The sequence below is a fragment of the Sturnira hondurensis genome, unplaced genomic scaffold (genome assembly GCF_014824575.4).
Source record: "Sturnira hondurensis isolate 20B ecotype Veracruz unplaced genomic scaffold, ASM1482457v3 Scaffold0006496, whole genome shotgun sequence".
Classification (NCBI taxonomy): Eukaryota; Metazoa; Chordata; class Mammalia; order Chiroptera; family Phyllostomidae; genus Sturnira; species Sturnira hondurensis.
This window is the reverse complement of record NW_028079127.1, coordinates 23,469,487-23,541,235: the sequence shown is the minus strand read 5'-3', so window position 1 is coordinate 23,541,235 and position 71,749 is coordinate 23,469,487. Positions and strand designations below refer to the sequence as shown.

General features: G+C 45.3%; 1 protein-coding gene across 2 annotated transcripts; it reads left to right on the top strand.

The window, feature by feature from the left end:
• The first annotated feature begins 14,230 nt into the window (after positions 1-14,230).
• STEAP3 (STEAP3 metalloreductase) lies at positions 14,231-68,909 on the top strand. Of its 2 annotated transcripts, none has more exons than XM_037049894.1 (5): positions 14,231-14,284; positions 44,668-45,167; positions 46,695-47,222; positions 52,580-52,744; positions 66,160-68,909. In XM_037049894.1, the coding sequence occupies exons 2-5, from the start codon at positions 44,676-44,678 to the stop codon at positions 66,439-66,441; spliced, it is 1,467 nt and encodes a 488-aa protein (XP_036905789.1). In that variant the 5' UTR covers positions 14,231-14,284; positions 44,668-44,675; the 3' UTR covers positions 66,442-68,909. The 2 variants fall into 2 exon arrangements, with proteins under 2 accessions (XP_036905789.1, XP_036905788.1); XM_037049893.1 differs by lacking the exon at positions 14,231-14,284 and adding an exon at positions 33,503-33,638 and having other exon boundaries at positions 44,667-45,167.
• Positions 68,910-71,749: the final 2,840 nt, after the last annotated feature.

Sequence of the window (71,749 nt, the reverse complement as noted above, 5' to 3'; positions counted from 1 at the left end):
CTCTAAAAACAAATAAATAACATCTTCAAAAAAAGAGAGAGAGAGAGAGAAAACTGAGGGGAAGGATTCAAACCTAGGTCCTTGTAGCTTCAAAAGACTTCTTTCTAAGTGTCAGTCGGTGTGTGACCCAAGGGTTCTACACGTCCTCTCCAAAATGTAACATAGTTCAAAAGGGGGTAGAGCCAGTTTGAAACCCCACAGGTCAATTTCCCTGCACAGCCCTCCCACTCTGTTTCTGTCGCCTGGAAACAGCCCTGCGCCGGCACCTGGGAAGTGGATCAAAACAGAATGAGGATGAGCTGTGTTTTGAAGTCCACTTAGGCATCATAATAAGTCTGTAAGTCTTCTGTGTTGGGAAGCCCTTGCCCAGGCCCAGAGCCTGCACAGTTAATCAGTTCAAAATAACTGCCTGCAGGCCTTTCTGACCTGGGATGAAAAGGCTGCAGAAAGGTCCATTATCCAAGATCAAGTCTTTTTGTTTTTAAAGATTTTACTTCTTTATTTATTTATTTTTAGACAGAGAAGTGGGGAGGGAGAAAAAGAGGGAGAGAGACATCCATGTGTGGTTGCCTCTCGCGCACCCCCTCATGGGGACCTAGTCCTCAACCCAGGCATGTGCCCTGACTGGGAATGTAACCGTTGACCTTTTTGTTCACCAGCCAGGGCCCAAGGTGAAATCTAATGCCTGTGAAATCCAGGAAAGGATGTGAATGTAACACCCTTTGGGCACTTACTGACAGAAGTCTTTTGAAGCTACAAGGACCTAGGTTTGAATCCTTCCCCTCAGTTTTCTCTCTCTCTCTCTCTTTTTTTGAAGATGTTATTTATTTGTTTTTAGAGAGAGAGGAAGAGAGGGAGAAAGAGAGGGAGAGAAACTTCAATGTGCGCTTGCCTCTCATGCTTCCCCTACTGGGGACCTGGTCCTCAGTCCAGGCATATGCCCCAACTGGGAATCCTGCTGGGCGACCCTTTGGTTTGCAAGCCCACACTCAATCCACTGAACCACAAGAGCTGGGGCTTGAGCCTCAGTTTTCTTATCTGTGAAATGGGGATGATGACAGCAGGAGGAATAAGCTAAGTGCTGATGGTGAAATTGGGCCTTGAACCCATGTTAATCCCCCACCTCCCCTCACCTGTACTTCCTTGGCTCCACAATCAATCCCAGCCCATGGATTCCACAAGCTGGAGGGGATGCAAGGAGAGTGCTAGGACCCAGGGTGCACTCTGCCTCTTGGCCCCAGCCTTGGCTGGAGGGCCTGATTTGGGTGACCACAAGGCCCTGTCCTTTCCTCCCTGTCCTTTCCTCCCTGTCCTTTCCTCCCTCTCCCTCAGTTTCCTTATTTGAAAATGTAGGAAAATGTGCCATGAGGATTAAATGACTTAATATCATTCAAATGCTTAGAACAGTGCCTGGTATATAGCAAACCCTCAACAAATGTTAGCTATTATCACACACACTCAGCCTCTTAAAATCTTCCTGGGTCCTCATGGCCAGGACATAAAGCCTCACTTCTCATCCAAAGGCAAACCAGGTTTCTCTTTACTTACCCTCTTCCTGCAACCCCATCAGGATCATTACCCTCCAGGGCCCCTCAAACCATGCACAGGGCAGGGCCCGTTCCCAGCGGCCCTCAAAGCAATTAGTTTCAAACACCTTGAGCTGGCAGCAGCAGAGGTCCAACAAGAAGAGATTCCATGGTCTCTCCTGAGGTAGGGCGTGGCAAGGCCTCCTTACTCCCATACCAGGGTGCCCACAGAGCCACCTGACCACTAGGACAGGGGGGAGAGATAGGAAGGATGGCTGGCATTCATTGCCCACCTGGAGTTCTTTGCCATGGGGTAAGGGGAGGCCAGAGCAGAGCTTGCTCCCTGGGGGCTTCTCAGAGTGTTTGTTTAGGTCAGGACCCAGGATGAGAAAGACTTTTCCAAAGGGGAAGAAAGGGCCTGTCTGGAGGTGTAGTTTCATGGAACTGGCTTTTTCAGTGGTCCGCCTTCCTCTCCCTGAACTCCATTTCTTTTCTGCTCAGATTGGCTGGTTGTCCTTTAATGAACACTTACTAAATACTTGGCACTTTGCTGGTAATTTCTCACTTTCTGACACCCTGCCCCCACTAGGAGGTATATACTGTCTGTCATCTTGCAGCTGAGGAAGCCAAGGTTCAGTGGAAAGATTGCTGGTAATTTCTCACTTCATTTTTACACCCACCTGAGGAGGTATATACTGTCATCTTGCAGCTGAGGAAGCCAAGGTTCAGTGGAGAGACCGCCTTTGAACCCACGACAGAGCATCTCACTGTCCTACAGTTGCCACCAGAGACCAAGCCCTGGCCCAATCCTTCTCCCTGAGGGCCCCTCACTTGGCCGACTACAGTATGTGGCCCTTGGTACATAGAGCAGGTCTTAGGCCATGATCTCCCTTAACTTTTCCTGCAGGGACCTGGCTTCTCAGATGCTGCCAGTGACCAGTAAAAGCCTAAAGATGGCTCTGAGGATGATGGTCCACTTGTGTGCATGTCAGTGGAATCAGGCATCACGGCAGATAGAACCAGACTCTGGAAGACGTACCTGACATTCCACAGACCTGCTTGCTGGCTATAAAAACATCAGGTGGGCAAACCTGTGAGAGACTGGGGACAGCTGGTGATATCTCAAAGAAGTGTTTGGGTCAAAGGTCCCCCTGGTTCACCTGGGCACACACACAGACTGCCCCCGCTCTGTCCTCACAGCAAGCTGGCTCCAGTCGTTGGCACTAACGGGATGTCACTGAAGGTATTGGCCACTACCCACAGGAGCCCTCCACCTAGAGAGTCAGAGGAAGCAAAAAGATACGGGAATCAGGAGGACCTGGGTCAAATCCTTGCTCTGTCACTTCCTCACTGCATGTGCTTTCCTTATCTGAAATGTGGGACTGATACCTGGCGGGATGGGTCCCGGTGGGGCTGAAAGAAGGTCATGTAAGCATGGCACAGTGCTGGCTTCAAGGTGCAACTTTAACAAATGTCTCTTCCCTCCCTCTGTTGGGGAGGGAAAATGATCCTCCACCCTTCAAGGTTCTTCTGGCTGGACTAATATCAAATTAACACAAGATAGATTAGCAGTAGAAAAGCAAATGAAAATTTAATAACATGTATACCTCCTGTATACATGGGAGAGACCCAGGAACACTGAGCAACTCGCTGAAGTGGCTGAAGCTATTGCCTTAAATGGCTCCAGCTAAAGAAAAAAAGATGATATTGGGATGGAGAATCAGCTACGGGAGGTACCAGGAAAAGCATAGTATGCAACGTGAAGGTTGTCCTGCAGATTTAAGTTCAGGCCTTCACTGATATGAGGCAGGCCTGGGACAGTGAGAGAGATACCCTTACAGGTGGATATTTTCCTCACAAATGTAAATGTGTTTTACAGAGGGAAACTTCTTGATTTTCAGAGCTTCTCCCATGTAGCCTGTTTCTTAAAATTAACCAGCCTAACACAATCAATACCCCAAAGAGGCATACTTTGGGGTAGCAAACTCTGCTCCCCTCTACCTCCCCCTGGGAGCCAAGGCCCAGGAAACAAAATTGAGCAAGCTGAAACACATCCCCAGGCCTGGAGGGATGTGCGCTAACCTGTTTTTTTGTACATAGCTTTGAGGCCATGGACCCCAACTGTGCTGGGCCAGGCTGTGACCCTCCTGATCTTGAGCAGCCTCAGATGACTTTCTCCACAGCCCATGTTGTGCAGAGTGAGTGCCAGCCACCCAGCCTGGGGTCCCCACCAAAGGAGCAGCAGCAGCATGTGGAGAGATGGCAGCTGAAGCCCCTGGCGAACAGGGTCCTGCCCTAGGCTGTGGAGAGTCTCCTGACATAAAGGACCCCTGATCAGGTGAGATGGGCACTGATGTGTAGACAGAAAGCTTGGAGGGACACAGTGTAATCACCCCAAGTCATTACTGGCAAAGTTGGGCTGTGGTTCTTGAGTTCAGCAAAGAAAGAATTCAGAGCCAGGATCTCAAATTATAAAAAAAAGTTCACCGAGAAAGTTACAGAGATAGTAGAAGTGAGCCAGCTAGACTGCATAGGCTCAGGAAACAAGTTACAAAAGCAAAAGAAGGGCCCTTGGAGCTTAGGAGACAGAGAAAGGTAAAGGTAATAATGCACCTAGGGGTAAGGGAAAGGTGCTGCTGAACTCATGAGGGGGCTAGCACAGCGAGGTGGGTCCTTCCTTTTCCAGGCATTAGAGACTGGCAGTTTAGGGGAGGTCTTAGGGTCCTAGTGGAAGATCCCAATAGAATATTCATCAGCTTTACACTGCTGTGCCAAAATGAGATTTACCGTATTTTTAGGAGTATATGATGCACCTAGGTTTTAGAGGAAAAAAATGATGAAGCAAAAAATGTGGTAAAATATTTAATAACATAAACAATAGTATTTCACCAGTGTAAATGTAAGCTACATTTACTATCCAGGTAAGCTACATTTGGACTATAAGACACCCCCCCTTTTCCTCCCAAAATTGGGGGGAATGTGTGCCTTATAGTCTGAAAAATATGGTATTCCCCTGAGTTCATCCATCCTTGGGTGTGGTCGGCACCAGTGGTACTAATTGGATTTTTGTTATCTATATCCTGGAGCAGGGTGATTTAAGCTATTTACCCTCTGTTAGGGAATAAGTGTAAACCATTTACTCCAAGTTTCCTTGGTTACAGAGGATAGGATTTTGTGATTCAGTAGATGGCTATAAACTGCTTGGCCATTTACCCATATTTGTTGTGTGTAATGTACACTTTTTTTGTCCAAGTTTTTGAGGGAAAAATAATGATTCATGTTATACATGGGTAGTACTAATTCTGTACCTATATAAGTGTTTTAAATTCTTTTATTTATGCTTATATGCTAAAAGTATAACTCTAGAAAGCAATGATATCCGTATGCAAAATAATACCCTGGAATACAATAACTGGTTTTCTTAAACTTGCAACAAACGCAGTTTCAGCCAGTGGTTTGATGAAATGAAATGAAGAGTGGTGTATTGTTAACCACAGAGCAAAACAGATGAGGCGGACTGTCATCCACTTGGTAAGACAGGTGATGTCAACTTTATTACCACAGGGTGAACAGCACATTTCTCTTTGTACACTTTAGGCAGGAGAAATTATTGGAAAATCCCTTAGAAAATATTGAAATGGTTTGTGTACACTGCAAGCTTTAAGCTAAAAGTTAATAAATATGCTAAAAGGCATGGCAACAGAGCTGCCAAGAGACACTTTGGACCTCCTCCCTCAAAGAGTGCAACAGGAAGAAAAGCGGCTTCAGATTTCCAGATACAAGAAGGCAAAATGAGGGAAACCCCCACAGTGGCTGGAGGTGGAGCAGGAGGTGAAGACCTGGATTCTGGAGCAGCGTCAGACTGGGATCTCTGTTTTGACTGAAGCGAGAGGAGAAGATGGTGAAAGGATTGCATGAGAAAAAAGCATTGATGATCTCTCAGGGGCACCAAAGTGGTGCTTTAAGTTTATGAAGAGAGAAGGTTTGTGTATGAGGACATGAACAAAACTTGCCCCAAAACTTCAGCAGCCTATGAGAACCAAGTTTTGGGATTTCACTCTTACATTATCAATCTTCGAAAGACTCAGTACAATTTTGAGCTGTCTGGAATCACCAACGTGGATGAGGTCTCGCTCACGTTTGATGTGCCATCCAACAGAACTCGGGACATTTAAGGAGCAAAGACCGTAGTTGCTAAAACTAGTGATCATGAGAAAACACATTTCACTGTTGTTCCATGTTGTGCAGATGGGACAAAGCTACCACCTACAATCATCTTTAAAAGTATGTTGCGACGCTTCAAGGCCTGGTAGGTCCATGGTATTCACGGACCTACCAGCAGCCGGAATAATATTCCCGGAGCTGTTGGGATGTCTGGCATGCCTTTACTCATGAGTGGGTGAGCCACCCACACTGCGAGCTGCGTGTCTCCCTGCATGTCACACATTATGGCCCTTGCTCCCCAGCATGGCACCCATCAATGACACCTGTCCCCTTGCATGTCTCTCATCATTGCCCTTAGCAGGGAGTCCCTATCTGTTTAAGTACTAGAGGGGAACAAAGCCAGAAAACTGCAGAACATCATATAATATAACATAATTCTTGTGCATGCGAGCCCACTTCATGTTATGGGAACAGTTTATCAGACCCAGTCTCGAGGCTATGAGAACACTGGTTATCAGGCTTCTCCAGGGCAGTGGGAACATTGCTCCCCTTAGTTACTCAGACACCTGGGTGAGGAAACCAGACTGCCTCCACTTACCACACAAAAAGTGTTTCTAAAAGAAAGAAAAAAAGATTCCAAGTGGTGTTATTGTTCATGTACATGCAAAAGAATGGATGAATGGAGAAGGAATGAAAATTTGTTTTAACAAAGTCTGGACATGAAGGCCTAAAGGATCATTTAAAAAAATAGCTTTGTTTGTTTTGGATCACTTCAAAGCCCATGTTACACAAAGTGCAAAAGCAACCACAGCAGACTTGAAAACCCAACTTGCTGTGATACCTGGTGGGCTAACCGGCCAGCTGCAACCTCTTGATGTGTCAGTAAACAAGCCCTTTAAAGCCCTAATGAAGAAAGAGTGGACATCATGGATGCAGTCAGCTGGTGATGATTTAACACTGACAGGCAGGACCAAGAAAGTACCCATCACCCAGCTCTGTGATTGGATCCTAAGATCGTGGAATAGTGTCAAGAAGGAAGTGGTTGTGAACTAATTTAAAAAATGTGGTATTGGTTCAAGTCTTTTGCCCATTTTTTAATTGTTTTTTTTTTGTCTCCACTCCTAGAGTGGAGTCATGTGAGTTCTTTATATATTTTGGAGATCAAACCTTTGTCTGAGGTATCATTGGCAAATATGTTTTCCCATGCAGTTGGTTCTCTTTTCATTTTAATGCTGTTTTCTTTAGCCATGCAGAAGCTTTTTAATTTGAAGAGGTCCCATTTGTTTATTCTTTCCTTTATGTCTCTTGCTCCAGGGGACATATCAGTGAAGATGTTGCTGCATGGAATGTCTGAGATTTTCCTGTCAATGTTTTCCTCTAGGACTTTTATTGTGTAATGACATATTTAAGTCTTTTATCCACCTTGAATTTATTTTTATGTATGGTGTAAGTTGGCAATTGAGTTTCATTTTTTTGCATGTAGCTGCCCAGATCTCCCAAGACCATTTGTTGAAGAGGCTCCTTTTGCTGCATTTTATGTTTCTTTCCCCTTTGTCAAATATTAATTGACCATATGCACCCCAATGTTCATAGCAGCACAATTTACAATAGCCAAGTGCTGGAAGCAACCTAAGTGCCCATCAGTAAATGAGTGGATCAAAAAACTATGGCACATTTACATAATGGAATACTATGCAGCAGAGAGAAAGAAGGAGCTCCTACCCTTTGAGACAGCATAGATGGAACTGGAGAGCATTATGCTAAGTGAAATAAGCTAGGTGGTGAGGGACAAATACCATATGACCTCACTTTTAACTGGAACATAATCAACAAAATTAAAAAAGCAAACAAAATATAACCAGAGACATTGATATTAAGAATAATCTAACAATACTAGAGGGGAGGGGTGAGGGAACAATGCAGGGAAGGGTTTTCAGTAACGTGTATAAAGGACACACGGACAAAACCAAAGGGGAGGGTGGAAGCAAGGAGGGAGGTGGGTTTGGCTGGGGTGGGAGTGAGTGGTGGGGGGTAAATGCAGATAACTGTAATTGAATAACAATAAAATAATTTTTTTAAATGTGGCATCAACGATGCCATGGATGGAATTGAGGACAGTGACACTTACCAGAATGAGGAAAGTGACTTCAGAAGACACCAATAATGTAGAAATTGAAGAAGATGATACTTCTGATATTGACAGTGACGAGTTCTTGGCCTTCTATGATGCATAAATATCATGAATTTGTTACCGGTACATAAAATTTCTTGTACCTTGTATCTGTTCTTGCATTTTATAATTATTCGTTACATAAAATTTCTTGTACCATAATATGTTCAAAAATAAATGCTAAAATTCCTTTATAATACAAAAAACAAGTGTCTAAATATAAATAAATAAATAATTGGATTAAAAAATTAAAACAGAAGATTTTTTCCTGAAAGTTTGGGCCAAAAATGTGGATGCGCATTATACACAGTAAAATATAGTAACTATCAGCCTCAGTTTTTTCGTTCCACTTGTCCTGGCTTACTAGCCTGTCTCAAAGTGATCCCTAGCAGGTTAGGTTTTCTTTTCTCAGTAACACCTGGTGGAAGTTCAAGGACACATCCTTCCCCCAACCCCTCCAAATTCTTCTCAAACAAAACCTAGCAAAGGATGATCCGTGACGTGGCTCCTGCCATGAAAGGGTGATGACCAATAAGGGAACAAAGAGAATGTGCTGCTGTAGCACACAGATGTTTCCAATTTATCTTACTCAAACAAGTGGCTTTTCCTAAAAGCAACTTACGATAGCTTATAATGAGGGGAGGGGAGTGGGGATGACTGGGGCGGTGGGGAGAGGTGGGAGGGAAAGGCAGACAACTGTACCTGAACAATAAAATTTAAAAAAAAAAGATAGCTTATAATGAAACGCTTTAACAATAAGACTAATAGTAAACCAAATACAAAAAATCATGGACTGAGGGAAAATAAAGTAGGACTTAAATATATTTGATAGGGTTAATAGACTCATGAATATGTGTCTAAATATAATAGCAACCATAGTAAAAGGGGAAATAAGACCAGTTTCTGGAAAGGAGTTAGCATACCAGTCCTATATTTTTTTCTTGAAGCTTTGTATAATAGGCATTGAATATTATGAAGGACTGCCATTTACTCCATATTTATAAAAATCCAGAAGCAGACTAAATCGGGCTATTTGGCTCACAAGGACCTCTGAGAAAGGAAAGGATATATATGATATTAAAGTGCAGCACAGTGAGGATGACTGTGATACAACATAGGCTGTCTGCCTTGGCCTACCTATTCTGGGACTTATACGTTGTGTTGTTTGCACTGTAGACCAGCGTTTCTAAACTTTAATGTGCATGCAGTCTCTGGCAGGTCTTGTTAAAATGTGGTTCTGATTCAGGTCTGGGGTGGGCCTGAGATTCTGAAATTTACAACCTTCCTGGTGGGGGAGGTGGGTGTAAGAGGACTAAATAGTAATGGGGGAAAATACAATAAAGATTAAAATTTAAAAAAATCTGGCTGCTGTAGCTCAGTGGACTGAGCACAGGCTGTGAACCAAAGGGTCCCACTTAGATTACCAGTCAGGGCACATGCCTGGGTTGCCAGCCAGGTTCCCACTTGAGGCTGTGTGAGAGGCAACCACACATTGATGATTCTCTCCCTCTTTCTCCTTCCCTTCCCTTCTCTCTAAAAATAAATAAATAAATAAAATCTTTTAAAAAATTAAAAACAAAAACCCTTCCAGGTTATCATGTGCAGCACATTCAGAGCAAGGGGCAGAGGCCCAGACTCCTCGAGCTGTGTGCCTGCACAATCGCCCCCATCTGAAAGGTAAAGCAATAGTCCCACAGACACACAAGAAGGATGTGCTCCTGGACTCACTGAATGCTCCCTGATGGTGCTGGGCCAGCTTCCTATGTTCCCACTGGGAAAAAAAAAAGGATTCTACAGAAAGTAACCTCACAAGGTTATCTGAAGTTCCTAACTAGGCAGGTCACTGTAGGTAAGTTATGTGCCAGGCATATAATTTCCCTAGTTAAAGGGTATTCTTGCCTTAAGTAAGCCTTGTCCCTTGTTTTGTGCATCCAGGTTAATTCACCTTTGAAATGCTTCTTTTCAGACCCCTCAAGCAAAACCACCCTCGAAAGAGCATATAATCTTGTTAACTATCCTGCACGCCACTCTCCATCTGGCGTTCTTCCTTGTAATCTTCCTATGTCCCCTCCTTAATTCCAAATGGACAAAAGGAGCTACAAACTATCATTCTAGAAGGCACTTTTCTCAGTCTGTTTGGATCTTGCTCCCAGGCACATCCTCTGTTTGGCTCAAGTGAATTTCTATAAAAATTCTCCATAGGTTTGGACATTTGTACTTTGACAGTATCAACTGTGTGCCAGGGAGCAACCTTGAAAAAAAGGTTGCTTCTGCTCACCCCACCCCAGTTCTTTATCCACCCTTCCCTTTTAGCCGCTGCCCTTAGAACCTTCTCCACACTCTGGTACTGGCCACAGCTAAATCTCCAGAGGATACACTGTTTCTCATCCCTCTGAGCTCAGAGAACTCTTCCTCTAAGGAGAGTTCAAGTTTCAGCAGAGGACCAAAAGGAGGGCAGCTTTATACCCATGTAAAGTACCAAGCTCTGGGGTGCAGGGAGATTTGATGTAGGGATGGGTGTATCCCGGTGCCCAATCACAAGATAAGGTGCTATGTGAGAACAGAGTCCGTAAGCTTAAATCCCAGGCCCCAAGCACACTTTTGCCAGCTTGCCTTCCCATTCAGTGCTGCTTCTTCCCAGACCATCCCCATTGTTCTCATTGCCTCAGCGCCCAGAGGTTCTGACATGGCTTAACCCACTGAGTCATCATGGTGGCAGGCATGACCCTTCCATTTGCCCAAATCACCCTGAAGATACCCATCCCATGACTTTGTGGGTGAGGAAAGGGGCAACACACTAAACCTGACAAGTTCAGGGGAGGCCTGCATGGCAGCCTTACAAACTCAGAGACCAAAAGTAACCAGAGAGGATGGTTCCAACGTAAAAATTCCTAACTAAGGGAAAGGGGGTGGAAGGTAAAAGACAGCAAAGAGGGGGGGGGATAAATGGTGATGGAAGGAGACTTGACTTTGGATATGAACACACAATACAATATAATAGAATCGTACCCTTGAAACCTACACAGTTTCATTAACCAGTATCACCCTAATAAAGTCAATAAAAATTTAAAACTAGATAAAAAATTTTAACTGAAAGGAGACCACGGCTGTAGTGACATCCTAGGCCTTGATGTCACTTTATGTCACTTGTAGTTAGAGAGAGCATGCCTATTGTCTTTTCCCATCTAAGACAACACACCTGTATTGATTGATTTTTAGAGAAAGAGGGTGGGGGTGGAAAGTGAGAGACACCGATCTTGTTGTGCCACTTATTGATGCCTTCATTGGTTGATTCTTCTATATGCCCTGACAGGGGATCAAACCCACAGCCTTGGTGTGTAAGGTCTGCGATCTAACCAACTAAGCTATCTGCCCAGGGGTGAGATAACATACCTTTGAGATGTCAGAGCAATCTCCTTTTCCAAACTCCTCAGCACACAACCTCCCACCAAAGCAGGAGACCACAGAACTCCTCATTGTCATCTTGTCCGCTTCATACCACCTCTATGTGCTATAAATGTTGTTAAGTATCCTCTATCCACCAATGTAAGACACAAAGAAGTATGTGTCTGTCTGTTTGACTCTTCGTCCAATCCCAGAGGCTGCCCCCTTTGCTTTCTCCTGCTCCCTTAATCTCCTACCACCCTATTTCAGGTAACCTCTTACATCCCCCCCCTTTGATTCTAGTATGTAAAATAAGCTGCAAAACTGCCTTTCTCCAGAGTGTTTTCTCAGTCCACTGAGATTTTTTTTCTTCCTGGCAATTGTCATCAGTTTGGCTCAAATAAACTCACAAAAATTCACTACAGGTTTGGACGTTTCTTACATCGAGAAATTGTAGCCTCACTCCCCCTCTCGCAGGGGCAAGTAGCTCCCTGTGCTCAAATCTGGAGGAGTCTCACCAAACCTGGGTGAGAGGGGAGGTGAGCACAGGTGAGGGGCCCCTGCCCTGGGGCTGCTGCCCCAGTCGGTCAGGCAGGACCGCGTCTGTGTGACTTGGCTCCCAGCCAACGCTGTCAGAGTACATCAGGGAACACAGCCTCTCCTGACCACCTGGTTTTAAAGTCAATTAGAGTATTTATTTTGTGAAATGGATGTGCTCTGCCCCAGCCTATAAATGTTGCATCAATCTGAGAAGCTGAGAGGGAACAACAGCCGTCCCTTCTCTGACCCAAGCAGGAGATGACTCTAGATTCTCAACCTGAATGCTCCTGTCCTCTTAACCAAAAGATTAGCATTGTCTTCAGGAAAAAGGGAAATCTCAAGAGGCTGACAGCCATAGGCTCTACAAAGAGAATATTCAGCAACTCCAGGTGGAAATATGCATTAGTGGGTGCACTGAGTACCTCCTCAGTACCAGCACCCTGCTTGCTCTGAGGCAGGCAAGGGAGGAGAAAAAAAGTGGGCAGGAGGTGAGAATGGGAGTGCATTAATTCGACAACTATTTACTGAGCACCAGCTAGATGCTAGGCACTGGGAATACAAAAGTGAATGAGGTAGAAAAACACTTCCTGCCCTGGGGAACTCCTATCTCTGTGGGTATTATTACCCACCATGACCTACCTGCCTAGTTAAGAATTTATGATCAGATCACCCTGTGAGGTTACTTTTCTCAGAAAGACCTCTGCCAGTACAGCTCTCAGATCTCTCTCTCTCCAGCTCATGGGGAACCCCACAAAGATGCCTATCAAGTCTATGCTGGATAGATCCAAGGATCCTTCCAAGAATGCTGAAAGATCTTAGCACCTCCATTTCCCAAGTTATTTCCTGTGCCGCCTGTTGTAGTTGCAGGAAGGACACTAAGAGATCCCCAACAGGCTAGAGCAGATATTTGGAGAGCACCTGCACTGTGCAGGGCACCACGCTAGGGGCAACTGACCATCCAAAGGCAGGGACCAGGCAATGGGCACCTGTGTCCCAAGCACTTGGAACATTGTGTGGCATCGCAGGGCTCCCTGAGTATTGAATGAATAGAGGACCCATAACTTACACAGGAGCTCAGAGAGGGTGGTGCTCTGGTTCAAGGTAATTCAAGAGGGTCCCTGAAGAAAACAGGAGAGGTTGAGGGCCACCCAGAACGGAGAGCTGGAAGGGGAGGATATTTTAGACAGGAAGAAACCCATGGCGGTGAGAAAGCACAGGATGCTCATGGGTGGGTCTTGGTGGGGTTAGGGGGTGGCGAAGAGGCCCCTCACAGCAGCATTCCCACCAGCATGTCCCAGTTGTGCATCTTCATTCCCACTGTGCTCTCTGAGGCCCAGTTGTGGGGCCATTCTTGAGGCCCAGCCCACATGCCTCTGGCCTCAGGGTTCAGATAGCCCCTGTTAGGGCTTATCTCTCCAGCACCTGTAGGCTTCCTGGTGTAATCTGAAGCTCTTTAACAGGGGCTGGTGGAATACACCCTCCAGCAATATTCCAGAAAAAGCCCCAAAGTCGGATAACCCTAGTTAGCCCCGCAGAAGAGGAGCAACTTTGGTGCCTGACTTAGCCATCAGAGCCCCCACTTCCTCCCCCATAAAGAGAGAGGAATAACTGTCAGTAGCACCCTGGTGTGAAGTCTTGGGTGAGCCAGGGCTTCAGATGAGGACACAGACCTCTGGGAAGCTACCCAGAAGGTACTCTTCCCCCACTGCTGTGCTGTGACACCATCAGCATGAGGGACAGGAGGGCAGCTAGCCCTGCTGGAGGCCGTCTTTCCCGGGGGCAGAGTGGTGATTTGGGGTCCACGAGGTCTAGACCCAGAGTCTCCAGCAGCTCCTGGAAGCCCAAGGATCTTGAAACCTTAGGACTATTGGGAAGGGTCAAAGGTCAGCCCTAAGGGTGGACGAGGGACAGAGATGGGAGAGGACCACACAGGCCTGAATGCAGCCTTGTTAAAGGGCTTTTGCTGCCTGCTTCCAGCAAAAGAAGGAAGCCAGATCCAATCTGGCATGTCGGCCTCTTACCATCTGTGTCTGCCACTTAAAATGGGTTATGAAATAGACGTGGACTTGCGGTGTCCCTCTGAGTAAGGGAGCGGGTCTCAGAATTTATTCTGGCCTCCACGCCCTTATTGTCCTGGTTAACAGGAATCCTGCGCACTTTAACTCGAGTAGAGTCCGGAGAGGGGATGGGCGCGGATCTAGAAGCTACAGGACTGACTCCGAATATTGGGCTAGGGGCGGTGGGTCTTTGCTTGCCGCCTCCGCCTCCCAAGCTGCAAGGAGATCGCGGACCCTGCAGCTCCCAGACTGCCGGCTGCGGGTAGGTGGTGGAGCCGGATAAGCCGCAGCAGGCGGGCTGACAGCCTGCCACCTCCCCCACAGGGGCGGACCCCCGGGCAGGCGGGCGGGGCGCGGGGGGCGGGGGCGGAGCCTTGGGGCAGGCCGTCTGCCTCCGCGAAACCTTCAGCCTCCAGCGCTTCTCCGCGCGGCGGGACTGAGAGGTGAGTGGTTCCCCATGCCGTGGTGGGGCTGTGGCTGCGCCCTGTTCCGGGACCCCAAACCTGTCACTGCCCCATTGCCCCCCTGCGCTATCGCCTCCGCTTGTGCCACGCGGAGGGCACAAGTCTGCCAGCTACTGTGGCCGCTGGGACCCAGCCACGTGTGCCCCGTGGCAGAGAGTCGGATCCCGGGTCCGTAATCCGAGTGTCCTTCTTGCTTCCTAGACGCCAGCCTCGTGTGCCACCGGGGCGGCCAGGGTCCTGTGGGCCATGCGCTTGGCGCGGAACTAGGGAGAACCGACTTCGGGACCCCTAGATGCAGCCCGGAGCCCCTTACACGCACCCGCGAGGTTAACTGGATGTTGTTCCCGCAGCTTGGCTGGGAGCAGTGGGCTGGGTCTCCTTGGTTGGAAGAAGCTGGACTGAGCAGTGTCGGCCTCTGCCCGAGAAGCTCTTGCCTGGCAAACTTACTTCTCCCGTTCATTTCCCTGAAATTTAGGATAGGGTGCCCGAAGACATATATTTGGAACTTTGGTCACCCTGGGAAAATGAAGGGAAGGGTATGCTAAGCTAATATGGGGTGGGCAAAAGTAGGTTTACAGTCGCAATAAAAATAATACAATAATAAATAATACAAAAATACAAGTTAATACAATAATTGATAAAAATACAAGAATAACTTTTGCCTACTTACAACTGTAAACCTATTTACCCATCCCGGTATGTTGTTCAGGGACTAAGAGGAGGCATCCACTTAGTGGACGCAGAAAATGAAGGCAGATCCTGACAGAGGGCACGGAGAGGCCTCCTAGGTGTCAGAAGTAGGCGCTCCAGAAGTGGAGGTTCTCAGAATACCCGCAGGGAAGTATTTCTGTCCATCAGTGCAGTGATGATGTAATAAGAGCAGACATTTATTATGCATTTATCTGTGCCAGGCAGCTTGCTTTTGCACACGGTATTCCAGTTAATCCTCAGGACAGGAAGGCACCATTATCAACCAGTTAAAGATAGGGAAACAGCTTCAGAGAGCATTGGCATTTTGTGAAGGTACACAGATAGCAAGATGTAGAAGAGGATTTGTATACTGCCTGATTTGGGAGCCCAGAGGAGCCTACCACTGGAAAGGAGGCCTGTTCTCAGGATTGTGGCAGGCCAAGAATGGAAGTGCTGGAGGCCAGATTATTCACAAGGCCAAAGGTCTCACTTGGGTGCCCCTTCAGTCACCTTCATGGTTTGTTAGAACTACAGATGCCTAGGTCCCACCCTCAGCTGACGGAATCCGAGTCTGTAGTGTGAAACCCCAGCCCACACCCAGCCAAGAACACCTAGGCGGCTGGGACCTGTTTTATTCCTCCCTATCCCAGTGGCCTACAGAGGGGCCAGCATGGAGCAGGTGCTTAATCGGTATCTGATAGATGAGTAGATTTACTGGGGAGGGGGCATCATCACTGGGGTAGAGAAGGTTTCCTGAAGGAGGCCTTGAATGGACAAGTGGCCTCAGCCAGGCAATGTGGGAGGAAGCCCTGGAATTGGCATGGGTGACACTCCTCAGAGCCATCAGGGAGGTAGGGGGTTGGACAGGCTGCCCAAGCCTGCTGAGCTCTCAAGGACCTGGCCTGGTCATACTGGGACCACATGTCCAGCCTGGAAGTGCCAAACAGGTGACTTCCTCTCCTGTTCACATTTCCTTTCCAGTGTCCCATTGCTCTCCCCTCCTTGAATTTATCAGAGTGTTGAGCAGGGCTTCAGGTAGTTTAAAAGTGAAAGTGAATGACCAAAGTCCAAAGCTGCGCAACTCAGTGGTAGAAGCAGCTGAACTGATTATAGGGAAGGGTGCCTGGCTTTGGAATCAGGTGGACCCAAATCTAAATGCTTACAGCTCTTTGTCATGTGATGATCTTGGCAAAATCCTCAGCTCTCTGACCTTGTTTCTTCATCTGTAAAATCTTGCTAAGGGCTTTGCACCTGATATTCCTATAAATGGGGGACAATAATGCCTACCTGGGTGATTAATTATGTGAAGGGCAGTGCTTTTAGGAGTGCAATAAATATCAGGTTCCTTCCCCTTCCCCTGGGGTTTGAGTGTTAATCGGCTACGGACCTTCCAGGCTCATTGCTCTCCTAGTCGAACCCCTCGATTCATTGGAGAAGGTAACTTGGGCCCAGAGAGTGGCCTCAGGCCCAGCCTCAGGACTCCCTGCTGAGTGTCCTGGCCTATGTCTCCCACACTGGGAGAGGTCTGTGCCTCCTGCTTCATAAAGCCTCAGAAGGCAGGGGTGATGTTCAGGTAGGCTGGGGTAGGGGGAAGCAGGCTGTTCAGTGATACCCAGGCTCTCTGGACTCCACCTGAGGCTGGAATCACCTTTCCCGCCCTCCCCACCAAGCATAGTGGCCAGGTTTTCTTGGGCTGGGCAGTTAGTTGAAACTGTGGTAAGTTAAGCACTCCGTGAAATTGCTTTCTAGCATTTGGACCAGGAATGGACCTCTGAATTTAAAACAAAGAAACTTGCCAATTTAAGGCAGCTTTTATTTTATTTTTTATTTTTTTAAATATATTTTATTGATTATACCATTACAATTGTTCTATTCCCCCCCTTCATTCCCCTCCACCCGCACCCTCCCTCCCCCACCATTCCCCCCCCCTTAGTTTATAACCACGTGTCTCAAGTTCTTTGGATTCTATATTTCCCCCACTATTCTCACCCTCCCCACTACCTATTTTCTACCTACCATCTATGCTATTTTCTGTGCCTTCTCCCCCCTTCTCCCCCTCCCACTCCCCTGTTTCTAACCCTCCATGTGTTCTTCATTTCTATGGTTCCACTCCTGATCTAGCTGTCCTCTTGGTTTGCTTTTGTTTTAGGTGTGGTTGTTAATAACTGTGTGTTTGCTGTCCTTTCACTGTTCATATTTTTCATCTTCTTTTTCTTATATAAGTCCCTTTAGCATTTCATATAATAAGGGCTTGGTGATGATGAACTCCTTGAACTTGACCTTATCTGAGAAGCACTTTATCTGTCCTTCCATTCTAAATGAAAGTTTTGCTGGATAAAGCAATCTTGGCTGTAGGTCTTTGGATTTCATGACTTGGAATACTTCTTTCCAGCCCCTTCTTGCCTGTAAGGTCTCTTTTGAGAAATCCGCTGACAGTCTGATGGGTACTCCTTTGTAGGTGACTGTCCCCTTATCCCTTGCTGCTTCTAGGATTCTCTCCTTCATTTTGGTCTTGGCTAATGTAATTATGATGTGCCTTGGTGTGTTCCTTCTTGGGTCCAACTTCTTTGGCACTCTCTGAGCTTCCTGGATTTCCTGGAAGTCTATTTCCTTTGCCAGACTGGGGAAGTTCTCCTTTATTATTTGTTCAAATACGTTTTCCACTCGTGGCTGTTTCTTTCCCCCTTCTGGTACCCCTATAATTCGGATGTTGGAACGTTTAAAGATGTCCTGGAGGTTCCTAAGCCTCTCCTCATTTTTTTGAATTCTCATTTCTTCATTCCTTTCTGGTGGGATGTTTTGTTCTTCCTTCTGGTCCATTCCATTGATTTGAGTCCCAGTTTCCTTTCCATCACTATTGGTTTCCTGTGCATCTCCCTTCATTTCAATTAGTTTAGCCTTCATATGTTCCTCTAATTTGTGACTTTGTTCCTCTAATTTGTGACTATAATCTACCAGTTCTGTGAGCATCCTGATAAATAGTGTCCTGAATTGTGCTTCTGAGAGGCTGGCAATTTCTCGGTCGCTTAGAGTTATTGGCTCTGGGACTTTGAGTTCTTCTTGTGCCATCTTTCGGGTTGTTCGTGCCTGTTCCATAGCAGGATCAGAGCCCTAAAGTGTTCACTAGAGCAGGGCAACTAAGTCGCTGGGTTGTGACGTTGTATGTGGGGGCGGGGTCAAAGAGGGACAATGGCTCTCACTGGTATTGCAGGGCAACTAAGTCGCTGGGTTGTGACGTTGTATGTGGGGGCGGGGTCAAAGAGGGACAATGGCTCTCACTGGTATTGCAGGGCAACTAAGTCGCTGGGTTGTGACGCTGTATGTGGGGGCGGGGTCAAAGAGGGACTATGGCGTCCTGTCCGCCGCCTGCCGCCACGGCCCTCACCGGTGCCGCAGTTGCTGCCGTCACCGGGCCCAGGCGTTTCGTCCCACTGCACGCGAGTGTGCCACCACCGTCAGCCCTCGCCCCCTGGGGCCTGCGTGGTCTGTCTCACTGTGCGCGAATATGCGCCCGCGGTCTGCCCCGCACCCCAACTGGTTCCCGTCTGCCTGCGCACCTGGGTCGGGGGCCCTGTCCTGCCCGACCCTGTTCGCTGCTGGCTCCGCCCCTCTTACCGTCCCAGTTGAACGGTTAGATGTAGTCGGACTTCCGTATAATTCAATTTTCTGTCCTTTGGTTGTGTCTTTGTTTCTCCAAATCTTTGTTGTATTCAAACTTGGTTGTGGGAGAAGGCACAGTGTTTCCACCTATGCCTCCATCTTGGCGGAAGTCCCCCAATTTAAGGCAGCTTTTAAAACCTAAGGCCAAGCTGCCTCTTTTCCTCCCTCCTGAGGGGTGGAGGGGTGAGTACCTCTTTTTCTCACTTGCCCTATTCTCGCCAACCCCGTCCTATTTCAGGAAACTGTGGAGAGTACAGAACTTGAAGGAGGGTGAGGATGAGCCTCTGTAAATTGTTTTCAGAGGTTTCGCTATAGAAGTTACACTTCCTCCTACAACCAGGCCCACCTACCTACCTACCTGTTTGACCTGACTTCCTACCAATCTCAGGCCTCTCTGCATGTCACCCTTTCGCATCCTCAGTGTGCCTTGGGCATCACTTCCATCACTCCGGAAGTGATTATCATCATCATTGCTGGACACTCAGCTTCCCACGCGCCAGGCCCGGTGCTAAGCAAGTTATACAAGTGAGCACATTTGAACTTTCTGACTCTTAAGATGTAGATAATGTTCTCTTAACCATTTAACTTTTTTGAGAACATGTGAGGCTCCAATCCATTCTTTCAACCCCAAACTGTGGCTTCTAAGTTCTAACTATATATGCTTGTCCAAATTCTGCCTCATTTATTCATTCAACAAACATTAACTGAGCACCAGTTTGGTGACAGGCACTCAAGACCTGGCTGAGTCTCATTTCTGGCTGGATGAGTGTTGGTTTTTATTTATAACCCTGTACAAAAGTCACACCTTCCACTTATTTCTGAATGCAAGCGAGGGAACCAGGCATCAGTGAGCTCCTTCAGCTGATGGGAGCCACTGTTTAAAACCAGAGACAGCTCCCTGCTGAGCTGGAGGGATGGACCACTGTACTTGCCGTCAGGGCTTGATTGGTAACTGCTAATTTATGCGAGACCATGAACTCCTGAATTGTCACTTCAACCAGGGATACATGTCCCTCCTCCTCAGGTATGGAACACTGTCCCTGGGGACTTACCTGAAGCTCAACTCTTCCCAGTCTGTCCTCATAAATCACATTGTCACCTGGCAGAACATGCAACAGGTGAGCACTAATTGTTCTTCAATCTCGCAGTAACTTATTCTTATCTCCCTCTTCCACTTCCTGAGAGCCAGATGGGATCTAAACAAACAGCACATTGTTAAGCTTTCTGGAGCTATTAGCTAAGGAGATTAAACTGTAAAAAAAAATAACCCCAAGATTATAAAATCAGTCATGGGTAAATGTGATGTCAGGACTGGCAAAGGGGCTTTCCATGGTGGGGTGGGTGGGCTCAGTTTAGTGTAGGCAGCAGGTTTCCCAAAGCCAGTGTGCTGGCATCTGTGATGGAATGACCCTACCTGTTACTATAGTGTCCAACATTTATGGTGCAGCCATCACCAGAGTGGGCCTTTTGAGGTCCAAGGGGCCTGTGCTGAGGCTTTCTGGGTGACCACCAGACTTGCATACGGCTTAGTAGTAGTGCATTGGACACAGTGGGGTAGGGGTGCGGGGGTCAGTCAGCACTTGCAGCAAATTCACCACAACCTGGGTGTGGGGCTGAGCGGTGCAGGAGGTGAGACCATGCTCTTTGTGACTGGTTCATGGAGCTGGCCCCAGGCTGGCCAAGGGTATGGTGGCAGCCAGAACTAGAAGAGAAGGAAATAGGAGAGTGCTGGGCATGGGCAGTGGAGGATTATGATGGGCATCAGTGTACTTCCATTGGGAAAGACCCACCCTCTGGCCTTCCTGGATTGGAGGGCCGGAGGTTGTAGATGTGACAATGCTCTGATCTGGTGAGCTCTGGCAAGGCAGCGTTTTGTCCTCCCATAGCCTTTCTACAACTCTTCTTGAACATTCTGATTTGGCATGGCTGTTTGTGGTGAGGGGAAGCACTTTCTGGATTGAGGGGAGCTCGGGGCACAACTAAAGGCTCAGAGAGAACCCCAGGATACAAGGAAACACAGCCCAGCAACTCCAGGAAATGTGGGGGTGCTCTTGGAAGTCTTGTTCCCTCACGTCTCGAAGGTTTGCTCTCAGAAGGAAGTATGCTTTCCTGACAGGGCAGTTTCTCCAAGGGGATCAGACCACCCAGAAGCTTTAGCAGGAACAGAAAGTGATCCAGTGTTCACTGCCTGAGCCCGTTGGCCCAACAGGCATCTACCAGCCTCCCAATGAGCAGAGCATACCCTGCCAGACTGTGTAAATACATGGGAGGGTGGGGCACACAGGTCTAACTGGGAGTCTGTATGACAATACAAAAGGTGACCTGGGAGCAAAGAAGAGCCTAGTCTCAGAGCAGAGCACAGGAAATGTGTAAACAAGAGCAGGTGTGTATTTGAGGGCTTTCAAGTTCAGTATTTTGCTTACTCATCACAACAAAGAAGGAAATTAACCTGCCCAAAGTCACAGGGCTGGTACATGGCAGAACCTGAATTCATACCCAGGTCTTTCTAACTAGACCCACCAATGAATACAGCTGCTTCTCTGAATTCAGAGCAGGGAGAGCTGGTTGTGGGGCTGTGGGGGCTGGGAAGTGCCCAAGTGCCCAAGGATACTGAGTCTGGCTCTTCGGGAAGGGGCATTTGGATGGCCAAGAGGATGTCAAGACTTCAAGACTTGATACAAATAGATATATCAAACCAGAACTGCTCTCTCACATACACCCTGCAATTGGTCATCAGTTACCACGCCCCAGCCAATCGTGTCTCCAAGAGGCGGAGTGCAGGGTGAGGTGGCAGCCACCCTGTTGTCCAAGCCCCTGGGAGGTCCCTCGCCTTCTGAGGGTCAGCTGGAGTCCCGCCTCCAAAACAGGAGGCAGGTTGCCCAGAGGTTGGAGGGAGACCCAGGCAAGAAAGGTGGCCCAGATCACAGTGGAGCTGTCAAGTACTAGCGCTTCAGACCCTTTTGTCGGCCAGATGTTGTGCCAGCTTGTTGTTGGTCAATCTTGTTAGAACACTGACCCCAGATGGGCATGTGCAGTCGCCTCCCAACAGCCCCAGCAGCCCCCTGGCCTGCTCACTCTACCGTGTTATCTTGGGGTCCCAAGGGCCAGAGCTGCACGGCCTCAATTTCGATGTGGCTATTTTGGGACTGCCAGCAAAGAGCACAATGTAATGAAGTTCTTGCCAAAATAAAACAGGAAATATTATCATCTAAACATTAAGTCAGGAGCCTTTTCAAAGTAAACGGTTCAAGGATTTATCACATACAGTGCCTCAAGTTAGTTAGAGCCACAGTGTTGTGGGGTCTGATGTTTTAAAGAAAAAAAATGTTCGTGTTTATGATGCATTTCTGTGGAAGGCAGGCCCACTGGGAATTGTAAATTTTATTTATGGGTAACCATTTCTCAGGTGGTTTATCACAGAACTGCTGCTATAAGTAATCGAACCAGATTTTTCTGGAATGATTAGAAAATCTAGATCTTTGTAAAAAGCCCTATAAATTATTCATTCACCTTTTTGAGAAGCATTGTGATAATAAACTTCTCTTTTTCATCAGACCAATTTGCACACATGTGCATTGTGTGTGGATCGACTTGTGTCTGTGTGTACCCCAGCTTTTCGTATTCTCTTTTATAGAAACTTCTCAGTCTTCCCTTTAAAAATATAATGATTTTTCTTTACGATGTCTAAATAACAATTCCAGGCAGAGATACAAGAAATATAACAGTAAATGTGAAAGTCCATCAGAAAGGGAACATTCCCACAGAGAAAATAGAAATGTACCAATTAAGATGTGTGTGGCTATTTTGCAACATCATGGATGGAACTGGNTCGTATTCTCTTTTATAGAAACTTCTCAGTCTTCCCTTTAAAAATATAATGATTTTTCTTTACGATGTCTAAATAACAATTCCAGGCAGAGATACAAGAAATATAACAGTAAATGTGAAAGTCCATCAGAAAGGGAACATTCCCACAGAGAAAATAGAAATGTACCAATTAAGATGTGTGTGGCTATAACCCAGCTTTTAAGCCTGATTTGAAAGTGGCGTCCTTAATTCTCTCTCCCCTCAGGTCAGCTGGGCAGACAGGGGTTGGGGGGAGACCTCAGAGGGAGCCTCCTTCTGGCCTCCTGAACCCCCTCAGCCTAAGAGGCGGGGAGGGCTTGGGGTTCATTCTGCATGGTTTGGAATCTAGGCTAGCGGGTGGCCCTGGATTTGCAGAAACAGTCTGAGAGTGAGAAGCTAGACAGTATGGATTCGGGCAACACAGCAAGGTGAGGGATAGCGAGAGGAAGGTAGCAGACCACCCTAGAGCCCCATGTGGACCAGGTGACCAGCTATTTCTTTTCTTTAGTCGGTATTTTTTTTTAATTTTTTTAATTTTTATTTATTTATCTTTAGAGGGGAAGAGAAGGAGAGAAATATCAATGTATGATTGCCTCTCATGAGTCCCCTCTTGGGAACTGGCCTGCAACCCAGGCATGTGCCCTGACTGGGAATTGAACCATGATCATGTGGTTCTCAGGCCCTCGCTCAATCCACTGAGCTACACCAGCCCGGACTAGTCAATATTTTTTTAAATTGTATTTTTCATTACCATTTAACTCCCTTATACCCCTGTACCCCTCCCCCCGCCTCCCCTGCAATCACCACACTGTTGTTCATGTTCATGAGTCCTTTTTCCTTTTTCCTCAGCCCTTTACATCCCAACTGCTACCCCCAAGAGCTATCAGCCTGCTCTCTCTCTATGCGTCTCTCTCATGTTGGGGGAATGCAGACTGGTGCAGCCACTGTGGAAAGCCGTATGGAGATACCTCAAATAATTAAAAATGGAACTTGCCTTATGACCCAGTGATTCCACTTCTGGGAATTTATCTGAAGAAACCCAAAACACTAATTGAAAAGAACATAAGCACCCCTATGTCCATTGCAGTGTTTACAGTCACCAACATCTGGAAGCAGTCCAAGTGTCCATCAGTAGATGAGTGGGTAAAACAACTATGATACATATACAGAATAGCAACATGGAAGGACCTGGAGAACATCACGTTAAGTGAAATAAGCCAGTCAGAGAAAAACAAATACCATATGTTTTCACTCACATGTGGGAATCTAATGAACAAACTGAACCGACCGGCTATTTCTCATGCACGTGGCAATGAGCTGCCCACCTTCAGCACCCTGGAGGCAGCTTGAATGCAGGGACTGGATGGGACCTTAGAGAAGTCCTAACTGGGCCTTAGTTCTCTCATCTGCGCAATAGAAGTAAGGATAGTTTTCTACGCATTAAACCCTGAGTGTAAGTCCACAGTCAGGATTTCTCCACTGTGAGCCTGTCCTCCCCTCACGGTGGCTCCTCCTCATGCGACTCCTGGTTGCTGCAGAAGCGCCTCATGCCAGACACTTGCTGGGTGCTGGGGTGTGGCTGGCTGCTGCCTCTTTCTTTGTAGCGGAAGGTGGACCTTCATAGCCCCCAGGGAAGCCCGAAGTTTCTACAGGGAAGAAAGAACAAGGGATTTCCCTGAAAGTGGCTTCTCTTTGGGTAGCAAATGGTCCACTTTTTACTTAGATTGCTTATTTCAGATCCATAAAATGGGAAAGATTTTACAGAAGCTATTAGTCATTTTACCTGACTAGGAATTGTGAATTTTGTATCAAAATATAATTTTATTTTATTTTTGTTGTATATATATAGCAATATATATATATATATATATTCTTTGGCTTCTCCATTTTCTTTTCTTTTTTTTAAGATTTTATTTATTTATCTTTAGAGGGGAAGGGAAGGAGAGAAATATCAATGTATGGTTACCTCTCGTGAGTCCCCTGGCCTGCAACCCAGGCATGTGCCCTGACTGGGAATTGAACCGTGATCGTGTGGTTCGCAGGCCTGTGCTCAATCCACTGAGCTACACCAGCCAGGGCTATTTTAGTTTAGTTTTTAAAAAGATTTTGTTTATTTATTTTAGATGCAGGGGAGGGATGTTTCTTCCCTCTTTTTAAGGAAGGAGAAAAACATCAATGTGTGGTTGCCTTTCTCACACCCCCTACTGGGAACCTGGCCTGGCCCACAACCCAGGCGTGGGCACTGACTAGGAATAGAACAGGTGACCCTTTCGTTCAGAGGTCAGCAGTCAATCCACTGAGCCATGCCAGCCAAGGCAAAAGGTATTACTTTTAATATTAACATTAGCATATGGGAAGGAGCGATGGGGATTATGGGGGCAGGGACCCCACCACCATCCACCCCTTGGACCTCTTAAGGGAGAGGGGCTCCAGGGAGAGGGAATTCAATCCTGCCTCAAAGAGGAGATAGTGGCCTTTCTGATGGACCTTGAATTTCATTAGTTGGAGGGAAGGGACTTTGCAGACAAAAATATTAAGTCTATGACTTCAGCAGCAAAAAGTGTGAGGTTCGGGTGTGCTGGCCATCAACAAACCTGTAGACTTGGCAGGACCCAGATAGGAAAGGCCAAGAAGGCTGTCAGCTGGGCCTCACCTGCCCCTGGATAACCTGCCTGATGGAGACTGGGCAGAGTCCTCTGAATGACTGCTACCCCCGTCTCAGAAACCCACTGGCCCAGGAGCCATTGACCTAGCATCCCTGAAGCCTCCTTCCATGGGAACCCATGTACCAAGCTGCTCCTGATATACCCCAGATGTTGAGTTTGATTTTCTACTCTGGCCAGAGCTGCATGAGTCATTTGTGTTTTTCTGTTTATTTGCATTGCTTAAACACATCTGTGCATTATTAGCCCTCTGTGTTATTAAGTTTACCAAAAAGGGAAATGTCTGGCCAGGTCTGATAATATTGCCAGGCTGCTGTAAAGATTAGAAACTTGTGGTGTTTAATCTCCACTGGGTACAGGAGAGCCCAAGCTAAGTTTGAGGGAGAAAGGGCAGGACTCATAGCACACTCTGCCCTCAGGCACGGAGTTGAACTCATTCAAGCCACAAACATTAATTGAACACCACTTGGTGCCAGGCCCAGGTTAGTTGAGAGAGACACGGAAATGAGTAACACGTAGCCCCTAGTTTGGTTGGGTGACAGATAAGTGAACCAGGGTGTGCAGTCAGTAGTAACGTGTTGAGAGTGCACACTGAGCCCCGGGGTTCAAGGGCCCAGGGGGGAGCCAGGAAGTGCTCCCTCAGGGGCTGCCTAGATCAGCCTTTTAAGCTCCTGGGGACTCTTAACAAAAGTTGGAGTTCTGGCCCATGACAAAACTGGTCACAATTGGGAAAGAGTTGTATGACTCTCACCACGCAGTAGTTAGAGTGGAGGGTGACTTCCAGTGACCCTAGGAACCACTGAAGGTCAGGGGAGGACCCTCCTTGCACCCTCAGAGGCTTCCTGGAAAAGGTGGTCCATCAGCTGGGCAAAGCAGGGGAAGCATGCATCCCCAAGCCCAGGAATCAGATCGCAGGAGGCAGCTGAGCTTCTTGGCAGAAGCCCCTGGAGCTGGCCCTGTGTCTTGGCTGCCTCTTCCCCTTTCCCTGTACTCACACCTCCCCCTGCCCAGGAGCAGGGCTTCTATCCCTGATCCTGCAAACCTACATTATGGCAAGTTGGGGTGGGGGGGGTGGCAGCCACAGCCCATAAAACCTATCTGGTCCCAGGGTTTACAGTTGCAAGTGTCCCTGGAAAGCAAGAAGCCACCCAACCCCAGACACTGAGGCTGCAGATTCAGCTGCTGCCTCCTGATAGCCTCTAGCCTTGCTGGATTAACCAGTACAGAAAGATCAGGCCACCCACTACATGCCAGCTCCCTGACCTCACTGGGAAGAGGTCAGCCACTCCTCCCTGGCTTCCACAGTTCTGGGCATTGCCATCAGTCAGGCACTTCAGTCCTTGCTGCTGTGTGTCCAAGGCATTTCCCCTAAGAGCCTGAAGAGGACAGACTGTCTTCTGGCCACCTCTGTAGCCCTAGTGCCTTCCTCCATGCTGGGTATACAGTAGTTATACATGGAATAACAAACGAGGATGTTCAGGGTCAACCTCTCTTCAGGACCAACTATTGCTTAAAACTGCAGAGGCAGTTCACACCTCCAGAGAGTACTAGTCACGTGAGTTACAATGTAAATGGCACCTGCTGGGGTTGTGCAGCATGGGGACCATGGGCATAAGCATCCTCCCGCTTTGAGCTGCTGACCTTAGTCCTGACCCTGGGCCTTTCCCCTGCCCCTTCCCAACCAACACTGACCACCATCCTGCCTATTGCAGGCAGTGGGCACTAATGACCTGTTCTACTGAGCAATTCTTCCAGGCCTAGCTGTCAAACCGTAGTAGCGAAAGAGCCCTGGATGGAGAGTCAAGCCATCTGAATTCTTGGTCATCCAGGAAACTTGATCTTCTACAAAGATCTCCCTAGTTGCGGTGTTGGGGTCTCCTGGGTTCCCAGGATCTATGGCCTCCCTGTAATACTCCTCTGTTCTCCATCAGTCCATAATGGGCTTGACGGTCCATGCACAGGAGAGGAGGGGGCTATGGGAGCATCCCTGTGGTGTTTGCCTAATTGGTTCAGCAAAGAAAGCCACTATGGACTCGACTGCTCTCTCCTCACTGAGAAAACCCAGCTCTGATCCTCAAGACCCAGAGAGCACTGATGCCAGGGGTCCTGGGGTCAGGGAGGTCTTTAGCAGAGGTGGGCTGGGAAAGGCCTGAGTGTAAGGACCCAGGAAAAAAGTTGAATATGGAGTGGTTCCTGCAAGTAATTTGTTAATTCATTCACTCTCTACACAGACCTTTACTGAGTATCTACTTCAAAGTATGGTCCTGGGACCAGCAGCATCAGAGATTCTGGGGATGGAGCCCAGCAACACATTTTAACAGGCCCTCCTGATGACTCCACTGCAGCCCAAGTTTGACACAATGTGTGCCAGACACTGGGCTATGGGCTGGTGTTGCAAAGCTGAGTTTGACTCCATTCCTTCCTGGTGGGGCTTGGAGTCCAGCGGGGAGGCAGACAGGAAAGAGAGAAATCCTGTCCGTGGGAAAGGGGCTGTTCTCAAAGGGTGTGGAGGCAGAGAGGCAGCTGGCATAGGTTTCATCCAGGAGCTGGGGGTGCTGGCGAGGAAGGTTGGCCTGGAGACTCCAATGATGTGAGGATGGTTTTTGGCAAGCAGCCTAATGGTGGGACTACCACCCCCTAGAGGACTCACAGAGCCCAATACCTGACCCCAAACCAACCCTGACCACTCGCCTCTCCGTACTATAAGCCCCTACCTGTTCCACCGACCCCATCTTCCCAGGGCCTGAGTCCCAAACAGCAGCAAGTCATTTCCTCCATTGTTTTGGTGGGAAATGTATGCAGACCTCCAGGTTATTATCTCAGAAATTTTTAGAAAATTTTAGAGTAAGTTTTTCCGTTCAGTAGAGAATAATTGACTTAAGAATATCTATTTCTCCTTTAAACAAAGGTTTTTTAAAAATTCTAGGCACAGAGGGACAAAATGAAAAATAGTGAATTTTATAGGCTCATATCATGGCACCTGGTCTATCTCATGTGATCCTTACTATAGCTCAGTGAAGTCAGTAACACCACTGTCCTGTGCGGATGAGAGAACTGAGGCTCCGAGAGGTCCAGTGCCTTGGGGAGGCCACTCAGCCAATGCTCCGCAGGGCTGAAATAAGACCCAGCTGTCTCCAAGCCTGTGTTCTCGCTGCCCTATTTGCAGTTTACTGAGGCAACTGATGCTGAGTAAATCCAGAACATCCAGATGTTTTCCTGAGCCCACATTCTGTGGCTGCATGGTGGGGAGCCAGCCTGGCCTGGGCTGATTCTCTGCCTGATTAAGGAGGGGTTGAGTTGGGTGGAGAAAGGGAAATGAATCTGCCCAGCCAAGTGGCTTTGCAGCTGTGTGCTAGTTTCCAGATTTGCATCTGTGTGCTCTGTTCATGCTCAGCCATTTGGGTAATTAGCAAACGATGCCTTCCCTTACCCTCTCACCAGCACACATCTGCCTTGTTCACTGACCCATCCCTGCAGTTGGTAGAGTTGGCCTCAGACCACAGCACCCTCCTCTGCCAGCCATGCCATGTGGGCCTGGAATGGCTCTGTGCCTACGTGAGGGGAAGTACAGAGAAGTGCTGTGCGTGCACAAAACCTGCTGGGCGGACTGCTGAGCCTATGGCACTATCTTCCCACAGCAGCAGTTAATGGTGCTGGTTACATACGCTTCCCTTTCCTGGAGGCGATGGGGCTTAGAAGCCTCAGATATGTGGAAAACAACTAGGAAATAACTTTGGAAGATTGTAGAATCACCAACATTGGTGTCCAAAATTCATGCATTAAGTTCATGAAGAGTCCTTAGGCTGTCACTCAAAGCATATTTATTCTTCATTTACACACATAAGTAACAGTCTGCAATATCTCAATTTTCTTTTATATAACAACTTTATTGAGTTATAATTCACACACCATAGAATTCACCCATTAAAACTATACAACACAGTGAGTTTTAATACTTTAAAGTTGTGCAACCATCACCACAATCAATTTTAGAGCGTTTTCATCACTCTGAAGAAGAAACCCTGTACCAGTGAGCTCACTCCTTGTTGTCCCACCCCCCATTCCCTGGAAACCACGAATAATCTATGTTCTGTCTCTGGATTTGCCTGTTCTAGACATTTCATACAAGTGGAATCATGCAATATGTGGCCTGCTATGACTGGCTTTTTTTTCACTTAACATGTGTTCAGGGTTCATCCATGTTGTAACCTCTATCAGGACCTCATTTCTTTGTGTTGCTGAGTAATGTTCCATTGTATGAATGGACTGCATTTTGGTTATCCATTCATGAGCTGATGGAAGTTGAGTTGTTTCTACTCTTGGGGTATTATAAATAGGCTACTAGGAATGTTGATGTACACATTTTTATGTGGACGTATGTTTTCCTTTCTCTTGGGTGTATACCTAGGAGTGGAAGTGCTGGGTCACGTACAGACTTGGTTTAACCCTTGAGGCACTGCCAGACTCCTTTCCACAGTGGCTGCACTACTTTCCATTCCCACTAGCAGTGGACGAGGGTTTTCGTTTTTCCACAGCCTCACCAACACTTGCTAATATCTCTCCCTTTTTTAAAGATTTATTTATTTTTAGAAAGAAGGGAAGAGAAGGAGAAAGATAAGGAGAGAAACATTGATGTGAGAGAAACATCAATCAGTTGCCTCATGTATGTGCCCTTAAAACGGGAAAAGCCGGCGTTCCTGCTGCCTGTCACTACAGACCCTAATCAGAGACAGGGGTTGGATCTTTATGGGCGCTTTATTCAGGTGGCTGGCGATCTGACAAGATGGCAGGTTATGTGGCCTAACAAACCCTTTTTACAAAGAGAAGAAAAGTGTAGATAAGGGGTTTAGAATTTAGGGAAAAAGTTGATCAGATAAAGCTGCATTCATCTTTCTTTCATCTGTGCCCTCAGAGATGGGCTTTATCTGTGCCCTGCGTGGTAGACGTCTCACCTGGAGCACAATGGCTCAGATGCCACCTCGATTGCTTTCAGTCCTCCTGAGGCACAAAGGTGGAACTGCTTATGGTCTCCCAGACTCAGGGTGGGTCGTACCTTCAGTTCCTGGAACAATAGCTGTTTATGTGCATTGACTACTAAGCTTATTTGCTATTACCTAAACTAAAATTTTTCAATTCTTGAGTCCCCCATCACCTTGACCAGGGACTAAACGAACAACCCAGGCACGTGCCCTGACCAGGAATTGAACCAGTGACCAACTGAGCCACACTGGTCAGGATATTATTTCTCTTTTCGATGATAACATCCTAATGGGTGTGAAGTGTGGTATCTCATAGTTTTAATTTGCATTCTTCTGGAGCTAATGATGTGGACCATCTTTTCATGTGCTTATTAATGATTTGTACTTCATCTTTGGAGAAATGCCTATTCAAGTCCTTTGCCCAATTTCGTATAGGTTATTTGTCTTTTTAATATTTATTTATAAGAGTTCTTTTATATTTAGAAACAAGTTTCTTATTAGATATATGGTTTGCCAAATTTGTCTTTATTCTGTGGGTTCTCTTTTCACTTTCTCAATGGTGTGTTGCTTGTATTTCTTGTTCACAGAAAATTAGCAGGACCTGGGTGGGAGGGGAAAGGGGAGCCTTTAAGAGGCAAGCAGGCAGACAGACAGCTGTGATAAATGTCCTGATAATAAGGGAGGATATAAACCTATGGACAGGTTGTATAAAAACAGAAGGTGAGACCTAAGAACATGCCCCTTTTCAGCCTGAGGTGATCCCTGGGTTCTGGGTGAGGATCTGACTGCCTTCTCTTGAGATAATGCACTGCATTTTGAAAGGTTTTCCACCCCCAAGGGACAGAGTAACTTTTGAAGCTGTAAGTTCCAGGGATGGGTGCCTTCAGTCAGAAATGTGTGAGGAAACCCTATTATGTGCCAGGACAGTGCTGGACGCTAAAGGTACAGCTCTCATACAAAACACGATGATCTCAGCCATCCCAAAGTTGGCGGGAGGGTAGGGAAGGCAGCTGAACACAGAAACCACCAGGCAAGGACTTCCAGATGCCCCAGGTGTACACAGCCCTCAACTACCCTGTGCCCATTGAGGGCAGCTGGGCAGCTATTGGCATTCTTATTTTACGGGTGAGGAAACTGAGGCTAGAGAGAAGCTAGGATTGTGGTGTTTCCAGGTGAGGAAATCATCAGGACCAAGCTCAGAGTTTCAGCCTCTCATTACTCCCTCCATTTCTACACTTTTTAGGCTTAAAAAGTTCTGGCAACAATTTGCATTTTCAGTTACAGATTGATAAGCCCCTGCTACAGAGCCCCCAAGCCTCTGGGCACGCACCAGTTTGCCCCAGGGACTCGCACTAAGGGTTGGCCCCACACACTGCTGTTTCCAGCCCACGGGCTCCTTTTTCCGGAATGCTTTTTTCTGGTTCATTCTCATGTCCTCCAAGGCTCGGCTCAAGCCCAACCCCTGCAAGAAGCCGCCCAACTGCCCCTTTGGAAGTCAGTGCCCTTCTCAGAAGACGTTGTTCAGTTTCCCGCTGTGCCTGGCACTGTCTTTGAGCACAGGTCTCTAGAATGGGTGTGAACTTCTCAGAGGCTAAGAAAATTTAGAGCTTCTGTTTGTATATAAATTTTAGCTGTATCCCTTAACATTTATGTTTGTTTTTATATGGTTTATTTTGAATATAACATTATAGTGCACAAATTATAGCACTTTAAATATACTTAATTTACAGGTAAATATAGCAACAAGAGGAATGTATTCCCCCAAATTAATTTTTCTACTAGATAAAATTTAAACTGAAGTTTGAAGATAACTGTGGGCCCCATGAGGACAAGCACTGCGCCGTGTTCCTCTCCAAGTGCCATGGCCAGCCCCCCACCAGGAATGTCAGCTCAGTCTCTGCCTGGGAGGGTATGGGAGGGTCCCCTGTGGGCCTGCAGGCCATCTCTCCATCTAGCTGCCCGGTGCCACAGCCAGCTACCCTCTATCCCCACCCACATCCACCCCCACCCGACCCCATGGTGACCCCTTTGCAACTGTTCCTGCCCCAGCCACTTGAGCCTAAGGGTTGTCTGCTGCAGTGAGGGCTACCTGTGTCATGACTGCCCACCGTGAACAGCTTGACTGCTGGTAGGCAGGCCGTCAGGCCAGGCATGGCTCCCAGCTACAAACAGCCTTTGTTGTGGCTCTGTGGGGAAGTGGGAGGGGATTCCTGAGTCGGGGCAGAGACCCGGAGGGGCTAGGACCAGTGCCTTGTGCAAGCTCCTGCACTCTTGCACGCCTGCATCTCTGGTTCCTGCTGGAAGCTTGGGAGGGGGAAGCAGGCAGGTCTGTATGTAGGTGGCAGGCCTTAGCCCTGCCAGCAGCAATTTGATCCCCTCCCTGCTCTGTCCCCCAGATCTGGAAATAGTACAAGCAGGGAGCCAGGGCAAAGCCAGGATTAGTCACACCCTCACCTTCCAGCAACAGGGGCTCTGCTGGTCCTCTGAGGCCTTCTGGATTTGCCCCACCTGTCCTACCCTTGCTGACCTTTACCCCCACAGCAGGCCTTGTTCTGGGCACTGGGAGGGCAAAGAATTTTAAGACATGCCAAGCTGCCCGTGAAGTACCTCAGAGTAGAGTATGCATGCGCAAACTTGGCACATGGCACCAGTCAGAATAGATGGCTCTGAGCTCTTGCATGAATTAGCCCCTCTTATTCTCACAACAACTCGTGTGAAAAGGTACAGTTAGTGTCCCCATTTTAAAGGTGAGGAAACTAGGGCCCAAAAACACCCAGCTAGTAAGTGTTGGGCATGGTGATGATTTGACCTCAGCTTTTGGCCCAACAGTGGCTGTCTTGTTTCTGAACTAGAGAGGAAAATTCACCACCCCTGGGATGGAGGCCTTATCAGGAGAGATTACCACCTGGCTAGTTCCTGTCCTAAAGACTGAGTTTTGATAACAGGAAGCGCATTAGAGGTGCTTTATGTTTAATTTCCATTGATCCTGCAGCAGGGCCCCTTAGGACCATAGGTCTGGAACTTTGAATAGACCCCTAAATTGCCAGGGTGAGTGGGGCTCAGAGATCTCGTGTTAGAAAAGCCACCCAGAGAGCCTCAGTGATGCTCCCTTGTCTCTTCTGGGGCAAAGCTGGGACCAGTCCCTGGTCCCCCCAGCCCCTGCCCATGGCTTGCTTCCCTCTGAGCAGTTGCCTCCATCTCAGTTTACCGAAAGGAAGCAAGTCCCGTTGGGTTCTGAGCATTGAGCCTGAGAGCCAACCCCACACAGTTCCTTCCCATTTGCACTGCCAAGTCTGGGGTTAAACACAGCACTCAAAGTTTTGGTCTCATTGTCTTTTTTTTCTTTTGGTGGGTTGGGTTTTGCTTTGAATCTATAAACCCTTGGGGTTCTTCAAGGACCAGGAGAAGGATCTGTGCCACAAAGCCCAGCCTGGCTTCTCCTCTGGAAGTGATGTCTGCCTCCAGGGCTCCATCCCACCCTGTGTTCAGTTCCTGGCGAGTGTGTCTTATCTCACCACTTATACATACACACCATTGAAAACCAGATTGTAGACCCTGAAGTGGAGATCACATCTTACTTATCTTTATGCTCTTAGAGTATTCTCATAATAGTTTCTCAGGAGATGGCAGGGAGAAGAAGAAATCGAGAAAAGACAGGAGAGACTTCTGTCCAGGAGGCTTCTTGGGCTCCTCCAAATTGCTAGCAAACTCCTAGCAAATTGCTAGGAGAAGATGGAGGCCTCGGTGTGGCTACTTTCCTTCCTCAAAAGTGCAAACTCACCCTAGGGCTGGCTGAGACAGGTGGCTGAGACAGTGACTAGGAAGGGTACCCATGTATCTGTTCCAGCCGTGACTGACCACAGGGAACGTTGGAGTCCCTGGGTAGTCAGCCTTTACATTCACCTTGGCCCAGATCCCCTAAGCTGGCCTGGAGCCTAGGCTGCCTGCAAAGTCCCAGTCATGATGTGGCCCTCTTCCCCATGGCTGAAGAGGTGCTGCCAAGGTCTTTTGCATCCTTCTTTTGCCTGTTGCTGCTGCTGGGTTCAGTGCTGGCAGCCGTTGTTTGTGTCATTATTATTGTCCGACCTCTATGAGTGCTTATTGTGAGCTGGGCAAGCACTTATTCTAAGTGCTTTACAAATACTGATTTACTTATTTCTACAGTTTCTTCATAAGGAAAGTACTCTAATTATCTCCTTTTTATAAGTGGGAAAACTGAGGCACTGACAAGCCCAAGGTCATAGAGCCAGCAGGTGGCAGCCAGCATTAGATCCCAAGCAGTCTGGCTCTGGAGCTTGGCTCTTGGCCCAGGCAACCTTAAGTGGAAACCCAGCCCCCCACTCCGCACCCGTGGACCACAGCTCCTAGCCTGTGCACCAAGGAAAGTCAGGAAGCCTCCCTGCACCTACAAGGGCAGCTCATTACCACTTGAGGAAATGCACCCAAATCAGGCAGAAAACACTCCCATTTTTTCAGGGAGATACTGTCCCCTTCATTTCCCACAGTCGAGTCTGGCGTGAGCAGGGCGGGGATCCCGGATGGTACTTGCTTGTCTGTATGAGCATGACCCCTCCATCAGTGGGTCCCCACAAAAGTAACCCCCCAAAGCCTTAGCTCAGCTGGTCCCTGATATGCTGTGAGAGACACAGGGTGATACTTGAAAACTGTCAGTGTGAAGTGTGAGAGGCGAAGGGAGTTACCTGCCTCTGCACATGGCAGAGGCAGGGTGGCAGTGCACGTCCCCGGCACTCAGAATGGATGGTCAGTGTGTCCCCTTTCACTCTGACCCCTCTTCTTAGCTAGTGTGGCCCTAGCTCTGCCACTCACTGACTGGGGTGTCCCTAGACAGGTCCCTATCCTCTGTCTGGGCAGTAAGCCTATTGGTGAAGCTCAAACTGCAGAGGCAGACAGACCAGCATCCGGGCCCCTTCCCTACTTACACTCTGCCACCTGGAGAAAGTTCCTTGGCCTCTCTGAGACTCAGTTTCCCCCTCTTTAACTTGGAGATAATAATGGTGCCTATTTCATGGGGTTCTTATGAGGACTGGATATCCCTTGTAGAAAGGCAGCATCCAGCACATAGGGAACATCTCATAAATAGAAGCCGCTGCTGCCTTGAAAAGTGTCCATGTCACAGCTTTCAAAGCCTTTTAGGATTGCATTATCTGTCATCTCCTAGCAAAGATTGTGACTTCATTTACAAAGGTGGGATGCCCAGAGAAACACAGGGCTTGTCCAAGGACAAGAGCTGCTCCATGGCAGAGCCTGCCACAGTCTCTCGGTGCCCCTGCTCCTCGTCATATTAGACCTGGAACCCCCCACCCACTTTGCTTTGCTTGTGTTGAGCAGGTCTCGGGAGACGGTTATGGAGTGGGAAGAGGCAGACATCTGGGCAGGGTGTTAAAAGCCATCCCTGCTGCTCCACTAGTTCCAGGCGACAGTTCTGAATGCTTCTGTGTCAGGGACCCCTGGGTACTCATCGGCTGGTGAAGCTCAGAATAATGCTCTTACATGTATAAAATAAAATAACAGGGTTAAAAAGGAAGCCAATTATATTGAAGCATAGCTTCTAAAATGTTTTTTAAAAGGATATGCTTTGCTTCCTTTATTAGCATATTAAATATATATTTTATATTCTATGTACTTCCTTATTAGTATATTAAATAACAGGATCTAGTGGCTGGTCTAGTATCAACTTTGATTATGTTTTATTTAAATTTTCCCCTGCCTTTAAGGAGGTATGATTGACAAATAAAAATTGTTTATATTTAAGATATTCAGTGTGATGTTTAGATATACATATACATTGTAAAATAATTGCCACAGTCAAGCTAGTAACATATTCATTACCTCACGCATAGTACCCATTTCTTTGTGTTAGGAACACTGGAGATCTCCCTGTCCTCTTACCAAGTTTCAAGTGTGCAATGCAGTATTATTAGCTATAGTCACCATGCTGCACATTAGATTAGGTCTCCAGAACTTACTCATCTTGTAAGTGAAAGTTTGTACCCTTTGACCAAATCTCCTCATTTCTCCCACCCCTCAGCCCATTCTTCTCTGCTTCCGAGTCTGACTTTTTTAGATTCCACATATGACTGAGATCGTGTAATATATGTTTTTCTGTGTTAGGCTTATTTCACACAGTATAATGTCCCACAGAATGTGTTTCTCTTTTAAAGCTGAATAATACTCCATTGTATATACAGGCCACATTGTCTTTATTCATCCATCAGCAGACACTCAAGTTATTCCCATGTTTTGGCTGCTGTGAATAATGCTGCAGTGAACATAGGCTGTGGAATTCTCTTCAAGGTAGTGACTTTATTTCTTTTGGATAAATACCCAGAAGAGGGATTGCTAGATCATAGGATAGTATTATTTTTAATTTTTTGAGGAGCCTCCATGCTGTTTTCTGTGGAGGCTGTACACTCCTACCAGCATACAAAGGTTCCCTTTTTCCTACATTTTTGCCAACATTTATTACCTTTTGACTTTTTGATAATAGTCATCCTAACTGGTGTGAAGTATTATTTATTGTGGTTTTGTTTATATTTCCCTAATGATGAGTGATATTGAGCATGTTTTAAGCATGTACCTATTAGCCATTTGTGTTTCTTCTTTGGGAAAATGCCTATTCAGGTCCTTTGCCAGTTTTTAATTAGATTATTTTGCTTCCTACCCCCCCACGCCAATTTTTTTTTACTATTGAGTTGCATGAGTTTTTTATATTTTTGGATATTATCAGATATATATATGTATCTGGTAAAGGATCATCAGATATATATATTATCAGCTATATATACATATATAGTGATATATATATGTATATATATATGATAACTAGTATCTGATATATATCTCTGATTATATATATATCTGATTATATCACACAACTTACTATTGAGTTCTATGAGTTTCTTATGTTTTTGGATATTATTGGATATATATACTAGACTGATATTTACCAGGTAAGTGGTTTACAAATATTTTCTCCCATTCCATAGGTTGCCTTTTCCTTTGTTGATTACTTTGTTATGCAAAACTTTTTTGACTGAGGTAGTCCCACTTGTTTATTTTTGCTTTTGTTCTCTGTGCTGTTCATGTCATCCAAAAAATTGTCATCAAAACCAACATCATAGATATTTTTTCTGTCTTTTCTTCTAGGTGTTGTAAATTTCAGGTCTAATATTTAAGTTTTTAATCCTTTTGAGTTGATATGTATGTATAGTGTAAAATAAAGGTCCAGTTTCATTCTTTTGTATGAGGATATGTAGTTTTCCGAACACCATTTGTTAAAGAGAATGTTGTTTCCCCATTGTATATTCTTGGCACTTTTGTCAAAGATTAGTTGACTTTATAAGTGTTTGTTTATTTCTGGGTGGTCTACTCTATTCCATTAGTCTTATGTATCTGTTTTTATGCCAGTACTATACTATTTTGATTAACATAGCTTTGTAATATAGTTTGAAATCAGGAAGTATGATATGTTCTTGCCCAAGATTGCTTTAGCTATTTGGGGTCTTTTGTATAATCTTAAGATTATTTTCTCTATATTTGTAAAAAATGTCATTGGAATTTTGATAGAGATTGCTTTGAATTTGTAGATCACTTTGGGCAGTGTGGACATTTTTACAATATTCTTCTGATCCCTACATTTTTAAAAAATTTTTTTAATGAAATTCCTAAAATTTCTTTTTTAGATAGTTCATTGTTAGTGGCTACAACCACAGATGATTTTTGTAGATTGATCTTTGTATCTTGTAACTTCCTGAATTAGTTTCCTAGTTTTAACAATTTTCTTTTTTTTGTGGACTCTTTAGGATTTTCTGTATGTAACATCATGTCATCTGCAAATAGTGACAATTTTACTTCTTTTCCAATTTGGATGCCTTTTATTTATTTACTTCCTTAAATCTGGCTAGGACTTTTAGTGCTATGTTGAGTAGAAGTGAAAAAAGTAGCCATCCTTACCTTAGAGTGAAAGCTTCTAGCTTTTTACCATTGAATATGATGTGAGGTGGTGGACTTGTCATATGTGGCCTCTACTGTGTTGAGGTACATTTCTTCTATACCTGTTTTCTTGAGAGTTTTTTTAAACATGAAAGGATGTTCAGTTTTGTCAAATGCATTTTCTGGCATCTATTAAGGTGGTCCTATGACTTTTATCCCTAATTCTGTTAATATCACATTTATGGCTTTATATGTTGAAACATCCTTACATTCCAGGGATAAATCCCACTTGATCATGGTATAGGATTCCTTTAATGTGCCATTGAATTCTGTTTGCTAGTATTTTGGTGAGAATTTTTTAAAAATATATTTTATTGATTGTGCTATTACAGCTGTCCCATTTTTCCCTCCTTTTTATTCTCCTCTGCCCTGCAGCCCCAATCTCACCAGCATCCCCTCACCTTAGTTTATGTCCATGGGTAGTGCATATAAGTTCTTTGGTGTCTCCATTTTCTATACTGTTAACTTCCCTGTGTCTATTTTGTACCTACTATTTATGCTTCTTATTCCCTGTACCTTTTCCCCCATTCTGTGTCTGCCTTCTCCCTACTGATAACCCTTTATGTGAGCTCTATTTCTATGATTCTGTTCCTGTTCTAGTTGTTTGCTTAGTTTGTTTTGGGTTTTTTTTAGGTTCAGTTATTATTTTTTTTAATATTTTATTTTTTTAGAGGGGAAGGGAAGGAGAGATGGAAAGAAACATCAATGTATGGTTGCCTCTCGTGCATCCCCTGCTGGGAACTGGCCTGCAACCCAGGCATGTGCCCTGACTGGGAATCAAATTGTGATCCTTTGGTTCGCAGGCCCGCACTCAATCCATTGAGCTACGCCAGCCAGGGCTACGCCAGCCAGGGCAGTTCAGTTATTGATAATTGTGAGTTTGTTGTCATTTTACTGTTCAAATTTTTTATCATCTTCTTTTTCTTAGATAAGCCCCTTTAATATTTCATATAATGCAAGCTTGGTGATGATGAATTCCTTTAACTTGACCTTATCTGGGAAACACTTTATCTGCCCTTCCATTCTAAATGATAACTTTGCTGGATAGAGTAATCTTGGATGTAGGTCCTTGCCTTTCATGACTTGGAATACTTCCTTCCAGACCCTTCTTGCCTGCAAGGTTTCTTTTGAGAAATGAGCTGAGAGTGTCATGGAAACTTCTTTGTAGGTAACTATCTCCTTTTTACTTGCTGCTTTTAAGATTCTCTCCTTATATTTAAATCTTAGGTAATTTAATTATCATCTGTCTTGGTGTGTTTCTCCTTGGATCTAACTTCTTTGGGACTGTCTAGGCTTCCTGGAAGTCTATTTCCTTTGCCAGATTGGGGAAGTTCTTCATTATTTTTTCAAATAAGTTTTCAATTTCTTTTATTAAATATATTTTATTGCTTATGCTATTACAGTTGTCCCATTTCCCCCTTCACTCCCCTCCACCCTGCACACCCCCTCCCACCCACATTTCCCCTCTTTACTTCATGTCCATATGTCAATAGTTATACGTTCTTTAGCTTCTACATTTCCCATACTATACTTGTCCTCCCCCATCTATGTTCTACCTACCATCTATGCTACTTATTCTCGGTACCTTTCCCCACTTTCTCCTCCTCCCACTCCCCTGTTGCTAACCCTCCATGTGGTCTCCATTTCTGTGGTTCTGTTCCTGGTCTAGTTGTTTGCTTAGTTTGTTTTTGTTTTTGTTTTTGTTTTTGTTTTAGGTGTGGTTGTTAATAACTGTGAGTTTGCTGTCATTTTACTGTACATGTTTTTTATCTTCTTTTTCTTAGATAAGTCCCATTAACATTTCATATAATAAGGGCTTGGTGATGATGAACTCCATGAACTTGACCTTATCTGAGAAGCACTTTATCTGCCCTTCCATTCTAAATGAAAGCTTTGCTGGATAAAGCAATCTTGGATGTAGGTCTTTGGATTTCATGACTTGGAATACTTCTTTCCAGCTCCTTCTTGCCTGTCAGGTCTCTTTTGAGAAATCAGCTGACAGTCTGATAAAAACTCCTTTGTAGGTAACTGACTCTTTATTTCTTGCTGCTTCTAGGATTCTCTCCTTCATTTTAATCTTGGCTAATGTAATTGTGATGTGCCTTGATGTGTTCCTCTTTGGGTCCACCTTCTTTGGGACTCTCTGAGCTTCCTGGACTTCCTGGAAGTCTATTTCCTTTGCCAGACTGGGGAAGTTCTCCTTTATTATTTGTTCAAATAAGTTTTCCACTTGTTGCTCTTCCTTTTCTCTTCCTTGCACCCCTATAATTCCGATGTTGGAACATTTAAAACTGACCTGGAGGTTCCTAAGCCTCTCCTCAATTTTTTGAACTCTCATTTCTTCATTCTTTTCTGATTGGATGTTTCTTTCTTCCTTCTGGTCCACTCCACTGATTTGAGTCCCAGTTTCCTTCCCATCACTATTGGTTCCCTGTGCATTTTCCTTAATTTCACTTAGCATAGTCTTCATTTTTTTCATCTAATTTGCAACCACATTCAACCAATCCTGTGAACATCCTGATCACCAGTGCTTTGAACTGTGCATCTGTTAGGTTGGCTATTCCTCATTGCTTAGTTGTCTTTTTTCTGGAGCTTTGATCTGTTCTTTCATTTGGGCCATTTTTTTTGTCTTGATGCACCTGTTACATAGTGAGGGGCAGAGCCTTAGGTGTTCACCAGGGTGGGGCAACCCAGTCACTTTGTTGTGATGCTGTTTGTGGGGCGGGGGGGGGGTCCGAGAGGGAGCAATGGTTCTTGCTCTTCTCTCTGTCGAATTTCAGTCACTTCCCCTGCTTCCCCCAAGCAAATTGGGCCCTTCTGGTGCTGATTCCTGTGTGGGTGGGCTTGTGTATGTTCTAGGACCTGGTGGGTCTCACCAAGGAACTCTCTTGTGAGGCTGGGAGTTTCTTGTGCCCCTCAACCCCCACAGGTGTTTTCAATCAGTGTTTTTGAGGCTTTATTTCACCACGCTGGGGCCCTGGGTTGCACTGTCTGTCTGGCTCCCCAGTTTCGCCTGGTTTATCTGCATGCGGGACTGCCTAGTCCACTAGCCACCTTGTGAGCTGTGCCCCTCCACAATCCGCCACCTCACTGGGTCCTCCAGCCACTCCTTGCATGCCCAGGATCTGCCAGCTGCTGCCTTGCAGATCTGCCAACTGGCCATCCACCAGCCACCACTTTGCCGGGACCCCTCTCCACTGAGCGGCTCAGCTCTACCCCTCCTACCCATCTGGATGAATGTGTCTACTTTATCTCCTTGATTGTTGGACTTCCATATAGTTCAATTTTCTGTCAGTACTGGTTGTTTTTTGTTTCTAAGTTGTTGTTGTCCTTATTTTGGTTGTGTGAGGAGGCAGTGTGTCTACCTATGCCTCCATCTTGGCTGGATCAAGTTTTCAATTCTTGCTCTTCCTCTTCTCCTTCTGGCACCCCTATGATTCAGATGTTGGGACATTTAAAGTTGCCGTGGAAGTTCCTAAGCCTCTCCTCAATTTTTGAATTCTTGTTTCTTCATTTCATTCTGGTTGAATGTTTATTTATTCCTTTTAGCCCAAACTGTTTATTTGAGTCCCAGTCTCCTTCCTGTCACTGTTGGTTACCAGTATATTTTTCTTTATTTTATTGTGCACAGCCTTCACTTTTTCATCTGTTTTGTGACCATGCACCACCAGTTCTGTGAGCATCCTGATTACCAGTGTTTTGAACTGTGCATCTGATAGACTGGCTATCTCTTCGTCGCTTATTTCTATTTTTGGAGCTTTGATCTGTTCTTTCATTTGGGCTATGTTTCTTTGCCTCAGCATACCTGTTATGTTGTAATGGGTGGAGTCTAGGTATTCACCAAGGCTGGGCAACCAATCCTCTTGGCTGCACTGTGTGGTATATAGGGGAGGGGTCCAAGAGGGAATAATGCTGGTTGCTTGGCTCTTGGCCAGCTTTCAGTCACATCTGCCACTACCCATAAGCAAATTGGGACTTTCTGGTACTGATTTCCTGGTGGGTGGGTCTGTGTATGTTTTAGGGCCCTGTCGGTCTCTCTAATGAACTCCTCTGTGAGGCTGGAAGTTTCTCCCTCTGCCACAACCCACACAGATATTTACAGCCATAGGTTTTGAGGCTTTCTTTCTTCACACTGAAACCCTGAGTCACACTGTCTATCTCACTCCCCAGTTATTCCTCCCAATTTATCCACATCAAAATGTGGGACCACTCAGTCCATCAGCTGCTGCCTCATCCACCCTGTCCTACAGCCACCATGTCACATGTCCTCTTTGCCCTGGCTACCATCTCTGCCCCTCCTACCAGTCTGAATGAATGTTTCTTCTTTAACTCCTTGGTTGTCAAACTTTCATACAATTTGATTTTCTGGCAGTTCTGGTTATTTTTTGTTTTTAAATCTATTGTCCTTCTTTTGGTTGTCCGAGGAGGCAAAGTGTATCTACCTACATCTCCATCTTGGCCAGAAGTTGAGAATTTTTGCATCTGTGTTCATCAGGGATATTGTCCCATAATTTTCTTTTCTTGCAGTGTTCTTATTTTGGGTATCTGAGTAATGCTGGCCTCACACAATGAGCTTGGAAGTGTTTCCTCCTCTTCAATTTTGTGGAATAGTTTGAGAATGACTGGCATTAATTCTTCTTTAAATGTTTTGTAGAATTTACCATTGAGCCATACAATCTTGGGCTTTGTCTTTGGAATATCTTAATTAATGATTCAATATTCTTATTCCTTATTTGCCTGTCAGATTTTCTATTTCTTAATGATCTGTTCTTAGTAGATTGCATGTTTTTTTTTTAGGAATTTATCTATTTCTTCTAGGTTATCCAATTCATTGGCATATAATTGTTCATTATAGTCTCTTATGATTCTTTCTATTTCTGTAGTATCAGTAGTAATTTCTCCTGTTTTATTTTTATTGTATTTATTTTCTTTTTTTAGTCTTGCTAAAGATTTATCAGTTTTGTTTAGTTTTCAAAAAACCTTGTCATAGTTTTATTGATTTTCTTTTATTGTTTTTCTAGCTTATAGTTCATTTATTTCCACTCTGATCTTTTTGTTCTTTTCTTCTGCTAACTTTGGATTTAATTTGTTAAAGTTAAGTTTTTCGAGATCTTTTTTTCTTAATTAAGCTATGAATAACTTAGAACGGCTTTTGCTGCATCACAAAAGTTTGGGTTTCTATTTTCATTTGTCTCAAGACTTTTTTTTATTTCCCTTTGTTTTCTTCTTTGACTCATTGGTTGTTCAGGGTGTATCATTTAATTTCTACACATTTGTGAAATTTTCAGTTCTTCTCCTGTTACTGATGTCTAGTTTCATATTCTTGTGGTCAGAAAAGATATTTTATATGATTTCAACCTTCTTCAATGTGTTAAGATTTGTTCTATGACCTAACGTATGATCTATCCTAGGGAATGTTCCAGGTACTCATAAGGAGGCTGCAGGGCTGTCTAATGTTTCCATACTGACCTCTGTCTTTATATATTTAGATGCTCATATTTATATATTTATATGTTTAGATGCTCTGTATATTTAGAGGATCTTATTTACAATGATTTTAAATTAGTGATAAGTTTAAGCAATATTTAGAAAACTTTCACAATTAAGTTTCTGCTGTCACATTGGTCAGTATGGGTGACAGACTCATTGTGACTTCTCCTATGGTTTTTGCTTACATTTGTGCATAAAGGAGATAGCAAATTTTGGTGAAAACTTGGTGACAATTAAAATATAACTTTTCCCAATAATTTTACTATAAACTCTTGCTTCAAGTCCAGAGTTTTCTCCATGTCTACTCATACCTCAGGCTCAGTGAAGGAGATCCCAGGGCACCCACCCAATCTCAGGATCCATTCAATGTCATGACTCACTTCCACCTTACTCCCAGAGAGTGGGATTTCATTACGTATTCATTCATTCAGAGAGTACTGAGCACCAGCCTTGTTGCAAATGGTGAGATCCAAAGTCAAATAAGATAAGGTCCTTGTCCTCAAGCTGCTCAACATCTAGTTAAGGAACAGCATCAAAGATACCATTCCAAAATGTATAATGTAAATAAGCAGGAGACTATGTCTACCTTTCTTGGCAATCAAGGATGACACTCGGCTATGGCGAGGTTGGGATTTAACAGTCACTATGGATAGTAACACCGTCTGCCACGTAATTCTTTTGAAAATAACCGTGGCATTGCACAGTGTGATTGTGGAAATTCTATACCCTTCTTTCTCAGAACTCTCACTCTTGCAAATTTGTCCCAAATAAATCATTTAGGAGGAAGGACAAAGGGTGGAGGGCAGAGGTCCTTCCACTTCTTCTTACTGAATGTGTGTGTTCCTCAGGGAGGGGCTGGGTCTCATTCAGCTTGTCCCCCCATGCTAGCACCTGTTAGCATTCATGAAGGCCTGTTGGGTGAATGTTTGAGCACCATGTAGTTACAAGGAACAAGAGACAGAGGTGTTGGAAGGACAGTCCAGGAGCCCTGCATTGACCAGGTTCCTCTTTTCTCTTCCAGCCAATAAAATGCCAGGAGAGATGGACAAGCCACTGATCAGCCGCCACCTGGTGGATAGTGATGGCAGCCTGGCTGAGGCCTCCAATAAGGCCCCCAAAGTGGGCATCCTGGGTAGTGGGGACTTTGCCCGCTCCCTGGCCACACGCCTGGTGGCCTCTGGCTTCAGCGTGGTGGTGGGAAGCCGCAACCCCAAACGCATCGTTGGGCTGTTCCCATCAGCAGCACAAGTGACTTTCCAGGCAGAGGCGATAGGCTCCCCTGAGGTCATCTTTGTGGCCACGTTCCGGGAGCACTACTCCTCACTGTGTGGTCTCAGTGACCAGCTGGCCGGCAAGATATTGGTGGATGTGAGCAATCCTACAGAGCAGGAACACCTTCAGAACCATGAGTCCAATGCTGAGTACCTGGCCTCCCTCTTCCCCACCTGCACAGTGGTCAAGGCCTTCAATGTCATCTCTGCCTGGACACTGCAGGCTGGCCCAAGAGATGGGAACCGGCAGGTAGGTGCTGGGGGAATAACAACCATCATAATAATAATTATAAATGGCTAATTTTCCTTGAGGGCCCTCAGAATACTAAGCTCTTTGTGCTCATTATCTCAACTCATTTCACATCACTGCAAAGTTCTATTTTACAGAGGAGAAATTCGATGTGTGTGAACTTATGCCAAATCCCACAATTGGTGAGCTGGGATTTGAACCCAGAGCCTATGAATTTGAAATTCATATTCTTTCTTCTATGGTAACTTGATTACCTAGGGGGCAAGGAGGAAAAGGCTGATGACTTTTTTATGATTAGAGTGGAGAAGAAAAGAAACTTCGCTTTTAAAATTGGACTCAGAAGAGAGAAAGTAGCACGCTTAAATGCCAAGCCCTGAAGAAGTGCGCGTGTTGCATCCTTTCATTTGTTTATTCCAAGAACTGAGTCGATTTCTCAAAATAGTCAATAGCAGGTTTTTCTGAGGGTAGAAAATGGCTCCAGAGAGTAGCCAGAGCTGCATACAGTTCTTAGCAAGAGGTCTTAGCAAGACAAGGTAGTTTTTAATATCAAGAGGCCAAGCATTTTTCTGGAGGAATGAGCTGGGATCTACATGTGTGTGAGAACTTCCAGTGAGTTCAGACCCAATGCCTCCCGTGAACAGCTCCATGCCAGGCTGTAGGAGAGCATCTATGGGCCATCTATGTAGCTTGCATTATAGGGTTCATGTGTGCAGACAGGCCAGGAACAGTAGGAGAGTGTTAGCTGAAAGGGCCTGGAGGGAAGAGAACTAGCATCTGGCTAGGGAAGACTTTGAGGTTGACCTTGGCCCTGGCCCACCTCATGTTGTTATGCACAGGGAGCGGAAGGGCATTCCAGGCTGAGGAGACATCTTGCAAAGGCACAGACCTCAGTTTCCTCACCTGAAAAATTGGGACAATTGTACCTATCTATAGGCCTGTGGCAGGGCTGAGGGATAGCAGATGTAAAGCCAGTACAATTTGTGTTGCGTCAGTGTTGGTAGACCAGACTGACCATAGCAACGTTGGCAAGGCCCATGGTGGGAAGCAGTGGATTACGAGTCCAGGGCTGGCTTGTGGAAGACCTTGTGTGTTGGCTGAGGGCCATAGGGGGCTGAGAAACATGATCAAAAGAGACACTTCCGGACTGAGGGATAGAACTACACTCACGGCCACATGCAAAGCCTCAGGGCAGACCACAGTCCTTGAAGCACCTATTCCAAGGGCACATGAGGGTGGTTAGGTGGAGGCTGATGGTAATGAACTTGGCAAAATGTTCACTGCTAGGTAAGCCCTGGGTGCTCTTCTTGAGTAATGGGCATTGCCCAGCCAAGTCTGGGAGACCCCAAGAAGGCAAGGAAATACCCCTGGCCTGGGAGTCAGAGCTACTTCTGCTCTCAGCTATACCATTAACTGGCATAGCTGAGCCTCAGTTTTCCAGATGCTCAGTGGGAAGTTTGGCCCTGATGCTCTCTGAGGCTGTGCCTACCCCAGTGGCCTGTTTGATTCCCCTTCTCCTTCCTCCCACAGGTGCCCATCTGTTGTGACCAGCCAGAAGCCAAGCGTGTTGTCTCAGAGTTGGCTCACACCATGGGTTTCACGCCCGTGGACATGGGTTCCCTGGCCGCAGCCCGGGAGGTAGAGGCCATGCCTCTGCACCTCCTCCCAAGCTGGAAGGTACCTACCATCCTGGCCCTGTGGCTCTTCTTGTTCTTCTACGCCTACAACTTCATCCGGGATGTGCTGCAGCCCTACGTACAGGAGGGCAAGAACAAGTTCTACAAGCTCCCCCTGTCTGTGGTCAACACAACTCTGCCGTGTGTGGCCTATGTGTTGCTGTCACTGGTCTACCTGCCAGGCACGCTGGCAGCCACCCTGCAGCTGTGGCGCGGCACCAAGTACCACCGCTTCCCCGACTGGCTGGACCACTGGCTGCAGCACCGCAAGCAGATTGGCCTGCTCAGCTTCTTCTGTGCTGCCTTGCACGCCATCTACAGCGTCTGTCTGCCTGTGCGCCTCTCCTACCGCTATGATCTGGTCAACCTCGCCATCAAGCAGGTATAGCCCACATCAATGCCTAGTACAAAGGCCAGTCATGCCTGTGGCTGCAGCCCGCCAGTCACTGTCTCATCTTTGTCACTAGCCTGTGATTATTCCCTGACTGGGCAGTGCCCATGTCCTGCAGCCTAAAGTTTTGAGTGTGAGTGAACAAAATATGAAAATCCCTTTGCTCATGAGCACAGCCAAGGCAGGGGAGACTTAACTGAATACAGCAGTAAGTTATAGAGGATTTTCAGAAGGTTGTGAATGCTAAGGAGAAAAATCAAGTAGGGAGAGCAGTGGGGTTCAGTTTTACAGGGTGGTCTGGGGAGGCCTTGCTGAGGGGTGACAGGTGAGCAAAGGTAAGGGTGAGAGTGAGCCTGCAGCTAGCAAGGGAGCAGCACAGGCTTCAGGTGTGTGCTGCCTGGCACACAGGAGGATCAGCCAGGAAACCATGTGGCTGGAGTTGAGCAAGGAAGAGAGGAATGTGGCCTGACAGGTTGAAGCCAGACCAAGGAAGCCTTGAAGGCTGAGGAGGGCTTTGGCCTTAGACTCAGTAAAATAAGGGGTCAGCAAAGCTTTTTATTAGAGGACTGATGATCCATCTGGTGCTTTAACTGGCTCACTCTAGATGTTGGTGGAGAATAGACAATAGGGGGCCAGAGGCAGATGCTGAGAGAATACTGAAAGGCTGTGTGGGATCCCAGACACAAGGCAATGGAGGTTTAGAGTGGGGTGGAAGCAGCGGAGGGGTGGGGCAGCATTGAAGCTGGAGTACACATCATTGCTGATGGACTTGGGGGTTATCAAAGATGACTCCTAGTTTTTGGCCTGAACACCTGGAGGAATGGTGTTGCCATGAACTGAGATGTAGAAGGCTACAGGAGCGAGATTATTTTTGGTGGGGGAAGTAATTTTTCACTCATTTAAGAAACCTACATGCTGCTCTTTTGCTAGCAGGATTCCTAGGGAATGGGTGGGCTTTCGGGCCAAGCCAGGCAGCAACACAGACAGCATCAGCTGGGAGCTGTACCCACAGAAACAGGCCCCTGGTGCTCTCTCCTGGTATATAAGCTCCCAGGGCCTGATTCTGAGTCTCAAACTGAGGTCTGCAAGTGACACTGCCTTTCAGTGGTTTCCCCAACCTGCTTAACTCTGCCAGTCCCCAGCCTCCAGACTGGTATATGGGGCCCACCCACTCCAGGACACTAGTCACCCAGCAGAGTTCGGTCCAGGTACCAGTGAGACACTTGTCATCCACCCCTCTTTCCAGCCCAGATGGTCGTTGCAGTTTCTGTTCCAGCTGGGGAGAATGCAGGGATTCTGGAGGAGCTGTGCCTTCCCCAGGTGTACCCACCATGAAGCTGTCCTTTCAGTGGCTGGGCCACATCCCAGAGCAGAACCAGGAGGTCATGTTGGGTCACTGCCTGTGAACCACAGATCTGAGCCCTACTCATTCTTGGCTTCCCTGCTGGCAGCTTCTCAAATGCCCTTGTCCTTTCCCACCCACGGACACCTGGCACTGTGTATCTGTGGGCTTGGGCTTTCATAAGCAAAAGGGAGAACCCCCAAACTTCAGGTGGAGAAGTGACATGCCTGCTGAAAAAGAGAGGAAGGGGGAAAATAATAATCACTAACCTTTCAAAAGAGCTTGCTGGGCTTTCCATCCTCAGCGTGAATTCTTTTTTTTTTTTTTAAATTTGATTTTAGAGAGAGGGGAAAAGAGGGAGAAAGAGAGGGAGAGAAACATCAGTGTGCACGGTACATCGATCTGTTGCTTCTTGCATGCCTCTAACTGGGGACCTGGCCTGTAACCCAGGCATGTGCCCTGACTGGTAATTTAACCAGTGACATTTGGGTCCACAGGCTGGTGCTTAATCCACTGAGCCACACTAGCCAGGGCTTCAGTATGAATCCATTTTACCCATATCTCATCCCTATAAGCCAGACACTGTACTACCCTTATTTTACAAATGAGAAAATTGAGTAAGTAACTTGACCAAAATCACACAGTCAGTAAGTGGCAGAACTGGGATTCAGATTCAGCCAGTCTGCTGATCCATGTTCATATCCATGCTGCTTTCTATAGGGAAAACAAATACAGATGAATAGTTGAGTAAATGATCCCAGAACTCCAGCCATTAACTCGTTCATTCACTGAGCACCTACTCTCCCAGGCCTTGGGGTCACAGGAGGGAATAAGACTAGACAGTCTTGTTCCTTCTCTTAGCTGGCTGGGGAGCCCTGGAGGGTCTGAAGGCCAGAGCCCTGAGCTCTTGTCCTCAAGCATCACTGATTGGAACAAAGACCTTGACCTTAAACAAGTCACAGCCTACCCCTCTTTTGTTCTTAGGGCCCTGATATATGGACCGAAGTCTTTCCCAGTGCTAATGTTTTGATGCTCTTTGATGACATTTTCTTCTGTAAAGGGCAGCTCTGCATTGTTTCTTCAGGACTGGTATAGTGTTTGCTGCCCGGGAGGTAGCAGATCAGGGTGGCAGGCATTTCAGGCAGTGAGCAGGGAAGAAGGTGATGCTGCTCCCTTCCAGAACCCAAGACAAACTCATTCCCCACCCTCTGATGGCCATTCTCTAAATTTTCTACCCTACCAAAGCTCCCCTTGATCGTATGTGAAACTCCATGTTGCCATGATGCAAATACCAGTGAACAGGGGACACATGCCAGGTAGTTTCCCCCAGTTCCAAAGTTCTTTAGGGCTGGAGGCCCCAGTGGAGGTGGCCAGGCAACCATCACTCCCATGGGACTAGATCACTCTCAGAGACAGTAAAGGCCTGTCCTGCAAAAAGGGGCTTAAACTTGTTCTGCAGATTTCTGGAGGGCAGAGCCAGGGTTCAGTGGGTATGTTGAGGAGGGGAGGTGGTTAGAGGAAGACAGGGAATTAACATGAGCAGAGAGAGCAGCCCGAAGTGGTGAGTTGCCTGACCTGGAGGTGTTCAAACAGGTGCTGGATAGTCTGCAAATCAGCCTTGTACTCAGGCTCAGAGACTGGACATCTAAGGCTGTTCTGCAGTAGCTGGGATTCCATGACTGCCCTCAGGGGAGAGCTGGCACTGGAACCCAGGCCTTGAGACTGTGAGGCTATTCACCCTGCCCCGGCTCCCACTACGGGCTGCTCCTTCCACATCCTGCCTCCCCCTTCTCTGAGTTGGCACCACTTTCTTCCCACTCATCACCCACAGTTGGGGCATGGAGGGGGGCTGACACTGCAGCCCGGCTGGTCCTCCTGGCCCTGGGACCTTCAACATGTAACCTGCAACCTACAGGAAGACAGAATCCCATGTGAACGCCAGCCACCATTTCGTCTTCTGTTGATGAACAGCACTCTCGTCACTCTCAAGGTGGCCACCTTGGTGAACTCCAAACATGGGAGAATTACCAGGGGAATGGAGAGCTGCTAGGTCTGTGTTCCAGCTGTGTATGACACTGGGCACCGGGAAGCCCTGAGTACAGCATTGGGGTTCACAGGCTGGATTCAGATCCTCAGGCAGGCCATCCTTTGCGCCCATGCCACCCCTCTGCCCCCACCCCTTCCCAGCATCCCTGCAGAGTAGAAATGTGAGAGGGGAAAAACAAGGCATTTTGCAAGCAACTGTGTGGTATGTGTGTAATCATCCAAACTCTAATTTGTGACATTAACTGCCTGATTTTTCCAAAATGCAGAAAACAGTGACTAATAAAGTATACTTGAAGAACAAACAACTTGCAACAAGGAGATGACTTACTTGGTGGTTTTTAACGCTGCAAAGTTGTGAGTCAGATGTCTTTGGACCAGTTACACAGCAGCCATCTGCCCTCTGTGGGGTAATATCAGCCACCTTTCTAGCTGCTGCTGACATTTGCTTGGTACACTAGCAGAGTCATAGGATTTTAGACATGACCTCACCCAGCTCTCTCATGTGGAGAAAAAGAAGCCCAGAATCACTGGTGTGACTCATAGTCAGGATGAGAAGCTGTGTCCCTAGACTCCTGGTTCTTTTGAGGCTTAAAGACACCAGAATGAGCCAGCCCACCCAAATTAGAACAGAGGCAATCATTTTTCTCAAATTGCATGAAAAGTACCCAATAGATGTCTTTTTCTCAGTTTTTTAAAACTTTATCTCATAAGCTTTCATCCATTTTGCTCAGCCCAGTAGATTCATTTTTAATATTTTATCTGGTAACTGGGCTTGGCTATTTTTTTCCTGCTGAAATACTTTCTCAAAAGCCTGTATGAGTCATTCTGTTTTGCAAAGCAGAGGCCTGCCTACTAAAGCATTATCATATTTCCTAATGGAAATACTCTTTCTTGTTCTGCTGGTAGAATTTAAAGCACCAGTATTTCATGGTGTTTCTCAGAGAACACCTTGACTTCCAGGAGCTCTGCTGCCTGGTCTAGTTTGGAACTGGTAGTTCTAATGAAAGGACCTTGATAAGGTTTTCCTCATGTGTGCACTGTATGTGTGAGTGTCGGTCAGGCTGGCAGGGGGTTCAGCTGCAAAAATACTCTGGGCTGTGAGGAAGGGGCTAGAAATCTCCAGGCCTGCAATGATCTCAGATCTGTGTGTCCCTAGAGCTCAGAGGGGGGTCTCAAAGCTCTGTGAGGGTAGGTAACCTGGCTTTCTGCAGCCCAGGGCCTGACACACAGTCGGTACTTTAAAACTGCTCTCTGGTGTGCTTACTGAGTGGTTGTCAGTCTCTCTTGCCTGACAGTGGTGAGCCAAAGCTACACGCATCAGACGAATGGGGATCTGGGTGGGAAAGTGTGAGCCAGAGTCTCTGACTGGGGAAATACTGATGGGTTGGGGGACCAGGAAGGCAAAGCATCCACAAAGCAGGCCGATGGCTCATGGGAATCTGGCTGACAGGATTCTGAGATAGGAGAGCTTCTTCCTCTTTTCTGTGGGGATTTTGGGATCAGAAAACTGATGATATGATCATGTTTGAAGGGTCTGTATGTCTTGTTGACTTGTCTGACCCTCACCTGGATCACGTGACCAGTCTGGTTGACTGGCCCCAGGCAGATCGGTGAAAGTCATGGGAAGGTAGCCCATGCCATTGGAGTCGGACTGTCTGGGCCCTGACTCCAGCTCTGCCATCTCCCAGTTGAGTGTGACCATGGGGAAGGTACTTTATCTTTTTGCCTTTTCCCTGTTCCGTAAAATGGGGATAAGAGGGACCTCTACCTTGTGAGGTGGTTGTGAGGATTAGAGGATCTGAAACTTGGAAAGAGCTTACAACAGAGCCAGGTATGTGTTTTGTGTGATGGAAATGTTAGTCATCATTCTGTGTCTTACATCTGAAGGTGTTCACTCACCCACATCCCAGGGCACCAAGCACGGCCCCACTGTTCATGATTTTCCTTCTATCCACATCAGGTCTTGACCAACAAGAGTCACCTCTGGGTTGAGGAAAATGTTTGGCGGATGGAGATATACCTCTCCCTGGGAGTCCTGGCCCTTGGCACGCTGTCCCTACTGGCTGTCACCTCACTGCCAACCATTGCCAACTCACTCAACTGGAGGGAGTTCAGCTTCTTTCAGGTAAAGTGGGTCTGCCTCTATTAGTGAGGCTCAGCCTGGCCTTGCCTCACCTCTTGTGGGCTGGTGCCTTTTCTTTGCAAACTGCCTCAGTTGTGATGATCCAGACAACAGGGCTGCTAGGTCAGATGCCAGGGGCTTCCAGGCCCTGAGGGCCCATTCAGGTCTCCCCATAAAGGGGCTGCCTGGGAAAAGCCCATCCTTCTGACATCTGTGGAAACCAGATATAAGCGTGTGAAAAAATTAGACAACAGAACACTGAAACCTGGATTAAGTAGTATCAATTTCTACATTTTTTGAGCTTCTTGAACAAAATCTTATTATGTGCCATCATTGGACATCTCACTGGTCTAGCTGGAAGTCAGTGAGCCAGTGAGCAAGCCTAGCCAGGCCCCCAGCACCCCCTCTCAACCTGGCCCTGTCGGTCCCTTTCACCTCTTGATTTGGGCAGGGCACAGGGAGGTAAGCATAGGGATCACTAGTTGCTAGGGATGAAACACAGTATTTCCCAAATGACACCATTCCTATGACTAATTTAGAGAAAAAGAGGTCTGTAGTCTGAGGAATTTGATTAAAGGTTTGTTTCTCCCAAGAGAGACACATTGCACTTTGGCACATTGAAGACTCTAGTAATGTCTACAGCAACCCTTGTTAACCAGACTTATCTGAGCATTGGCACTATCTGCACTCCACAAAGTGTGCTTTGAGAGATGCCACTATGACAAAAGGTGCTCTATGCATTTATTCATTCAATAACTGATTACTGAGCACTTACTGTGTGCCAGCCATAGTGCTAGGCCTGGGATGTGACAGGGAACAAGACAGGCACAGCCACACTTCACTTATAGGGACAGCAGGGCTGGACCCTTTTACATTTCTTTGCCATCTGCCATTGTTCACGTGAAGAGTACGGGATCAGCCCCTCAGTGTTGGTGAATTAACTCATCTCCTCCTGTGGATGTGACTAGTACTGGATTCTCCCCCACTATCCTATCCAAAGGACAGAGAGTAGCTATCATAGCCACCCCATCATCAACAAAAATCTGTTGCAATCTTCTCTTTGCAGTGAGAACAGAGTACAGGATTCAAAGAGGGACAATGACAGTGAAGTGCTCTTATGTAATCCAAATTAATTTTCCTTGATTAGGACTACTTATGTACCTTAGAATAAAACAGAGCTGTGATGTGTTTTTTTTTTTTTAAGTGTGTCCGTTTCTGATTCTTACTGGCTCTGCTTATCCTGGAAGGTCCCCAGTTGAGTGATCAGGGCCAATACATGCCAGCATTAGAGGGAGAAAAAGAATTTTATATATGCCACTAATCCTCATGGATTTCACGCTCAAATCTAGGATTTTTCTGTTTCTGCCTGGAGTATCCCAGGGTGCACGGTTTATCCACAATTAAAATAGACTGTAGATTGTTCAACTCACCAGAAAGTTACTCCCTTAAGCAGCCACAGATTACAAGGTGGGCTCTGGCTGCCTGAGAAAGCCAGAGGATTTGTTTTGTTAGCCAACCTGACTGGGACCTTAGCAGCCACACTCTGCTTTACATATTGAAGAATTAAAAAGGTAAACCTGAAAGTCCTCCTGTCACTGCAAGAGCAGGGGTTTGAGAAAATGGGAAATGGGAGAAAGGCAGGGCTTTACTTGCAGAAACCAGTTGCCGGCATTCTGTCCACAAAAGCAGCAAATGCTCTGCTTCTCCAAGGAGAGAGGAGAGCTGATGGGAGGAGAGCTGTGATTACCCTGGGGCCTGTCCTACAAGGATGCCAGTAGCCACTGTGAGAGATTATGAGTGAAAGAAAGATAAAAGGCATTTTGCTATTATTCTTAGGGTGTGTGGTCACATTTCCATTATCTCTGACTAGCTACCAATTAGCCATTTCTGAGTTAGTAGAAGGCAGCAAGGAAAACACCAGAAGACCCCAACCCTGGGCATGAGAATGGTCCAGGTCACTGTGTGCAAACTGTGATTGATATTCACTGGTGGTCATGAAATCAATTTAGTGGCTTACAGCCAGCCTTTAAAACATAAAATAGAGTAGAATGGGAAAGAAAACATCACAGTGCATATCATGTTGTAAGGATAAATATTTTTTAAGCTGTGTTGCTTCAAGAGTTACATATACATATGCAGTATGCCTGGTTGTGTACTGGGCAATAGTGTCAAATGTGATTCTCACTCTGAGCCACCATGGAAAATAGTTTGAAGTCACAGAGCTTTCTTGACCTATGGACTCAGATGCCTGGGCATGCCATGGGATGGCTTTGGAGGCAGTTTGCCAGCTTCTTGTGTGACTCATAGGTGTGCATGACGCAGTCAGTGTGTGGCAATCTCTGGGCAGGGGAGACAGGTTTGGAGCCAGCATACCTGAGTTTTTGTCCAGGATCACCACTCTTTAGCCCTGCACCATTACACAGTTTTTAGCCTCTCAAAGCATCTGTATCTTCATTTATGTCTGTGTCCCCCTCCTATGGTCATCAGTAGGATTTGAGTTAATGACATGTAAAGTGTATGAGTTGAAGGTATATAAAAGTCACATGGCAGGAAAGAGAAAAAGGAATTTTAAAAATGAGAATACTTTTGCCCTGGCTGGTGTGGTTCAGTGGAATGAGTGCCGGCCTGTGAACCAAAAGGTCACCAGTTTGATTTCTACTCAGGACACGTGCCTGGGATGTGGGCCGGTCCACAGTTGGGGGGCATGCGGGAGGCAACTGATTGATGTACCTCTCAAACACTGATGTTTCTCTCCCTGTCTTTCTCCCTCCCTTCCTCTCTCTCTAAAAAGAAATAAAAGCTTTTAAAAAATAAAATAAAATAAAAAATGAGGATAGTTTAAGGGACCTTTGGGACAACCTCAAGTCTAATGACATCTGCATCATAGGGAGTACCAGAAGAAGAGAAAGACCAAGGCATTGAGATCCTATTTGAAGAAATAATGACTGAAAACTTCCCTCATCTGTTGAAGAAAAACATACACAAGTCCTGGAAGCATAGATGAACCCAAAGAGGCCCACACCAAGATATATGATTATTAAAATACCAAAGGTTAAAGACAAAGAGAATCTTAAAAGCAGTAAAAAAAAGACAGGTAGCTACCATAAGACTATCAGCTGATTTCTCAAAAGAAACTTCACAGTCTAGAAGAGATTAGCATGAAATATTGAAAGTGATAAAAAGCAAGGAACTACAGCCAAAACTGCTCTACCCAAGAAGGCTATTATTTAAAATTGAGAGAGGAAATTAAGAACCTCCCAGACAAGAACAAGCTAAAGGAGCCCTGGCTGGTGTGACTCAGTGGATTAAGTGATAGCCTATGAACCAAAAAGTCACTGATTCAATTTCCAGTCAGGGCACATGCCTGGGTTGCAGGCCAGGTCCCCAGTTAGGGATGTGGAAGGGGCAACTGATTGATGTATCTCTCACATATCAATGTTTCTTTCCCTCTCTCCCCTGCTTTTTCTCCCTCCCTTCCCCTTTCTCTCAAAATAAATAATTAGAATCTTTTTTTAAAAAACAAAAAGCTATAGGCATTCATCACCACTAAAACAGTATTACAAAAAATGCTAAAGGGACTTCTTCAAAAAGACGGGAAAAATAAACATAAATATGAGGAATAAAATGGCAGCAACTATTTACCTATCAATATCACTAAATGCAAGCAAATCAAATGCTCCACTTTAAAGACACAGGTAGTTGAATGGATAAGAAAATAAGACATATATATATATGGGTGTATATATATATATGTATATATATATGTATATATATATATATCCTACTTTAGCTTGAAAGACATACAAGACTGAAATTAAAGGGATGGAAAAAGATATTTCATGCAGAAAAAAAACCAAAACCAAAACAAAACAAAAACCTGGAGTAGCAATGCTTATACCAGACAGAATAGACTTTAAAACAAAGGGCATAATAAGAGACAAAGAAGGACATTACATAATGATAAAAGAATCATTCCAAGAGAATATAACCATTTATACACCCAATATAGGAGCACCTTTATAAAGCAACTATTGATGGACATAAAGGGAGAGGTTGACAATAATATACTCATAGTAGGGGACTTTCACACCATTGACATCAATAGATACATCTTCCAGACAGAAAATCAACAAGGAAACAATGGCCCTAAATGACACACTAGATCAGATGGATGTAATTGATATCTTCAGAGCATTTCACCTCAAAGCAACAAATAGAATGTATTCTTTTCAAGTGTACATGGAACATTTTCTAGGGCAGACCATATGTTATGACAAAAAACAAGTATAAATAAATTTAAGAAGATTAAAATCATATCAAGCATCTTCTCTGACCATGAAACTAGAAATCAATCGCAAGAATAAAACTGAAAAACACACAAAGATATGGAGGCTAAATAACATGTTACTAAACAGTGTGTTAACAATGAGATCAAGGAAGAAAGCTAAAGATTTTTTTTTAAACAAATGAAGATAAAAACACAATAATCTCCCAAATCCATGGAACACAGTGAAAACAGTCCTAAGAAGGAAATTCATAGCAATACTGGCCCATCTCAGGAAACAATAAAAATCTCAATAAAACAGTCTGGCTTGTACACTTAAAGGAATTTGAAAAAGAACAGCAAAAAAGCCCAAAGTAACTATAAAGATCAGAACAGAAATAAATAAAATAGAATATAAAAAAATACAAAAGATCAATGAAACCAATGGCTGGTTCTTTGAAAAGATAAACCTTTAACTGGACTCATAAAGAAAAAAAGAGTCGACCCAAATAAATAAAACCAGAAATAAAAGAGGAAAATCGCAAATGACACCACAGAAATAAAAAGGATTGCCCTGGCTGGGGTGGCTCAATGGATTGAGCACCAGCCTGCAACTGAAAGGTCACCAGTTCAATTCCCAGTCAGGGCACATGCCTGGTTTGCGGGCCAGGTCCCCAGTTGGCGTGTGAGAGACAACCAATTGATGTTTCTCTCCCTCTTGTTCTCCCTCCCTTCTTATGTCTCTAAAGTGAATAAACAAAATAAAAAAAGAAATACAAAGGATTATATGAAACAACCACAAACAATTATATGCCAACAAATTGGACAATTAGGAAGATAAGGATAAATTCCTGAAAAAATAGAATCTTCTAAGACCTAAGCAAGAAGAAACAGAAAATCTGAACAGACTGATTACAACCAACAAAATTGAATCAGTAATCCCAAAACTTTCAACAGGCAAATGTCCTGGACTGGATGGCTTCACTGGTAAATTTTACCAAACATTGAAAGAAGACTTAACACCTACCCTTCTCAAACTGTTCCCAAAAATTCAAAGGGAGGTAAGACTGACTCCCAAGCTCATTTAATAGGACCAGCATTACCCTGGTTCCAAAACAAGACAAAGTTACATTTTGAAAAAAGGAAAATTAGCCCTGATTGTTGTGTCTCAGTAGTTGAGCACCGGCCTGTGAACCAAAAGGTCACTGGTTCAAGTCCTGGTCAGGGCACATGCCTGGGTTACAGACCAGGTCCCTGGTTGGGTGCATGCAAGAGGCAATATCTTTCATGCATTGATGTTTCTCTCCCTCTCTTTCTCCCTCCCACCTCCTATTTCCAAAAATAAATAAATAAAATCTTTTTAAGAAAGAAAGAAAATTGTAAGCTAGTATGCCTGATTAACATAGATGCAAAAATCTTCAACAAAACATTTGTAAATTGAATTCAGCTACAAAGATTATACACCATGATCAAATGGAATTTAATCCTCGGATGCAAGGTTGTTTCAGTATTTACAAATCAATTAATGTGACATATCACATAAACATAATGAAGAATAAAAATCGTATCATATCAACAGATGCAGAAAAAACATTTGACAAAATTAAGTATGCATTATGGTAAAAACTCTCAGCAAAGTGGGAATAGATGGTACATACCTCAACATAATAAAAGACATATATGCCAGCCAAGGCAGTAATTTTTTTTCTGATATATATTCTCAGGCAAGGAAAACAAAAGAAAGATTCAAAAATGGTACTACATCAAACTAAAAAGTTTTCACACAGCAAAGGAAACCATCAACAAAATAAAAAGACAACCCACTGAAGAGGAGAACGTATTCACCAATGATACATCTGATAAGGGGTTAATATCCACAATTTATAAAGTACTCATATTAACACCTAAAAATACCCACTACAATGTAAAAATAGCTTGAGGACCTCAATAGATACTTCTCCAAAGAGGACATACAGATAGCCAATAGACATACGAAAAGATGCTCAGTGTCACTAGTCAATAGAGAAATGCAAATTAAAACCACAGTGAGAGTCCTGGCCTGGTAGCCCAGTTGGTTAGAGCATCCTCCCAATATGCCAGGGTTGCAAGTTTGATCTCCAGTCAGGGCACATACAAGAATCAACCAGTGAGTGCTTAAATAAGTGGAACAACAAATCTCTCTCTCTCAAATCAATAAGTAAAAAAATTTGAAAAAGAAAACACAGTGAGACGTTACCTCATACCTGTTAGAATGGCTATCATCAGTAAGTCAACAAACAGTAAATATCAGCAAGGAGGGTTAGAAAAAGGAACCTTCGTGCCCTGTTGGTGGGAATGCAGATTGGTGAAGCCACTCAGGAAAACAGTATGGAGGTTCCTCAAAAAATTAGAAATGGAATTATGTTGCTAACCAGCAGTTCCGCTTCTGGGCATTTAATCAAAAGAACCCATAATACTAATTTGGAAAGATATATTCACCCCTGTGTTTATTGCAGCACTATTTACCGTAGCCAATATATGGAAGTGCAACCCAAGTGACCATTGTGGATAAAAATGTTGTGGTACATGTATACAGTGGGATATTATGGGGCCTTAAAAAATGAATGAAATTTTACCATTTGCAACAACATGGATGGACCCAGAGTGTATAATGCTAAGTGAAATAAATCAGAGAAAGAAAAATACCATATGATTTCACCTAAATGTGGAATCTAAAGAACAAAATAAATGAGCAAATAGAAAGAGAATCAGACTTATAGATGCAGAAAACAAACTGATGGTGCCAGAGGGAGCAGGTTGGGAGACTGGGTAAAAACAGTGAAGAGATTAAGAAGTAAAAATCAGCAGTTACAAAATAGTCACTGGATGTAAAGTGCAGCACAGGAGATGTAGCCAATAATAGTGTAATAACTGTATGGGGCTAGATGGATGCTTGGGAAATCAGTGGGATCAGTTTGTAAATTACATAATTGTCTAACCACTAAGCTACACCTGAAACTAACAAAATAATATTGAATGTCAACTGTAACTGAAAAGTAAATTTTTTTAAAAGGAGAGAAAAATTATTAGATGACAAAATACTCAGGTAGGTACAGCTCACCTGGTCAGAGAAATTGGAGTTCAGTTCTTAGCACCTCAGATAAAGGAACTTCATGTGGCCTCACCCACTCCAGCCGCTGGCCAGAAATAATGGCAGAGACTAGCACTTGTCCAATGCCCCTAGTTACCACGGTAACTGAGCACCAGTAAGAACCACCCACCATCTGACTGCTGCTTTTTTGCTAACAAGCTTATGTGTAATAAAAATGGCTCTAATACCCTTTAGGTCCATCCATGCTGTTATAAATGGAAAGATTTCATTCTTTTTTATGACAGAGTAATATTCCATTGCATATATGTACCACAGCTTTTTTATCCACTTGTCTATTGATAGGCACTTGGGTTTCTTCCATAGCGTCCCCATTGTAAGTAACACTGTAATGAAATAGGGGTACATATATTCTTTCAAATTAGTGTTTTGAGTTTCTTCAGATAAATACCCAGAACTGGAATTGCTGGGTCATAAGGCAGTACCATTTTTAATTTGTTAAGGAAATGCCATACTGTTTTCCATAGTGGTTTCATCAGTCAGCATTCTACTAACAGTGCATGAAGTTTCCTTTTTCTCCAGATCCTTACATGAAATAAGTTAGAGAGACAAATATCATATGATCTCACTTATATATGGAATCTAAAGAACAAAACCAACCAACAATGTTGAAACATATGCACAGACATAGAGAGTGGACTGGTGGTTGCCGGGGATAGGGGGTTGGGGAACTGGGTAAAAAAAGTGGTGAACAGATTAAGAAGTACAGATTGGTAGTTACAAAATAACCTCTGAGATGTAAAGGACAGCATAAGGAATATAGTTAATGATATTGTAATAGCTATGTGTGGTACCAGGTGGGTACTGGAAATATTGAGAGGCCCAATACATGATTGTCTAACCACAATGCTGTATACCTGAAAGTAATACATAATAATTTTGAAAGTAAATTATAAAAAGTAAATTATTTTTGTTTTTTTAAAAAGAAAAAAACAAAAATATAATATAATATATAAAAATATTATTTTCTTTAAATGACTCTAGCTTGTGCAGTGTGGGTATTAAGTGCCCCATGAGAATACCTCTTTCTTTTGGCCTCCTTTTGGCTGTTCTGGGATTTTGGGTTTGCAGGCTGGCACTCAATCCACTGAGCCACACCAGCCAGAGCTTGTTCTGGGATTTTTAAATTGTTCCCAAGGAGACAGAGTTTAGGAAAACTAACTTGCTGGAATCATACAGGTTTTCACTGGGATTGGAAGGTCACAAGTCCCTTCATTACTGACTGGCCTTTGGGTGTCAGCACTCCCTGTGAACCCTGCCCCTGGATGGGGCTTCCTGCCATCTGTCACTATGGGATTGGGGGCTGCAAAGGGATGAGGATATATGAACCGGAGCCCCAGTTCCATGCTCCTGTGTATGTCCCACATGCCCAGCACAATCCACTTTCCACTTAGGTGCTGGGGACAGTGGCTCCCAGGCATGTCACCGAGGGAGATGCTCGGGCCTCACTAGGGCCACCGGGGCTAAGATCCCAGATCTGGGTGGGTTCTCATTGGTACGGCATCTGGGCAGCCCCATTATGCAGAGTGTGAGCACATCAAGGCCCTTAGTGGGTCTTCCCCAAAGGAGCAGATAGGTCCAGCTTCATCCCAACCAATGGCCTGGGCAGAGGAGCTATGAGAACTTAACCTGCAGCTAAAAGGGCTGCATGATGAGAATCTCCTAAATTGGTGGTTCTTTGTCCTGGCTTCACATTAACATAATTGCCAAACTTCTTTCTAGATGCCTGAGCCTTGGGTATTAATATCTCTTCCCAACCCCCTCAGGTGATGTTAATGTATAGCCAGATTTGAAAAACACAGTCTCAAACTACGTACAAACTACGTACACTCCTCATGGATAAAAGGCACTTCCCAGCCATCCCAGCACACCCCATAAATCCACACGCATAGGCGGAACAAGGGTTTGGGGCTGGGTTGCTGGTTGGGGACTATCAGGATGGTCATCAGGATTGTTTGAGACTGATTCCTGATGATCGATCCTGGGACCTTCTTATTTCCCCCCAATTTATTTTATTGGGGTAAAATACATGTAACATAAAAGTTACCACCTTAATCATTCCTATATAACCGTATAGTCAGAGGCATTAAGTGCAATCATAATGTTGTACTACTATCACCACCATTCACCTCCAGAACTCTTTTTATCTTGCAGAATTAAAACTCTGTATCTGTTAAATAAAAAGGTCCCATTCTCCGCACACCCACCCCAGCCCCTGACAACCACCATTGTACTTCTGTCTCTGATTTTGATTGCTCAGGTGCCCTATAGAAATGGAGTCATGTAGTGTCCGTGTTTTTGTGACTGGCTTATCTCACGTGCCAGAATTTCCTTTCTTTTTAGGGCTTGATATTCATATATGTAATTTATATGAATATTATTCATCTGTCAATAGGCACTTCTATATTTTAGCTACTGTGGATAACACTGCTATGAAAGTGGGTGTACACATCTCTCTGAAGACCCTGTTTCGCTCTTTTGGATATCTATCCGGAAGTAAAATTGCTGGATCACGTGGTAATTCTATTTTTATTATTTGAGGAACTGCCATACTGTTTTCCACAGTGGCTGCACCATTTTACATTCGCTCCAACAGTGCACTTGTTTTCGATTTCTCCACATCCTCACCATCACTTGTAATTTTCTGTTGTTTTTTACAGTAGCCATCCTAATGGGTATCTTGCTGTGGTTTTCATTTGCCTGTCCCTAATGATTAGTGATGTTGAACATCTCTTCATGTGCTATTGGCCATTCATATATCTTCTCTGGAGAAATTTCTATTCAATTCCTTTGCCTGATTTTGAATTGTATTGTTTGTTTTGTTTTTCTTGTTGAGTTTAAGACATCTCTACATATTCTGAATATTAATCCCTCAACAGGTATATGATTTGCAAATATCTTCTCAGAGCTTAGAAAACCAGTTTTCTTCCATATCAATAGATCAGAACTTAGAAAAGGTTGGTATTGTTCACAGCTTGGAGATTTGGAATTTCGATAGATTCATCTGGGATTGAGAAGCATTTGGTTCCATGTGACTCACAGTCAGAGCTCTCAATTTGGGGACTTGACCATTTTAACATGACGGAACTGGGTAGTGGCACAGAATCAACCATGGCTTTCCCTAACTGGCTATGTTAAGCCAGGAAGTTGTTAAGGATGGGATAAAAGCATCCTTGATGTGATCACAAAACCAAGAATGTCCAGAGGTGGCTAGGAAGGGCAGAGATTGGGGATCTTTGGCAGCTAGTATTTTATTTGGAGTCAAAAATGTACTTGGGACTCTTTCTATGAACTTATAACAAATAGCCATTAGAAAATGTTTATCATTATATTATTAAAAGCATTATAAGCAATTTTTTCCAAAATATGTTCCTCCATTTACTGTGGTTTACCGTCATGGTGTTTGTACTGGAACAGGTACTAGCAAAGCTGCCCCCACACCAGGGAGGAGGGAGAATGAGGCCCAGTAGCAGAATCAAACCCACTTCAACGTCTGTTCTGAGGGGAACGCAGACAAGACAGTGTCTCTTAGCCAAGCCCCTGGCTCAGTGCTGACAAGCTGGGCTGAAAGGAGATCCAGGAGGCCCAATTGCAGCTTCTCTGTGGAAAACTCAAAACTGACCTATAAAGAGGACCCTGAGGCACCATCATGCTGCCACATTTCAATGAAACCTTTGCACTGTGTCCTTGGAGAAAGTGCGTTTGTGCTCGCTGCTTGATGGATCACTGCTATTTTCATTCATTAGGTAGCAAACACAGGTCTCTCCTGCCCCACATCTCTCCGTGGCTCCTCCTTGGTGCTTACAGAATCAGTCAGACTTGCCCCTGCCTCTCCTCCCCGCCCCCCAAAGCCTTAACCTTCCTTGCGCCGTCCTCTCCATCCGCCTGCCTTCTCTGGGAGCTGGAGAATGCTGGTCTACACAGCACTGCTCCTACATCTCCAGCTTCAGTGTTTGGAATCACTTCTCACCGAGGCTGAGTGACTCTCCCAGGGTCACAGCACCAGTCAAGACCAGCACCAGTTCTAGAATCTAGAGTGTATCATCTGTAGTTCAGCAGAAACCTCTGTATGTGGCAGTCTACTGGGTTTTTAAATATATATATTTAAAAATACACATATATGTATGTATAGATATATAAATATTTATATTCATATATTGTTTGTGTTTATATATTTATATATTAAATCATATCATTATATAAATGTTATATATAATATATGTATATAAATATTTAGAAACAAAACAAGCAACAAATTGTGTATATATCTGTAACAAATTGGGATCTGTCTTGACATTAAACTATATTGTGGACCAAAATGTACCACACATACTAATAGGGAACATTTAGCACAGTGACAAGCATGGAGACTGAAGTGTAGTACATCTTTGGGTCAATCAGTGTTAACAGTCTGCCTGTTAACAGTTTTTGCAGTAACCATTTTCCTGTGGACTGTTCAAGCAAAAAATGTAACTAACCCCTTCATCTTCTTTTGCTCTTATTTGGAAATTTTAGTTTTAGTGTTTAAGTGGCATAGATAAATAGAGTTGGAGTTTTATTTTTAAGAAAAATTCACAAGCTAACTTCCACTTAATCCATATCCTTTATTTTATTGAAATAATTCACTTAAGAAAAGATTCTTCTTGGGAGTATGTTGTCATTTAAAGAGATTTCTTTTCATGTAAGCTAAGTTACTGTTTGATTTTCATCTGCCTGTTTCTGTGTATTTGTCTTGATAGTGCTTGCATCCTAGTTGGTGTACTGAGCAAATAAACCTTTCATTTAAAAAAAGAAAAGAAAAAGAAACCTGACATGCAAAAGGTCCCTGAGGCTGGAAGTACAGAGCAGCACTTCCCAGCTATTCTCCCGTGTGGCTCCCACAGACACTCATGTGCAGGCACTTGACCAGGAGCCAACCTCAGCTGGAAGTGACTGGTGTGTGGCTGAAGGGCTGGGGCGCTCTGCTGTAGCCTGGCCTGGACTGTTTTGGTTAGGATTTGCAAAGGTCTCCATCTCCCCGGGGTCATGAAGCTCTTTTCCAGCAGGAGAGTAAGTTCTGCCTGCTATTCATGACTCAGTGCGTGGGCAGGAGGAGAGGGACCAGCACCCACAAAGAGCTTCTGTGTGGTGTCCTGGGCTTTATACACAGTGTCAGGTCACCTGGCCTCAGGCCCCAGTGAGCTACTACTGATGCCAAGTCCAAGTGCTAAGTACATTTTTTAGTTTTTATTTACCTTTAAATCAACTTAAAATCAATTCTCTTTGTTATCTGGGCTTAGGCCAAGCATTATCTGTGAAATGAAGACTTCAGTGTGCTGGTGGGCACTTGTTTACTCTAATATACACTAAAACATACACAAAACTGCTTAAATGTTTTTAAACTTCTTTGAACATCTAAACTCCTCTGGAAAAATGGGAGGGAGTTTGGGGGCGGGGGCTGGGTGAAAGAGGTGAAGGGATTAGGAAGTACAAATTGGCAGCTACGGAATGGTCGTGGGGATGTACAGTGTAGGTAATGTGGTCAATACTATTGTAATAATTATGTATAGTGTCAGGCGGGTATTGGATTTATCTGGGTGATCACTTAGTGAGTTGTATAGTGTGCAGTCACTGGGTTGTACACCTGAAACCAATATAATGTCGTATGTCAGCTGTAATTAAAAAATAAACAATTATTTAAAGTCAAATAAAATAAAATGAGGTCCACTCTCAGTGTCAAAAGGTATGAGTAAGTCATTTTATTGAATCCTCATGGATCAATCAATCTTTATATACCTGAAGGGTAGAAACATTATTCCTGCTTTTCTTTTGGGGACATTGAGGCTCAGGGAGTTTAGGTAGTGATAAGATCATGCATTGTGTGAGTGATAGGGTAGGGATTTGAACCCAGAGCCCTGACTGCTAGAGTCACACTCCTTCCTTCTCTGCGGGCAAGCAGTGACCCAGTGGTAGAATCACTGTGTCCGTCATCCCTTCACCCTCACTCCTGCCTTCTTTCTTCCGCAGTCCACTCTAGGTTTTGTGGCCCTGGTGCTGAGCACCCTGCACACACTCACCTATGGCTGGACCCGTGCCTTTGAGGAGAGCCGCTACAAGTTCTACCTGCCTCCCACCTTCACACTCACACTGCTGGTGCCCTGTGTCGTCATCCTGGCCAAGGTTCTGTTCTTCCTGCCCTGCTTAAGCCACAGACTCTCCAGGATCCGGAGGGGCTGGGAGAAGGACAGTGCTGTCAAGTTCACACTGCCAATGGACCATGCCTCGACCCAGAAGACAAGCCACGTGTGAAGAGCTTGCATCTGGCTTTGGAAACCAGATGCAGGCAGGACAGTGCCCTGAGCCTGTCAGGACCTTTCTTCCCTGATTGAGCAGTATGGTGTAATTGTGCACAAATTGGTGGTTTGAGGTCCGAATTCCTGGGATGCTTATGTAATTCAGTAATATTCAGTAATGACACACACGTGCGTGTGATATATAGGTTCATATATATTTCATTTATATATATCAGGATTTGTGATTATACTCAGCTAAAATGTTGAGTCCCTAGGAGTTCAACTTGTAGATTTAAAAGCAAGTGCCAGATGCTAGGAGAACAGCAGCTCACATTCTTGCGGCACTTGCAGAGATATACACACACTTTTTGCACGGAAAAGGCAACGAGGGGCTTGTCCCTTGGTGGTGTCGATCCATTTGTGCCTCCCACTCCTCTTTGGCTACTTTCCCAAGGCTTTTTTAGAGCCGGGGCTCTGAGGTGCTGGGCAGGCAGGAGCTCGGCCTGGAGCCTGACTCCATCTGGCACCAAGCAGAAGAGTCGCTAGTGAGAAGCGGGTGCATCTCCTTCCCTGACCAACCACCTTTGGGTGGAGCGGGGGTGGGTGGGAAGGGAATCCTGGTGTCTGTGCCCCGGCAGTCAACTGAAGGCCCTTCCTTTGCCAGGTAGGAGCGTAAGAAGGGAGGCTGGGGCTGAAGCTGCTCCCCCTAATCCTCCCTAAACTGGGAGTTTTTTTCCTTAAAGTCAGAAGTCACCACTGTGGCTGCAAATTGGCCCTCTTGTGGGAGTGTGAAGTCACCTCCTTCCCGGAGCCACTAATGAACCCCATCTTGAGAACAAGTGTAATTTCTCTGCTTCCTTTAAGTTGGTGATGACCGTTCTTTCAACCAGTGTGCCTTCTCACTTTTATGTCATTAGTGTGAATGTGTCCAGGAAGGCCTGAAGCAGGCCCTCTAACAGTCAGTGCAGAGGCAGGGTGCCCAAGGCAGAGCACTCAGAGTCACGGGAAGCCTTTCCCGAGGCTGCCCAGGGGGCTGAAGAACTGGATGTCTTCATTAAATCGGGCCTGTGGAAAAACACTGGGATCTCTTCAAATGTCTTGTGCTGCTACAGGGCAGAGAGCCTGCCTTCCAAGCACTCAGAAAACCACACTGGTCGAAGTTCCTCTTAAAGAACAGTTACATTTCAAAAGAGCTGGGAGTGTCTTCTCCACTAAAGCTACGAACCTGAAATTCTGCCCCAAAGCCTAAGAGGCTGGACCACAGCCAGGGCCATAGGACATGTGCCCCTGAATCATATACCATCCTCACTGATTCTTACTGAAACTGTTTTTACTTCCCCTGTGAACCAGTGTTCTCCACTGAGCCCCACCCCCCAGCACCCAGCTCCTGGCAGAACAAGGTCATCTGTCATTCCCACAGAAAAAGCACCTTGAACACAAAGAGGGTAAGATCCTGATGAGACATCAGTGAGATGCACAGTGAACTCTACTCTGCGTGGGGGACTGTGGGTCACACTCATATTTCTTAGATCTCCTGGGCCAGAGGGCATGTTAGGGTGAACAAAAAGTCCAGTGGGCAAAGGCTGAGCAGATTGTGTTGGAGTGAGAGGATGCCCCTGCCTCCCGGGGGAAGCATTGTGAGTTCATGTCTATGGAGTACATCAGGGTCCTTCGGTGAAGAGGGAAAAAAAGCCAAATGCAAGAATATCTCTTTAAGCCAGTGACAGATGGCGGGAAGGCAGTGCCGAAAAGCTGTTGCTTCCTGCAGATATTTTCTGTCTGCTGCTCCGACACTGAGCGGCAGGTGCTTGTCTCCTAAATTGGCCCTGATGGAGTGGACTTAGAGAGGATCTCTCCAAAGGGGCAGGTGAGGCAGAGGTTTCAGCCCTTGCTTGGCAAAATGAGGGCCCAGCAGTTTCCTGCTGACAGGTAACAGGGAGAATGTCGCCAGCTGGAACCCACCTAGGATGGCCAACTTCAGTCAGTATTGGCTTGCCTTCCTTCTCCAAGCCTCCCTGGGCCTTGGGATTATTCCTTATACCAAAGATGCCGACAGAACAAAGTCCAGTAGGCACCTTCCCCTTCACACCCACATCCTGCTACAGGTGCTCCTCAGGAGGGAAAGGATGCCAAGGTGGGTGGCGGGAAGGAACAGACAACAAAGGACCTGCCCACCTGCCAACTGGATAACCAGCTCATAAAAGGTATGGAGGGCTATGCACTTGGCCTTGACTTGTGCCTGCAGCTTCTCTTCCTTTCCTCACCAAGCAGTTGGCAACAGCATCCTCAAGAGAGCCAATCACTCCCTGAGAGCCTGGGAAATTCTATGTGCCTCTGGGTATAAAAGTGCCTAAACCAACATGCTCTGGGAATCCTAAATGCCACGTCAAGTTGATGTTTAAAATGTATGCCACTGAAAGTCTAATTTTTACCTTGTAGAGCTTGTCTAAGAAGCAGCGAAAATAAACATCTACCCTACTGTGAGTTTCAGGCTTTTATTTCTGTCCTGCCAATCACCTGCCCACCCACTCATTCCTTTGTTCATTGGCTTGATGAGTCTTGTAACTGGAGCTTGCTTGAAGTTAGGCAGCATGCATGGTGAGCACAGAATGATCTGGGCCAGAGCTCCCCCACCGAGAAAGGGCAGAGCAGGCATGCAGACCTACAACCACAAGCCAGTAAAGAAACCTGCAAGATCCAGATGACAAAGAGCAGGGGGATTCGAAAGGAGCGCCCAATGCCGGGGTGGGGAGGGGGGGCGCTGGGAAGGCTGGGAAGGCTTCCCGGAGGGAGCAGTGTCTGTGCTGTGTCTGAGGACTGCAGCCTTGAATGTAGGTTAGAGCAGCTGTGCCTCTAGAAATATAATGTGCATGTGAGTCACTTAGGGATCTTGTTCACACACAGGTTCTCATTCATTGGTCTGGGATGGGGCCTGAGACTGCTTTTCTAATAAGCTCCCAAGTGACATGGATGGTGTTGATCTGTAGACATGTAACAGGGTGCAGCCAAGAGGAGGGCCCCAAACAGGGATTTGTAATGGGGTCCAGAGCTCAAGGTGTCCAGGAAATATTAGAAAAACATATAGGATGTCCTCACCACCCCATAAGGCTGAGCTGGGGAATGGGACACATGAAACAGGGCCATTGGGAGCTGTGTTGTATAGCAACAACTTTGAGGCTAACCTCTGGCATGGTCACTTAAGATATCTATAGCCTTTAACTGGTTTCATAGATATGTTAAATAGCTTTGAGCCAGGAGGATGGAAGTGACTTCCTCCCAAGATATAACTGGGAGGCAACGCCCCCTAGTTACAGCACCTGCATGAGAGCTTGGAGATGATTGGCTCCACACAATGTGGCCACACCTGCCCAGATTTACCATGGCAGCCCAGTAAAGCTGGAAGAATACAGGATTGCTGGCAGGTGTAACTGATTGTAGGAAGAGTTAGAAATGATGCCGCAGAGGAAGATTGGCACAGGGATTTAAACCCCAGGTATGGCGGCCATACCAGAGAGGACCATGCAGCTGTGGCAGTAGAAAGCAAGAACCAGCGGCTTTGGCAGAGTGGGAACCACATGGCTTAGGAAGCAGGAAAGACCTTGCCTAGAAGAAAAGGGGTGAAAGGACTCTTGTTGGTGGGCCATGAGAAGGTACCACATGGCTTTGGATTAACTGGAGATTGTGGCAGCAATGCAACTGATGGTGATGGGAGGCCAAATCACAAACTTCTGCTTCTTTTCCTGAGATATGGTACCCCATATTAGGGCAGAGGGAGAAGAAAGGACTGTGTGTGTCTGTGGGTATTCTATAGGGCTTCAGTATTTTAATGAAGACATTTAGTCACTCTTCTAAGTCTGTATAGCTTTTAAGTAAATATTTCCTTTCCTTTTCACAAATCTCTGGCATTGAGAGATGTCTTTCATGGGGCAGCAAGCATAGCAAACCTAGTGGGGGGTCCTTTTGGTAACAGTGTATCATATACCTGCCTTGGGTCTGTTCTGTAACAGACACTCTGAGTAACAAGGACTTAGATAGATCCCTTTGTTCTGCTGTGCTGTAGTCAGCAGTCCGTAAACAAATGGACACAGTTCTCTCTGCTGCCCCATGAATCCTTCCAGGACCCCAGTGCTCTGGCTGTCCTGGTGAGCTATGACTCTGCATACTGCCCATATGGCTGCAACCACCTTGTTTTCTTTCTTTCTTTCTTTTTTTTTTTTAGAGAGAGGAAGTGAGGGAGAGAACGAGGGAGAGAAACATTGATGTTCAAGAGATACATTAATAGGTTACCTTTCACATGTCCCCAACTGGGGACCTGGCCAGCAACGCAGTCACCTGACTGGGAATCCAACCAGTGACCTTTCAGTTCACAGCCAGCACTCAGTCCACAGCCCACACCAGCCAGGGCACCACCTTGTTTTCTTAAAGTCAGAGGCCAGGCCGTGCACTTTGTGCTCCCTGTTAGGATGCCCCCTGCTGCTCCCATACACGAGCTCTGAGTCCATCCGGAAAACAATAACTCTTCAGAAACCACCCATCATGGTGTCAAGCTTCTCTACTGAAGCAGGCAGAACTGTTTTCCTGTGCAAGGTAGAAAAAAAGAAACCCATGTGCAGAAAGCATGCTAAGAGTTATAAGCCATTTCTTGGGAACAATAATAAAAAAGATGGCCTTGCCATTCTGAGCCCATGATAATGGTGTTCTAAAGAAAGAACGATGGCCGGGAAACAATTTCACTACAAATAATTGTCAACAAGAAAAATAATCTTGTGCTTAGAGGTCTGGTTTTCTACTCTGCATCTTTCCACACAAAACACTGGGAGAGGTGAGTATGAAAAGAAATGGTAAAATATTTTGAAAACTCACTATTCAGGTAACTCACATAACAACTAAGGAGCAACCAAAATAACTCATATTAGTTAAAGAGACAAATTATCATTCAGCTATTTGATGAGCTGAATCTTTTCCAAAAGCACTGAAGTGGGCCCTTGGAAATACAGGAGCTTGCTTGCACCGGGTCACTTCCCTGACGCTTTACAATGAGGAAGTTTTTGCTACTAGAGCAGAAATTCAGTCACAGCAGATCAGCACCAACATTTTCTAATAAATATGTTGAAAATCCATTTTTATTAATTTAAAATGAAATTCAAAAATAACATAACCTATCTATACATACAGGTTTTTAAAATCAATTTAAGATCTTCATTGAATGTAAAGTAGAAATAAGCTATTTTACTCTAAAAATATATATATTACTAAAATGAATGGTAATTATTATAAATAACGATCTTAGAATAAGTGAGTAGTTTTAAGAGAAATACAATGAT

Bases quoted from the DNA above. Each gene is read 5' to 3' on its own strand.
- STEAP3 (XM_037049894.1), top strand. From the start codon at position 44,676: ATGCCAGGAGAGATGGACAAGCCACTGATCAGCCGCCACCTGGTGGAT. The intron at 45,168-46,694 runs GTAGGTGCTGGG...TTCCTCCCACAG, and splicing joins CAAGAGATGGGAACCGGCAG to GTGCCCATCTGTTGTGACCA. The intron at 52,745-66,159 runs GTAAAGTGGGTC...TTTCTTCCGCAG, and splicing joins GGGAGTTCAGCTTCTTTCAG to TCCACTCTAGGTTTTGTGGC.